The sequence below is a fragment of the Lygodium microphyllum genome, chromosome 15 (assembly GCF_053477565.2).
Source record: "Lygodium microphyllum isolate KBCC chromosome 15, Lygodium_microphyllum_v1.1.10, whole genome shotgun sequence".
Classification (NCBI taxonomy): domain Eukaryota; kingdom Viridiplantae; phylum Streptophyta; class Polypodiopsida; order Schizaeales; family Lygodiaceae; genus Lygodium; species Lygodium microphyllum.
The window spans coordinates 26792804-26864892 of NC_141149.1; the positions used below are offsets into that span (position 1 = coordinate 26792804).

The window sequence follows — 72089 nt, forward strand, 5'->3', positions numbered from 1 at the left end:
CACCCAAGTCCACTAAGCTGCAACTCAAATGGGTACTCAAACAATGATGGCCACCATTTAGGAGCCAACCCGCACAAACTCATAATCCCACAATCTCACGCCTTAAACCTGAGCGACAAAGCTGGAACTACAAAAGCAAATGAACAACCAAGCCGCGATGGGTTCCCAAAGCCCTATTGTGTAGTCAAGGCTACTATGAAGGCAACAACCAGATTTGGTTGTCCAAGGCCACGAGTGGCACGGGTGTCCTCTAACACTCCCTTCCTGCTAGTCTCCATAAGACGGTAAGCTAGCTAGGAATGAGAAACCAATTGGCTTGAAAGGTACCAAACCCATAGGACCACAACAGGTTTATTTACCAAAGCCCAACCCTCTATACCAAAACCGACTCAACCTAATACTTCTAGTGTCCCAACTATTCCATGAGTAGAAAGCAGAGCACCAATTGAGCTGCAAGACCAACCCATTGCACAAGTGGTTGACAAACACCCTACTAACTAGTCCATGAAGTAGGCATCAGTTGCTAAATTATCTAGTCTAGTCAATCCCCAACCTACCCTCAGAGGCCTTAAGCCCTCCTACAAGCAGAGATCTATCCTTACTTTGGCCTTGGACCTAGCCACAAATATGGGGGACAACCTAATCACCTACATTAAAGACGCTTGGACGCCACCTTCACCATGTTTACTAAAAGCTATGAATAGTTGGATTTAGGCCTCCTAGACGAGCCGTTAGCAATGGATGTATGCTTCTTGCTATGCACTTGGGAATAATATGAATTTATGTTTGTCAAGATTCCCATTGCATTGGTTGCTAAGGAAGACATGGAGCATATTCAGATGGATATAAAGATAGCTTTCTTGCATGGAGACTTATATGAGGACATTTATATGTAGTAGCATGAATGGTTTGTTGTGAAAGACAAGAAATAGTTGGCATGTAAGCTACATAAGAGCTTATATGGTTTGACACAAGCTCTCAAGAAATGGTATATCATAAGTTCAATGTCTTTCTATGATCATCTATGTATACATATATTTCATTGAAAATATAGAATGTTGTTTGCAATCACTCGAAATTCCACCTTTGAAAATATGGGTACACTTCACATGATGGGAATACATCAAACCTTGGGGTTTATAGTTGAAGCCAATATTGATGAAATCATCAAGCCAACACATGATAATGCTAAGCATCAAGGAAAAACCTAGATGGGGCATTACTTGAACCGTTCACGTAAAGAGGGGTATGGGGAAAGGGTGCCCTCTAAGCCCAATGCTTTTTGCTATAAGAACGCACCCTGTTTTCCTTATTGGAAAAGCATTGCTCACACAAAAGAAATTACTACAATTAGATATAGAAAATACCACCTAATTGAGCAAGGATTCACTAATGGCTTGCTTATGGCCTTGGAGACTCAAAAGAAGAATCTTGAAAAGGCAATGGCCATCCTAGGATTGTATGAAAAAGCTTCCAAATTTAAGATCAACTTGAAAGAGTCTTCACTGATAGTGAAACATAGGAGGAATTAGTTGCATTGGGCTAGAAGGGCTAGAAGGGAAAAGACTTGCTAAGGGGTCACCTATTTAGGTACCTTGAATTCCCACTAGTGTTGGAGCTTATGATGCAAAGCAAAGCCAAGTGGATACTTGAGAAGGTGAGAACAAAGATTAGCACCTCTTCGCCCACAACATTTTCCTATCCTTGGCAATTAGCTTTTACATCTCATTATTGGCGTGCACTAAGGAGCTACAAAAAGGCTTGGGACTCTATAATAGGTAAGTTCTTATGGGTCAAATTCTCAAGAGAAACATGGCTCACATATTGCAATAGAATGTATGAGAAAAGGGTCAAAACAAGGTGGTTAAAAGGAAGGATGGAACTACTTAGAGGATTTTTGAAGCAAGAAACTCAATGGGCAATTTTTATGGCGAGAATCCTCTTCTATGAGAAATCGCATTGTCCCATGCACTCTTACTTATGAGATCCAATACGTTTATCAAAGGCATCACATAAGAGTGGAAAATTGCATTGCAAGCTAATGTAAGTAACATGCAAATTGCTTTGGAAGAAAATCCTTTTTGAACTTGCCTTTGTTTCGAGGAGGAGGAGATCACCAATCAAATAAGGCCTATTTTGGTTAGTGCTTGGTTCAAACAGGATGGCACAGTGGTTATGTTCCAAGAGAAAAGGTTGATGAGTTGTGGTCTTCCCAAGTCTTTAGAACTATATGGAATGTAGTTTCCTAAGAGAAAACGTTAAGTAATGGTCTTCCCAAGTCCCTAGAACTATCGTGGAATGTAGTTTCCTAAGAGAAAAGGTTAAGTAATGGTCTTCCCAAGTCCCTAGAACTATCGTGGAATGTAGTTTCCTACAGTCTCGAAAGATGGCAAGCATTATAAGTTTGCAGGGGAGAAGAAAACCCCAAGTGAGGTCACTCTAATGCGGTACAAGCAATGTCCATGCAAAACACACTTACACACACACAGACACACCTATAAACACAGAATCCCATTTAAAAAAAATTGCAATGATTTTAGTATACATTTTAACTCAAACTAAGGAAATACATGTGCAAAGCTTTGCAATAGACAAACAAACCAGTTTGGCAAGGCACCTACTTTTGAGTTTGTGATTTCAAACATGACACCAAACGTTCAACTCAGTCTGTGCAATGCATTTCACTTATTTCTCAAATTAAAACACAATTGAAGCTTCAAATGTTGTTTCTCAGTTCAATCATTAGCCCCTTTCCAAGATCTATATATCGACCGTTATCAATTCAAGCACTGGCACTCTTCCAAAGATATGTTTAAGCAAACACATATTTACCTATCGCAGGAAAAGTAATAAAAGAGAATATCTTCTGCAATTCAGTTAGTTACTCCATTTACTAACACTGACTGTCAACTAGACAACCACGACAAGCCAACTCCTTGAAAAGGTCCCTTGAGACAAATCAGGGTGAGCTTAGGGCACGACCATGCAATGATAAACACATGATCAAAGCATGATCATCAAGGCATGAAGCTGATAGCTGATTTCACTCATGTATTTATACATCTATACATGAAACAAACTGTAGAGATTAATGTTGTTCCTAGAAGCCAAGGGCAGATAACCCATGACACAGCAAGATAATGGAACCGATTGCGGAGAGAGGGAGGGTTAAATTCCTAACCTCCCCAATGTGTCAAGCTCAAATTCCTAATCTCCCCAAAGTGTCGCTCCTGTGTTAATGCAACATACACTAGAAAGACTTGTGCACGCCTCTTCCGTGAGTCCCAAGAAAAGTCCATGTAATTGTAACCTTGGTTGGTTGTAAGCTTTTATCACCTTGCTTACAATTGCTCCTCAATGCTCTGATTTGATCCATCCATTTTTCCAGCATACAGCCATAACAGCTTTCTAGTATCTGGTACCCCTGTTCTGTGATGGCCCTTTGCCCAGGCCAGAGTAGAATCAAAAAAAATCAAATTCTCCGTTTGCCTGTCACATTCCAGAAAAAGATGTCACTTCCAATCTTAACAGAAAATACAAAAATTGTAAATTTTCAAATTCCAAAGAAACGAGTACCTTGGAGAAGAGATAATCTTTGTTGTTCAAATGCATTACTCCGTCTTTTAGAATGCATTTCCACTTACCTTTTACTTTGGTCACCTGCAAGATCTTAGATGAGAACATGAACTGAAAAGAGTTACATCGTATAATCTTCAATTTTGAGCAACAAACCTTTTCAAATTGAGCAACAACCAAGTCGTCAGTTTTTGATTCTTCACCTCCCTCACCAAAACCATCTAAATCATCATCATCATCATCTTCATTCAACGGAGGCTCTGACCCATCAGATTCAGCCTCCTCAACTTTGGAAGCATTCAGATCCGTATCATTTCCGACTTGTGATTCTAAGGCCAGGAGTTGAAAAAATCATCACATACATAAAATACCAGTATGCTTATAAGCCAACCGAACTGAACGGCATGTAATCGATACCTTCTTCACCAGGATCATTATAATCTTCCTCCGCAACACCCTTCAAGAATAAAAGCCGCAAGTAAACAAAATGCAAAGCACTAGGAATCAAACAAGACGGGGTAAGGGGTAAATAAAATCTATTATCCTTCTGCACTGAGCAACAGCAAGAAACAAATCTGCACTCAGGATGACAGATACCAGCACTTTCACAACAGTACATCATATGCTGATTCATCGATAGATATATTTTGCTTCATACTATACCACATGCCAACCAAGTCAATACTTTTGAAACACTGACATATAATAACACATACATAGCTGCATGAGTACACCACAGAGAAACACATTCAGAACAAAACTAAAACTATCTCCAACCATTGAACTCAATTTATACATCAGCATGTTTGACAAGAATGCAAGACAAGAGGGAGGACCCTCAAATATGATGTCATTATGGGTTTCATGGTAGTCATGGAAGTAGTGAAGCTGTGACAAGCCTTTAAATTTTTTATCCAAAACCGTGTTGATGACAAGCTTTCAGCACTTTTGAAAAAGCAAACGGTAGGAAACAATGGGCAATGGTGATTGGCTGCAGCCACTAGGGGTGCAACAGAGAATAATAAGGCAGCTCTAGAAACACAATTGTTCCTGAGATCAGCTTGTATCAAAACACAAGACCATTACTGTCAAGGTCAAGCAGTAGGAAACAATGGGCAACAAACAAAGGTCATTTGGCAGTTGGCTGCAACAACTACAGGTGCAACAGAGGATGGATGCAGGGGCTGCAGGAGCTAGACCTACACCAAAAATGCAGGGCCAATGGTATGAAACAATGGGCAACAGAGAGGGGTCCTTTGGCAGTTGGCTGCAACAACTACAGGTGCAATAGAAGACGCGGGCTAGGCCTACAGCCCTAAACCTACACCTACACAGACATGCACATGTATGTATACGCGCACACGCACGTGTGTGTGTGTGTGTTTATATGAATCTTCAAATACATTCAAATCTCCACTATATTACATAAATTCTAATTGTGAGTGCACAGAACAGAAGCAAGGAAAGAACACACACAGAGAAGACAAACGAAGACAAGAATGAACTAAACAGAAGTCTGACTGAGACAAACAGAGAAAATTCTGAATACACAGCCCCTGAACATGTAGTTCATACCATGTCAATGAGGGCACCAGACTGAAAGGGAAGGGGGAGCAAACAGAGAGAGAGAGAGAGAGAGAGAGAGAGAGAGCTGTGTGTCTGACAGGGCTGGAATGATGACTGCAACAGCAGGGCAGGAGGGCAGATCCAATGGTAATGAAGGAGAATCAGTGTACTGAGGCTACATATCGCCAAGTGGTCAACAACCAGCTGACCTGCAGCCTAGCATGACCAACCAGCAGATCAAAAGTTCCGACAGTTGAAAAAGCTCTAAAACTGGCTGATTAATGTCAGAGAGTGAACTAGGGGGAGAGAAAGAGGAGAGAGAGGACTGCAGAAGAGAGAGAAAGAAGAGTGACGAGGAGAGAGAAAGACTAGATTTGGAGAGAGAAAGACAAGAAAGAGAGAAAAGCCATAGAAGCTGTGAGCAAGATGGGAGAGAAGGACATTAATTGTATTAATGTGTCAAAAAGATATGAAAAATTACATGTCCTCTCCTTTTATACCAATGTCAGCGTGACATGGCATAATATCAATATTATTTTACACTAAGTCATTATTCCCAACTTCTTACAATCCATCCCTTCCCAAAAGTTTTTGTCCTAAAAAACAAACCTGAAAGACTAGAAAAGGATGGATAGAACAGAGTACTACTCTGTTTTTTATAGCTTGGCAAATGGGAGAATGAATGAAGTATGACCAACCATATGGACTAAAATTGAAGAACAAGAGTAGGCCTCAGCTATATACATGATCTAAAATACTTCAAAAGTATATGGAGCCATAAAATCTTCAACAGATAATCTCAAAATGAAGTAGACAGCTTGCTGTGTAAACAGACCCTGCTAGACCAAATCTGCCATAACTTCTAGTAGAAGTGTCCAAATGAGGCGTGCCATATATCAAAACAGAGCTCTTGAAGAGTAATTTAAGCCCATGTAGATAGCTTAATTCTGAAAATTAGGCACAATAAAAACTATTCTAAAACCGAGTGCTGTCCTCATCCTATCTGCATCATCACTAGCTCCATAATCAATAGGCTTCAGCCACCAATGTATCCCTTAAAAAAGAAAACTTGTCCAATATAGAATTAGGCCTCCAAGAAGCTTCCTCAGGTGGTAAACCTCTCCATTTAATCAAATATTCCACGATAGAACGAGATCGAAACTGCTTCTCACGCTGACCTATAACAGCCTCCGGGATGTACTGAATAAGACCTTCAGCAATAGGTGGCAGCTCATCAACTATATCCACTGGATCACCATAAAAAGGCTTGAGCTGACTAACATGGAAAACATTGTGAATCTTTGTGGAAGAGGGAAGCTTTAATCTGTATGCCAAGTCTCCAATTCGCTTAAGGATCCAGTAAGGGCCATAAAACCTGTGGGCAAGCTTATTACTAGATCCATCTTTTAATGTAGAGTACCTGGACTTGGGCACCTTCAGTAAGACCAACTCTTCTTCTTGGAACTCTAAAGACCGCCTCTTCTCATCAGCATACATCTTCATTTGGTCTTGAGCTTTCCTAAGATTCATCTTCCATTGCTGAAGAAGAGTCTGCATTCTCTCTAACTCTTCATTCCCATGAGAATTAATCCTTTCATTAAAGATGGCTGTGAACAAGGACACCTTGTAACCATACAAAGCCTCGAAGGGTGAAACTCCAATACTAGCGTGGGTAGAATTGTTATAAGCAAACTCAGCCAAGTGTAACCAAGAATCCCATGAAGTTTGGACATCATAGCAAAAATGGCAAAGATAAGTCTCCAACCATTTATTGACTCTTTCTGTCTGTCCATCAATTTGTGGATAATAGGCCGTAGATGGAGCCAATTTAGTGTCCATAGATATAAATACCGCCTGCCAAAAGTTACTCATAAACTTCGAGTCTCTATCATGAACAATCACCTGCGGTAATCCATGTAGTCTAAAAATCTACTCCATAAACTGACTGGCCACTTGAGAGGCAGTAAACTGAATCTTGGTTGGAATAAAATGGACTGCCTTGGTAAGTCTATCTACCACCACATATATACTATTCCATCCCTTCTTGGTAGTAGGCAAGCCAATAATGAAATCCATAGTAATATGAGTCCATTTACCTGTAGAAATAGGTAATGGTTGTAACAAACCTCCTGGCTTATGGGTACTGTCCTTATTCTGTTGACAAGGCATACACTTCGGGACAAAGTCCTTGACATCTTTCCATAGTCCTTTCTAATAGAAACTTTTGTTGATCCTGTCATAGGTCTTGAAAACTCCTAAATGTCCAGCTAAAGGCGAAGAATGTAGTTCCTCCATAATTTTTCGTGTAAAAGAAGAGGTAGAAGGAATAACAATCTTGCCTTTCAACCAAATAAGGCCATTTTTGAACTGATAATGCGAGTTTTCTTCCATAAGACCTTGCTCTAATTTCTGAAAAATATGGCTGAATTCTTCATCCAAAATATAAGCCTCTTGTAATTCTTCAATCCAATCACTATGCAATTCAATCATAGCTAAAACTTTGCAAGCCCACATACGAGAAAGAGAATCAGCCACTATATTGTCTTTGCTCCTTGTATGAGTGATGTCAAAATCATAATTTTATAGTGTAGCTACCCACTGACGTTGCTTAGGAGTAAGATTGGACCGAGTAAGGAAATACTTAAAAACCCTATGATCACTGTGTACTCTGAATCCGCTGCCATACAAGTAATGGTGCCACTTCTTAATTGCATGCAAGATAGCCAACATCTCCTGGTCATAAACATTCATGGCAATTTCGTTATCTGTAAGCTTACGGCTCTCAAAGGCAATCACTCCATGCTCCTGTAACAAAACAACCCCAATGCCACGGCCACTAGAATCACACTGTATAGTAAATTCTTTGGAGAAGTCCGGGCATACTAAGATAGGAGCAAAGGTAAGGAGTCCCTTTAACTGGTTGAAGCTATTATCTGCAAGAGCATCCCAAAAGAATGCTTCCTCTAACCTATCAGTCAAAAGAGCTGCAATAGCCGCATAATGCTTGATGAATCAACGATAGAATGAAGATGAATCAAGGAATCCTCTAAGAGAAGTAGTAGTAGTGCGTATTGGCCAATCTTTTATACATTGCACCTTCTTGAGATCAGCCTGTATTCCTTTTCCACTGACAATATGTCCCAAGTATTCCACTTCAGTCTGCATGAAAAAACACTTCTCCCTAGCAAAAAGCCTATGATGTCTCAATACATCAAAAACCCTCCTGATATGTGTCAAGTGATCCTATAAAGTCATACTGTAGATCAGAATGTCATCAAAGAACACCAAGACAAACTGAAAGAAAAAAGGCTGTAAAATCTTATTCATCAAGCTCTGGAAAGTAGTTTGAGCATTTGTAAGCCGAAATGGCATCACTAAGAAATGATAGAGCCCCCGATCAGTCCAAAAAGCAGCCTTGATTTCATCACCCTCTCGCAAGCGAATCTAATGATACCCTGACCTCAAATCAATCTTTGTAAAGATTCGAGCCCCCTTGAGCTCATCAAGCAAATCATCAATTCTAGGTATCGGATACCTGTTCTTCACTGTGATCTTATTAAGATCCCTGTAGTCAATACACATTCTAAAATATCCATCTTTCTTTTTTACTAACAGAACTGGAGATGCATAAGGTAAAGAACTTGGTTCAATGAATCCCATCTCAAGAAGTTCCTTGATTTGCTTGGCTACTTCCTCTTGTTCACACTTTGATAATCTGTAAGGTGGCTTATTGATTGTCTTTGAATTGGGCTCCAAATTAGATCAAAAGGAAAAGAGTCAGCTGGATCATAGAAATACTCTTGCCTAACTTCATCCTTAAGATCTTCATTTTCAGCATTAAGTGCAATTGCATTAGCTTCGTCCATCTCATCTTCAAAATCCTTAAAGACTAACATACTCTAAAGCTTGGGTTTGACATTTTTGTATACACACTTTGAGGCATGATCAGGTGTATACTTTTCCCCGCACTTGAAACATAAGCCTTTCTCATTTCTTTCTTTGTAAAGATCCATAGGAATAGACTTAGGATTCATGTTGGTTGCAATGGATTTAGGCTTGCTGTCCCTTTGATTGAAGTCAACTCTAGGACTGTTTGAAATTACTTTGAGGTCTAGAAGCATTGAATGGTGGATAAGTTGGTACCCCTAAACTCCCATTTGGCACATGATTGCTCTAGGACTGTTTGCTGTCCTGAAATTACTTTGAGGTCTAGAAGCATTGAATGGTGGATAAGTTGGTACCCCTAAACTCCCATTTGGCACATGATTGCTGCCATAAGTGTTACCAACTTGCCCCTGTTTAAAAACAATCCTTGGCTGTCCAAAACCAGGCTAAAATGAAGATTATCTTCTATATTTTCTTCCATAGCGCTCCGCAAGCTCAATAGCCTTAAAGAGAAAAGTAGGGTTTTGTGCCATGACATCAGCTGATAAAAATGGCTCTAAACCATACATATACTTGTGGAGCTTAGCCTCATCACTAATGCTTTCTACATGCATGGTTAGGTTGAGAAATTGGTTAGTGTACTCTCTTACACTTAGGCCTCTTTGTTCCAAACCATACCATCTCTGTGCCGATTTCTCTTTTTCAAGAGGGGAGACAAATACTTCAGCCATAAGTGCCTTGAAAGCTTCCCAATTCTCTACAAGTATGTTTTCTTTTTTTATATACCTCCACCAAGTATGGGCAAATCCCTCCAAATGCAAGGAAGCAAAATGAATCTTCATGTCATCAGTTTTAGGGAATATGTCAAAGTAGGATTCCATCTTAGAGGTCCACTCCTCTAAATCAGATGGTGAAGATGACTGACCATTAAATTTGGCTAGAACAATCTTGTCCTTTAGCTCTCTTTCATGAAATGATTGCTGTCCCAAAATAGACTGATCATGATTACCATGCATGGAACCCCCAAATTGAGGTGGAAATCTCCCAATAGGTGGCTAAGAACCGCTATACAATCTTCATGTTGGTAGAGGACCCCTAAGAACCTCAGTATTCAGTCCAAAAGCTTGAGAGTTAGCTCCGCCAAATAGTCATCATGCCTTTGTGAAGCCTCACCTACTTCATATTGGCTATTTGGGATGCCTCTTCTTCCAATAATCCCATGACCATGCCATTTTGGTTAGATGGCTGAAGTGGAACTGAAGGCTCACTGCTTGAATAAGCTTTCTCCTTAGCTTCTTTAGATCCCATTTGCATTTGCATCCATTGGGAGAATTGTGCCATAATTTAAGCATTAGATTCCACCAACTTATCAATAGAAGCCTTTGTTTGAGTTGTTGAATCTACTAACTTCTCAATGGAAGACTTCATTTGATTAGTAGACAAAATCATTTGCTCCATTCTTGATAATATGGCCTCATGACATTCCCTATGTCTTTGTTCATGTACGCACAAGGTATTATTGAGTATACTAACTTCCCCTTGTTGTTGAGGCTCTTCAAGGCCCTCTTGAGGTGCATTAACTAACATGGAATCTCTGATTTGCTGAGCATAATCTTCCTGGACCTTATTTTTACCCTTATACCCTGCCATAATAGTGCAGTCTTACAGTACCCCCTGTCACAAAAATGGCTATAACTTTTGCTAGGAAACTCCGATTTCAAAACTTTTAAGTTCAAATCGAAGCCAAAAATGCCCTCTTCGAGATGAGCTATAGCACGCTATAACAGATTTACGACAGAAAATTTTGCAACTCGATTTCTCAATCTGAACTGTCCAGGCCTACACCCTATTTTAACCTGTAAGTGCCATCCCTGTAAGGCAAGATAGTAGCCCCAAATGGTTACCAAACCCTGTAGAGGCTGAATAGGACCTGTGGGTACCTTATAGTATCTGCACCTGTACTTCAGTAATGAAGGGTGTACCTGTAACAACCTGTAAATGCCCTGTAGTGCCCTGTAAAATCCTTGTTTTACCCTGTTTTAATCTTGAAGATACTTGAGCCTTTGGAAAGTCTTTAATCTTCAATTCTCCACTCATTGTAGCTGTCTGAGGGATAAAACGGCATGACAGGCTCCCTACATGGGCTCCGAATCACCGGGAGGTGGGCAAAGTTCCCCCCCAGTCGGTTGGTTGCACCTCTTCGAGATCTTTGATAGTGAGGGAGGGTCACCTCTCTTTTGTCCCACTATCTCCCCCGGCATCCACCTTTTTCCTCGATGGGTATATCAACATGGCAGTAGCTTGCTAATCTAATCAATCAGCATGAAATGCATTTCTGAAATATTCATTCAGCCCCTTTCATGAGATGCAATTGATAAAATTTTGCAAAACTGGATAGGATAAAGGTCTTACCAATGCAATTCAGTGACTCACTGATTGCTAGTACTTACCCTTTTACAATATTTCAACTTGGGTAAAATAATTTAGCCAATCAATGGATTAGAGTGAGCAAATTCATCAATCAATAGATTCAATCAATTGGATTCAAGTGTTATGCTGAAAATTTCAGATTGAAGCCTCTAATTCATTGATTAGAACTAATATGCATAGAGCAAACATTGCATTACATGAATGGATTGATTCAAGCAAGGGTTGGCGGAAATTTGATGGATATTATTCAATTTTTTAATCTCTCAATCAAATGGATTAAGCTCAGCAAATGGATTAATGAGAGAGATTAAGAATTAAAGAAAAGTACCTTTGACATGGTTAATGATGACTTGATCAATCTTCATATGCTTGATAAAGCCTCCGGTGGTCCAATGTTGCCAAAATAATCGTCAAGACTTGTGTATTTAATGCTTAAGAACAATCTTGAAGCTTCAGATGCTTGAGATTGAAGCATTAAACCCGTTTCCCCCAAAATTTTGGCTCCATGGAAGTTCTTGAGCTTCAATCTTTGACCATTCATGCTTAATCCTTGCAATTTGTTGAAGAATCCTTAATGAAATGATCCCACGGGCTGAAAAGATGAAGAATCTTCAAGAAATTGTTGAGAAATGAAAGCTTGGGCTGAAGCTTTCATGGCTGCCATAGCTAGGGTTTCTCAGAAATAGAGAAAGAGGAGAATGCCACTTTTGCTATGAATTTGTGGAAGCTTCAGCATGCAAATGATCAATGACAAAGCCACCAACTACAGTATGATCAGCAGGAGGAGAATCAAGGCCTGGAATCAGCCCGAAATTTACATCGTAATTTTCGGGGCTGTTCTCTGCAGTCCACAGCTCAATGCTGGTACAAATTGGTAATCTACTTGCTGAGAATGAAGATTAGAAGAAGATTTTAGCATGAAATGCATGTGAAACCTCAAGGGCTGAAGGCTAGGAGAAGATCTCTGCTGCAAACTCCATGAAAGCTTGACCAAAGCTTGACCAAAGCTTGAAGAAAGAGGAAAGGAAGACCTCTTTTGAAAAGTAACCACAGTTTACCCCCAAACCAAGCCCGGTTAACTCTCCTTTACCCTAGTTACCTCCAATTTTGCATGAAATTTGATGACAAGCTACCACTTTAGCCATCCTCCGCCATATCTGACCTTAGAGATCTCCAAATGTAGTCTCTTACTAGCTGTAGATGATCCGCAGCACTCCACTAGTCACTGTCTTGTACAATACTTGTCTGAAATTGATTTTGATGGAGAAAAATAGAACTAAAAAATAAAAGGAAAATTTGATCAAAGACCAATGCTCTAATACCACTTGTCAGAGAGTGAACTAGGGAGAGAGAAAGAGGGGAGAGAAAACTGCAGAAGAGAGAAAAAAGAGTGACGAGGAGAGAGAAATAATAGATTTGGAGAGAGAAAAACAAGAAAGAGAGAGAAACCATGGAAGTTGTGAGCAAGATGGGAGAGAAGGACAGTAATTGTATTAATGTGTCAAAAAGATATGAGAAATTACATCTCCTCTCCTTTTATACCAATGTCAGTGTGACATGGCATATTATCAATATTATTTTACACTAAGTCCTTATTCCCAGCTTCTTACAATTAATCTGATGCCTAACAAAGTGACCTTCCCATGAGAAGAACCAGAAACAATCCACCAAGCAGAAAAAGTGCCCCCAAGGCTAGGAGTGTAACCAACCTTCCTTCCGTGGATGGGTGGTAATTCCCTAATTACAATTTCGTCACAGCAATAACATTTATTACAAAATTGAGAAATGCAAATTAACTTACAATCTTGGACAACAGACACCCTATTGATCCCAAAACTGACACCCCTTTCAATATTTACTTAACTTAATTGAATAAAAAGTTGATATACAATGTGATTCTCCCTATCCCTTTCGGTATTCCAACTCCCCTTACTATCCAAAACAACAAGCAAGTCTTCAATCTGATTTGCCCTTTGATTCAGACACTCAATTGGCCTTCACCCGCTTTGATTTGTTGAACCTAAGACTTGGAGCTTTTAATTTCACGTACGTTTCTCGAGGCTGCTACAAAACCCTAATTTTTGCTGCAGATTAGGGTTTATAGCAAAGAAATCTGAAATTTCTCAACCTCCAGTGATCTCAATGCTACTTCGGAGCAGGGCTGGGGTATGAGAGAAAATGCTGAGAGAGAAAATTCAGACTTCACGAAGAACTGAATAAAATCTGTCATTTATTACTGCTTCTCTGTCTCAACAACCTATAGATACTATCACATGCTGTTGATTGGTCTTCTCCTGTCCCTGTCTATCTCAGTCCTTCGATGGCTGCAAATTAGACCAGCAGCATCTCCTGCCTGTCTCTTGCAGGTTGAATACACTAAAATGCCTCTCCAACCTCTAAAGACGTTTTTCAATCTTACATGGGCATTTTTTACAAGTAGCAGACTTCCCAAATGGTTTTTCTAGTATTATCCATAATTAAATAATAACTTTCAATCTTTAAATACTTAAAATTAATCTAATAATTATTTTGGTGCCCTGAAAATAATATAACTGGCCAATAACTAAATTGGCCAAGCAACTTCTATACCTGAGTGTCTTTGGACCATCTTTGACCATTAGATTGGCGTTAGGTACCATTAAACGCCACTTCTCTAGTATTACCAACTGACAGTTATGGCCAAATGAATGACCTAGGCCAACAACTGGCACCAAATACCACCGAGTATATGCGCAGCATAACTTATAGAACCTTTTGCCTTTGACATCCCATGATTTCCTCGGATCTCGAGCTCGTAAATTTACTCTAACCCTAGTTACACCTCATGTGCAACATTTACTCAACCATGTGATTAAAAATTAATCCACATGCTAGGTGAGGTTTCAAAAATACATATCCTCATAACAACCGTCCCCCTTAAAATTCTCGCAATTGTCCTTGATTGCACTGCTAAATGCATCAAAAGCAAAATACTAGATTGAAATTTTCACAAGGCATCATAGTTAACACAACATTGCAAATTGTTGCTCAACCATTCCATATGTCCAACACATGCTGAAAATTACCAACCAATCATGCCTACTAATATAAATGGTGCCCAGAGTTATTGCACAAACAGAACTCTTTCTTTCACACTTTCACCACCCCACACACACGCACACACACACAAAAAAAAGAGTAGCATGTATAATTTCATATTTTTCCAAAAAATATGCTGGCGTTGCCATTTAAATATCATTACTTTGTAATTTGAATGTAACCGAAAAAGCATGGTAATGGGTGGCCTCATGAGATGGATAAATTAGTTATGATTGATTATTATGATACTTACAATTCATGAACCTTAGTCATATTTCTTAATTCAAGTTCTAAAATTTCTAAGCTCTCATCTATGAGTTAAAGACTATTTTTTTTTCAAAAAATATTCCCAGTTCATGAGTTGCCTAAGTAACATAGTTATAATATTTTGTATAGGCTTGTTTCTTGTTTCTGAAGTCTACAAAACAATTTTTTGCATATGAAACCCGCATGAAAGCTCTCACTTTCAAAACCCTTGGCTACACTACACAAAAGGATTGCCAAGGTCCCACACATCTAGAATCCCTTAAGCATGGTACGAAAGTAAAACAAATGAGTCTCTTAACAGACTTATCTTTTGCTAGCCGCACACTGAGTCATTGTACGACTGCTTAGTTATTTGTGATTGCATTTGCATTTAGTCAGCCACAAGAGTGTGCCCTGAGTTTCTAGGTGAGTTGTTAGGCTCCTACTATTCCAATTGTATGCTACCACATAGATCAGAGCATTCTGCACCATCGCACATTCACAGTTAATCCAACTTTTGCACTTCATAATAGCTTAGCTTTGCATCGGTCGATCATTTCACCCGAATGCAATGCTCCATCGAATAGTCATACTATTGCATTTCAAGCTTGCATTATTGCAGTCCCACTCCACTTGTTCAGCTACCAAAATCAAGGCTAGCATTACACTTTATCGCCATGCATTAATGCCTGATTTGCTCCTTAAAAACAGCCGCAAAAGGCTGTATTTATATTAAAAATATTTAATTGCACACAGTAGGACAAATGCCCACCCTACAAAAGGGCATATTGTGGGCATCCCATGTCCCTTCTCTCTTGTAACTTCTTCCCACTCCAACAAACTCCCATCACTTGCATTTTGGAGTAATGATGAAACCAACCTTCCTTCTTGGAATGGGTGGTGATAACCTGATTTAAGAGTTAATTACAACAATAAATAAATGCACATAAAATGAAATACACACTTTACCATAACATTCTTGGACAATGACTCCCTGTTGGCCCCAAAACCGGCGCCCCTTGCGGTATTTCTTTAGCTTTCATTCAATTGAAACGAGTACAATTTGAGATTCTTCAATCTCCTCCTGCTAACCAATTGCTCTTGCTGTCATAAATGACCAGCAAGCCTTTTGGGTCATTTGCCCCTTGATTCACCCAAGACTTCTTCTCCAATTTGACCCTTAGCTAGCCAAATGCTGCCCCAAATCAATTCAGGATGGGCTGGCTCCTGAAATCCCTTGATAATCTTCAATTATCAGCTGTTGATTTCAGTCCCTTGAGCCTTCTATCTCTGGCACGGATTCCAAGGTGGCTGCTAAACACTAATTTCTGCTGTAAATTAGGGTTTACTGCAGAAATTACAGATCAGCCCACCAAAAATGGCTGAGATCTCCTCCAAAGGGCTAAGAATTGCTGAGAATGACTGAGCATAGGCTGAAGGAGATGAGAGAATGCTGTAGAGAGAGAAAATTTTGAGATTTGTCATGAAGAACTGATCAAAATCAACTGCTGCCCTACTGTACCAGCCCCAAACGGATGCACCAACAACAATAGGAGCATCAGAGACTGTGATCTTCAGGAGAAAGTGCATCAGCAGCAATTGGCAACTTCTCAAGGTCAAGAATATGCAATCTCCATCACCAAAATGGTCTCCAATGGCTGGGAAATGGCCCCAAAAGCTGGTAGCAACAGTCTAACACATCTTCCGAACAGCTCCAAAATGAAAAAACGAGATTTCCCTCTTCCTTCAGCCCTATTTAGCCTTTCCCCCGCTTGCATGGGAAAGTTTTGCCAAGTGGCAGCTTTCTTAATCCATTTTCAGCAATTTCCAATCATTTAATTAATTTTCAGAATTAATTAATTCTGAAAATTAATTCAGCACTTAATCCATGCCCAAAAAATTGACCTTGCCCATCCAAAAATTAATTGGCTAGGCCATTTGCAACCCAAAGTGGTCCCATGCATTAATTGACCCTTGGATATGCATTAATCCATTAATTAATGCCTAGGCCCTAGTGTCACCACTGACACTTAATGGCCAATAGTGGTCCTAGGGGCAAACTAATACCATAGTTCACCTAAGAACCTAACAAGTATAACTTGTTACAACTTTTGCCTTTGACACCCATCTTTTTCACAGGGTCCTTGGGCCTTCAACTATAAAAAAAAGTAGCTTGCACCTCACATGTGCAACACATGTGCATCTTTTAATTGCACATTTGATTAATCCTTTAATCAAATGTCAATTAAACATAAGCAAAGCATCAAATTTTCACGTCCTCGTGACAGATGCCCAGCTGTTGTAACAGACAGTCAACCTACTACCACCAGCACCTAGCCTGATGAACTACCACCAACACCTAGCATCGAGGGTCCCTCAACTATCGCCCAACATGCTGCCACTACCACTAACCACTTGAAGTTATGACCCAAACGATCTCCATCGGCACCATCCCATTTGGAGTGCCATCAGCTTTGCCATCATCAACATCATCACTATTGATTGTATTTTGCTCCACTAGCCTGCATTTTGCAGCACTAGTGGACTGCCACCTGACAGCCATCTTCAGCTTCATCCAACTGATGTGGACTTTGTGTTTTTCAGCCAACAAGCTTTGCATTGTGCTACATCATAGACTATGTTTCAATCCCTTCATTGCTGCCCACATCTATCCCGCATCTCCTTTGACATCCTATTGCCAAAACAACCGCATTTTTCTCCCTCTACACTCCTTCAACACGTGCTACCACCCTTGATCGACCAGGATGATGCAGTCATCTTGGGCCACTCAGACATCGCCACCTTCTTTGCTCTCCACAACCCCAATCCTAGAGACACAAAGGCTCAAGGTCAATGTATTCTCTTCATCATTCATTCCTTATCTATGTTTCTAAGTTCGTTCAATATTAATGTTTGTCGTGTCATACACTTCGTTGTCTCCACTACAAACCCTAGCATTTCTTTACATTATTGCAAAGTACCTGGAGGCCATGAGACCTCACAAGGCAATAAGAACTCCTAGAGACCACCACACAAGCTATACACGGGCCCCATCTACCTATTTTCAGATTTAGTGGTTTCCACAACCGCATCAGCTCCACAATCCACTCCCAAGAGCTGCACATCCCATCCCCCTCCTATTCAGCATTACAGGGCCACATCTAATGCCTACTTGAGGACAATGTTTCGCTCCCTTCACAACAGCCCCAATCGCCGACATATCTTTGGTACTCTTGACAGATATTCCTCCTCCTAATTTCCTAAGGCTGTCATTCGCAAGCTTCCACATTCCCTCTCCTTCAAAGGGTGTAACCAGCCTTCCTTCTCATATGTGATGGTAGATAACCCGATTTAACACAATTTACAGCAAACACTAAATTTCACAAACTTTTTCCTACAAATTTGGGCACAATTCAATCCTTGGACTCTGTACATGCCTTTACACAAATGGATTACTACAGGACCAATGCTTTTGATGATTTTGAAGAGGAGCTTCTCCCTTCTCATGATAGGCAATCACACCAATCAAACCATCGTGAAAAGCGACGTGAAGATCAACATTCAAAGCCTCATTCTCCCTCTGTCAGGTCAAGAAGATCAGAGCCCCCTTCCCCCCTCCTCCTCTCCATATTTCTTGCATGGCCCATAAAGAAGATCGACTTGATGGGTCAAGCTACTCCCTTTTGGTCATGTTAAGTGAAGCGTATCCTCGACACCTTTGATCTTTGGGATTTTGTTACCACCCATGTTCCCCATCCAAAGGAGGATGCCTACATTGGTTCTACGACTCTCCACCCTCTAGAATGGCCATCTCCACACTCAGCTATCCCTAAACTGCCTTCCCTCAGTTTGCGTGGGCAAGTCTGCCAAGTAAGCAATTTTCAACATTAATTAACTAACGTTTTATAATTAAATTTTGAAAAATAATTAATTATGCGTTTGACCCTACCCATTAATCGGCTTGTGCCCATCCACATTTAATGTGCTACACCCTTTGGAACTTTAAGTTGTTCCTAACATTAAATGGCCTTAGACTGGCATTAATCAATTAATTAATGCATAATCCTACAATCACCATAGAACATTTGAAAGGCCCAATTAAGTTCCTAGCCCCAAACTAACACCAAGCACCATAAGTACTTGTATAGCATAACTTAATACAACATTTGCCAATGTCACCCATTGCATACTTTGGGTACTTAGGCTGTCACCATGACTTAAACAACTTACACTCCACATATCACAACTTAATAATATTAAAGCTAAGCATTAAAAATACATCTCTCCATAACAGAGGGAGATTCAAAGGGGGCTTCAAAGAAAGACGTGGTTCATTGTGAGCATTCTTCATAGAACTACATTCACTCACTCTTCATAGCAACCATTCATCAAAGGATTGCATTTACCTGCCCACACATGTGAACATTCATAGGCCATGGCAAGCAACGAGCCTGGGCCATTTTCCTTTACTATTTATGATACGCAAGATCTAAAATACCTACCTCAACTAGAGCCTTGAATGTTTCAACCAAGAGTTTGTGGTTGCTCCTTTGTATCTTTCCAGCAAGGAAACAAAAATAATATCCTCCCTTTTAGAGATTCAAGTTCAGACATGCCTCCACATGGAGAAAGCACTACTAGATTCTCTCCCAAGGTCAACTTTCAAGCACCTTCAACTATCATATCTTGTCTACTCTTCTTCACATTATTTCGCTATAATAAAAGAGTTTCCTTATAACATCCTCCCGAGGCAAGGCTAAACTATTTTCCACTTGCATCTCTATCATCCATGGCAACAAACTTAACAGCTTACTAACCTTAATGAGGAATCCTACCATCTCTTTATTGCCTTACATCTTTACTATTTATTATTTAAAGGTTTTCTTGGGTGACTCCCAAACCAAGGAGAAAAGTTGCGAGCCTATGTGGCACAAAGAGGAGAGATTTGATATTCAAGAAATCAAGAGGGGTTGTGCGTGGGGGTGGTGGTTTTTGGGGGGGGAGGGGCGGGGGGCAGTGGGGGGGTAATAAATAGATACATACATACACACATTTACACGTACATGTGAGAAAAATGCACCAGCTATAGAGGAGAGAGAAACTGTAGAGTAGAAGTGGAAGCACAGAGAGAGAGAAAGAGAGAGAAAGAGAGGGCGGGCACATCAGTCCGAGGTGCTCAATAGTATTGAACTGAACTGAACTGAACAGTGAGATAGTGTGAGAGTGAGTCGACAGATAGGTGTGTGCCAATGTGGTACACACAAAGAATAAAAGAATGTATTTATACTTAGGGTATGGTACAGTTATACCCACTAGGGTGAGTTCACGTGTGTGAAGTAATATATACACGGGAGAGAGTAAAGGGCCTTTACACCCAACAACCTCCCACTTAAAGGTCCGAAGAGAACCTTTAGCCACCTCCCACAAGTCTAATACAATGCTCATGTTGAGTGTTTGCAAGACTTTTAGTGCGAACATCTGCAGGGTTATCTTGTGATTTGATCTTAGTCACGGTGACTAGACCATCATCCAAAACCTATTTGATAAAATGATACCGAACATCAATATGTTTGGTATGTGCATGGAACATGGCATTCTTAGCCACGCATACAACGCTCTGGCTATCACATCTAAGTACAGGTGTTTTGGTGGGCAGCCCAAAATCCTTGACCAAACGACCAAGCCAATTTGCTTCTTTTGAAGCTTTAGTGGCTGAAATATATTCAGCCTCAGTGGTAGAAGGGGCTACTATTTTTTGCAATCTAGAGCACCAAGAAACCGCCCCACCAATCAAGGTAAAGATGTACCCGCTAGTAGACTTGCAAGTATCCAAGTCACCTGCCATGTCTACATCACAATTACCCTGCCGATCTAACGTACCCTTGCCATAGCAAATACATTTTCTTTGTGTGCCCTTTAAGGTACCGTAAGATAGATTTCACTACTTCCCAATGTGCTTTGCCAAGATTTAACATGAACTTGCTTACAACTCCCACTACATAAGCGATATCAGGTCTAGTAGCAACCATAGCATATATGAGTTATCCACAAGCGCAAGCATAAGAAGCACCCTTCATAAAACTAGCTGCCTTATCATCTTTTGGGCAATCTGCTTTGCTAATCTTAAGATAAAGTGGAAAAGGTACACCAAGAGGCTTAGCATCAACCATAGAAAAACGATCAAGTACTTTGCTGATGCACTTTTCTTGTGAGAGAAATAAGAGTTGTTGCTATCTATCTCGTGTTACACGCATGTCCAAAATATGTTCAGCTCCACCCAAATCTTTCTTAGAAAAGGCTGAATTCAACTGTCTTTTCAATGCATTAATCTGGCTTTTATACTTACCAGCAATAAGCATATCATCCACATAAAGCACAAGTATAATAAGGCTTTCATTATTAGCCTTTTTAATACATAAGCAATGATCTGCACTACTCCTTTTAAATCCATGTGAGAGCATGAAGGCATCAAACTTTTTATACCATTGTCTAGGAGCCTGTTTCAAACCATACAAGCTTCTTTTAAGCTTACATACCAAATGCTCCTTTCCTTGTATAACAAAGCCTTCGAGTTGTTTCATGTACAGCTCTTCTTCCAAATCACCATGCAAAAATGTTGTTCTAACATCCATCTAATCGAGTTCGAGATCCATAGATGCTACAATGGCAAATAACACTTGAAGAGTGGTCATTTTGACAACATGGGAAAACACTTCTTGAAAATCAATGCCCTCCTTTTGTATATAGCCCTTAGCCACAAGTCCATGGCTTTATATTTGGGTTTGTCATCCACCCATTTGATTTTATAGACCCATTTGTTAGGAATGGCTTTCCTATCCTTGGGCAATGTAACCAAATCCCAAGTATCATTCTGATACAATGACTTCATTTCTTCCTGCGACAAATTGGTCTAATGGTTTGTCTGAGCCATAGGACCGGTTTCATGAAGTTTTGAGAAGCTAAGGGCAGATTGCTACAAGAACATCAACAATGGAGAATACTTCTTCGTCTCTGACTCATGTACGGAGGTAGAGCTTGCTCCCTCTGGTCAACTCTCTCTCTATTCTCAGAGGAAATGCTCTGCATGATGGGGTGATTCCATCGAAGGTATAGTTATGTGTTTTCTTTGCACTTCTGCTGAGGCAAGAGCCTCACTGTCCACGTTCAAGAGCAGCTGTTGGCTTCTCCAATGCAAAAACTAAAGAAAGTGATGACCATGCCACATAGAAACAAGGTTTTTCAGCTCCGATTTAGTGCTGTTTGTGGGACTATTTTAATGCTGGAATGATGCCAAGGTAAAAGGGATGTTGTTTTGGATATGTTGGACAGTAAGAACAGTAAATACAAAGTTCTGCAGACTGCAATTCTGCACATGAATCATTGAGTTATGTGTACAAAAAATGCTTTCCTAAAAGTGATGTTGTTTTGGATATGCTGGACAGTAAGAACAGTACATACAGAGTTCTGCAGACTGCAATTCTGCAAATGAATCATTGAGTTATGGTCACAAAAAATGCTTTCCTAAAAGGGATGTTGTTCTCGTCATACTGTACTATCCTTATGCAGCTGGGATTTACTCAGAAAAGATGAAAACCATCTATTTACAAGTTATGTATTTTGGAACGTTTCATTTTTGTAACTTTCCATCTTTTAATTGATAAAGAAATACCGAGAGGGACGCCGATCTTTGGGATCAATCTAGTGTTGAGCGAGGGAGTGAGGTCTCTATTTGTGTGTGTGTGTTTGTGAAAAGACCAGGTGTTAATTGAAGAAACTACCGCTTTATGTGAGTCATAGACCGGTTTCAGATATCACTTTCAAGTACATAATGTGGAGATTGGTTGCAAATATGCACCGCGGTTTTAAGTGACTCTCCCCAAAACGATTGCGAGAGATTAGCTGTGGACAGCATGCACCGAGTCTTCTCCCATAAGATACGATTCATTTGCTCGAACACACCATTAGATGATGGATTGTAAGGAGCTGTAAGCTCCTGTTTAATCCCATTGACATCACAAAACTTATTGAATTCTTTAGATACATACTCTTGTTGAGCTAAAATATGCATTACTTGCTGATTAGCCTCTTAAACAGCCCCAAAACACACTAGAATGCTCTTTTAGAGTAAAACCCTAAAACGAGGAGCAGTTCGAGAGAGTTCCGTGGAAACCCTAAAACGGGGAGCGGTTCGTGAGAGTTTAGTGGAAACCCTAATTTTTGGGGCGCCCTTCCACATCTATAAATAGACAGGCTGTCCTCATTCAACCATTGTCCTTGTTTGCAGGTTACACCAGCCCACACGCCCTCTGCTACTGTTGGCACCCAATTTCCAGCCTGCAACCCGCCTCCATCTACTGTCCAACCATCATCAACCGCAGCCACATTATCTTCAGCCTGTCCATTGCTATAGGCGATAGCTCTCAGCTGCTAACAACTGCTCCAGACTATCCCAGACTGCTGTTCAGCCTACTGTCCATCATCTCTAGGGTCAACCAGCCTGCATTTTCAGCATTGCAGGCCTTGACACTCTCAGACACTGTTTCAACTTGCTGTTTACAGCAGACTGTGCACAGTTTCCAGCCTCCGATCGGTGATACACTGCTGCGTTTACCAGTTTCCAGCCTCCAGACTGCTATGTTTTGGCGACCAGCCTGCTGCCATTCACTATTGAGCACTCCAAGCACAAAATACAACTCATAACCGAATCATAATGTCCCAGACACCTTCTTTTCCAATTCCTATGATGTCTTATCAGGCTTCTCCATCATTGGAGGCCCTAAGACGGCATTATGGACTCGGTGAGGAGGACGACACTCCACCTTCACCAGATTTCACTAACATGACAGAGGAGGACTTTAAGGAGTACTATCGCAACAAGTATGGTGATGTTTACACCCCTCCTACCAATTTTGCTACCACATCCGGACCGGTTGGTGAGGCTAGCCACCTCTCCGATCATGGAGGACATACAGCATTCGGAATGTCTGGCAATCCATCTTCATCATCTCAGCCAGGTCCGATGTCAGGTTTGTACAATTCTTTTGTGTTGCATGAATCAAAACCCTCGCATGTTTCTTCTTTTGAGGTACAAGATCCGGATGGCTTTGGGTATGTGAACTTCAATAGAGGGAGCTCACGAAACAGACGAAATTTAGGTACATCTACAGCTTCTGTTTCATTTGAGCATATCATACACACTTCTCTTCAGTGCCTTTTTGTGGTATTGGCACTTTGTCTCTATTGTTTGGCCATCCATCAAGCTTCATTTCAAAGACCCTCTGCATCACACACCCTAGGGGTTGGATCTTCCATCTCCGCTCCTAGCACGTTTTCCTTCTCCACCCCATTCTCTATCTCTTTGCACCATGATACGTCGTTGGGGGGAATGCCACCCTTTAACATAGTGCCTCTCACCTTTCAGCACATGAGGACACCCATAACTCCTGGGACAACTGTGATGGGCATCCCCCTCACTATCCCCAGCTTCACATCTTCCATGACCACTCATACGCTGGGGTTTCCATCCTCAACTTATGGTCCGTCTTCACACTCTCCTTGGGTTACACCTACACAGGGATTCCCATCTACTCACTATGTTCCCGTTCCACCTCCTGGCTCCCATCCCTACCTATGGATCCACCTTGCACACTACACGCATACCTAGTGGGCACTCTGGGGCCTATTCCCAAGTGCACTACACTCCCCCATCCTACCTACACTACACTTTTTCACACTGTCCATCTCCGAGCACTACCACTCCTGTTGCAACGGCCAAGAATACCTTCATGGATAAGATACGTTTTAACGGGTCAAATTTCACCACTTGGTCTAATTTCATGTACCAAGTACTTGAGTCTCAGGGTCTTTGGGACCTCGCCATTGGTCTAGAGCCTATGCTGGACCCTCGACTAGCTCACCCTGATTACATCTCTCAATGGAGAGCCCGCAATGCCACAGTCAATGTTGAGCTGATGCAAGGATTGCTTCTTGAGTTTCACTCTCAGTTGCAACACTTCCCGCTTGAGTCAGAGCGTTGGAGCCACCTTCTCGACCGCTATGCGGCTCGTGATCGTACTCGGCGTATCAATCTCAACTTTGAGCTTCAAGAGTTCTCTATTAAGCAAGGGGATGATCTGAAAGTCAAGCTAGTTGACTATAGGCAGTTACTTGCCAAGTTCGCCACTACTGGCTCTCCAAAGTCACATGACGATCAGGTTACATTCTTCTTGAATAAGTTACCCGATAAGTACGTCAATTTCATTCAACACATCATCTCCCAACCTAGATTGCCAACCTTCTACGAGTTTAAGTGCCAGTTCTTGCGTTACACGATATTGTATGATCAAGTCCACAAAAAATCCTCATCACAGCCTTATTCAAAGCAGAGGGGGTTGATTGCCTCTTCTTCGAGAGGGACAACCATAGTGGCAAGAACTCGCTAGGTACGAAGGCAAGCCAATCAAAGGGTGACTCCTTTTCCTCAAATGGAACCAAAGAATCTAGACCTATCTGGCAGCAACTCCCTAAGAAAACCCAACTTTGCACACATTGCCAGAGAGCACGCCATGTGGAGGCGGACATACGCGATGGTACCCACCTTCTTCGATTGGCATGCCTCTAGGTCCTTTCGGATACCCTAAGTCAGTCTAGCATTCATTTTTTGCACTCTTAGAGTCGGGCCCATAGGATTCATTATCCTTGGTTTTTCCATTTTTTTATCTTCTGCTGCATTTACTCACACACATCCACATTCATTGCATTTATTTTGAGTTAGATTTTCTTTCTGTTCTGTTTTGCTTCGGAGCATCTCACCACTAACCTCTGTGTTTGCAAATTCTCATCTCTTTTACAGGGTTTTGTCTTTCAATGTAGGGCTAACTTGCAGATTGCTTTGGTCCTCCCTAGACTAGAGACGTGGGGATGTGCACCGTTCCTTTCATGGTTTCATCATCCTAGGAGTGCTTGCTCTTCTTTCAGCATGGCAGTTTCCCTTCCCGAGGCGGATCGTGCAGCATCTCTCTCGATACTATCATGGCGGTGACTTCTACCTTGCTCTTCTAGCGGGGTGCTTTATCCACTTCATCTTCTTTCATTCCTTATGGTTCTCGGCACCATATGAAGACCGACATCAGGCTCCTCTTCCTTCTTCGGCATCTACATCCAGGTTGAGAGGGGGTTCCTACCCTTCTTAGTATTCTACAGGCTTCAGCACTTTGTCTTCGACATCGGCTTCTTCCCCCTATTGTACCTTACCCTTTGCATTGCATGATTACATCATCCTTGTACTAGGGCGCTTGGGCAAGTGAACAATTTTCCCACAAGGGACACTGTCCAAGTGGCATCTGTTGCATGAGCATTCTTCAACATGTAGCATACTTTGCATCTCATTGTGCAGAGCACCACTTGCGCAGATCCTAAGTTGTTTCCACCGGCGGCTGTTGTTACCACACCACCATCCTTCTTTATCACATGGATACCTCATCACCTCTTTTTCCTCGTCATCGACACCCTAGGGTGGATGGGTTAGCTTGTACTGTTTTGTGATGTGTTGGGTGTACCCTCCCACTCCCGTCTTCTGGGTCACTTTTACTCAATCGGCCACATCCCATCAAATTTACTTCACTTATTCAAAAAAAAAAAAGAAAAAAATTCCATGTAGTTCCATCTACCTTTGTAGGGCTTGGTAGGCCACTAGGCAGCCGACGTGCACCCTTTGTCCGATGCCCTGTCCACTCTGGGGTGACTGCTTGGATTCGCTTGGTAAGATACCCATCGCCTCTGTAGTCTTGGTAGGCCACTGGGCAGCCAACGTACACCCTTTGTCCGATGCTTTGGCTGCTTTGGGGTGGGACGCCTTGGGATACATAAACATCACAATGGCTAGCCTAACCTTTCAACTCAATTTTGGGCCTGAGAAGGGGTGTTGAGCTAAAATATGCATTACTTTTTTATTAGCCTCTTAAACAGCCCCAAAACACACTAAAAATGCTCTCTTAGAGTAAAACCCTAAAACGCGGAGTGGTTCGAGAAAGTTTAGTGGAAACCCTAAAACGTAAAGCGGTTCGAGAGTGTTTAGTAGAAACCCTAATTTTTGGGGCACCCTTTCACATCTATAAATAGAGAGGCTGTCCCCATTCAACCATTATCCTTGTTTGTAGGTTATACCGGCCCACACACCCTCTGCTGCTGTTGTCGCCCAGTTTCCAGTCTGCAGCCCGCTTCCATTTGCTCTCTAGCCATCATCGATTGCAGCCACATTATCTTCAGTCTGTCCATTGCTGTAGGCGACAGGTCTCAGCTACTAAACTCTCCAAACTGTCCCAAACTGATGTTCAACCTGCTGTCCATCATCTCCAAGGTCAACCAGCTTGCGTTTTCAGCATTGCAAGCCCTAACACTCTCAGACACTTTCAGCCTGCTGTTTACCGCAGATTGTGCACAGTTTTCAGCCTCTAATCGGTAGTACACTGCTGCATTTACCAGCTTCCAACCTCCAAACTGCTATGTTTTGGTGACCAGCCTGCTGCCATTCACGATTCAGCACTCCTACACTCCGACTGGTGGTTAGAGACTTGGGATCCGTCTTCCGTGGACGTCACACTCCGACACTTTAGAGTTGTGTTCTCTCTCTCCCTTCTTCTGTTTGTGTTTGAGTTTTTGTGTTTGAGTTTTGAGTTTTGCGTTTAGGGTTTGAGTTTTGCCCTCTGTGTTTGTGTCTGTCTCTTTGTGTTTCTGTTGTGGTCGTACACTCTATGTGTCCTCAGTGAAAACCCTAGCAGTTTCCTTCACAACTCTCCCCCATTATCTGTTCTCATGCATTTTAATTTTAAGCCCTTTTGAGTGCTAACCAATGCATAAAACCTTTTAAAAGCATCCAATGCTTCATTTTTTTGCTTAAGCAATAAACCCATAGCTTTCTAGAATGGTTATCAATAAAAGACACAAAATAACGGAAACCACTATGAGTTTTTATTAGCATGGTGCATACATCAGAGTGGACTAAATCCAAGATACATGCCTTCCTAGAGGCTCCATGAGAGTATGGACTCTTTACATGTTTACCAAGAACACAATCATCACAAAAGTCAAGCTTTGAGGTTTTCACATAAACTCTTCCAAGTGAAGAAAGTGTCTGCAAGCCCTTTTGGCTCATGTGTCCAAGACACTTGTACCATAACTCCATGCGTGACTGTACTTCAACAACTACAATAAACTTTCCAGGAAGTGCCTTGCAATAGAGATGATACAAAGTCACCTTTTTACCACCTCTAGTGACTAGCATAGACCCTTTCTGTATTTTTTACATTCCACCACCTTTTTACCACCTCTAGTGACTAGCATAGACCCTTTCTGTATTTTCCACATTCCACCACCAAAAGTAGTAAAGTAACCTTTGTTGTCTAGCTGCCCAACAGAAAGCAAGCTCTTCTTGATGCCAGGTACATACCTAATATCATGAAGAATCAATTCCTATCCATTTTCTAGAGCCAGGTGTATGGTACCCTTTCCTTCAATATCACATGCATGATTGTTGCCAAGGTAGACTTTTCCAAGATTACCTTCTGTATAAGTAAAAAAGCACTCCAAAGTGGAGTTACATGAAATGAAGCACCGCTGTCAACAATCCACGATTGTGACAAACCATCATGAGTTGACAACAAAGCATCTATCACATCTGTTTTAGCGATATACATGTCCATGTCCTCCATTGTCATAACAAGCGGATCTAAAAATGCAATCAACGAATCGGCATCTTTATCCTCTTCTATTTCCTCAATGACAACACTAGATACCACATTTGCTTTTTCTGTCTCTTTGGGGGTAGAGTTGCCATCCTTTTCATTCTTTTTGCCTTTTGCATTAGCGTGCTTCTTGCATTCTTGTTCCTTTTTTAAGTACCTGCAATCTGGCTTTTTATGCCCTTTGCGACCACATTGATAACAAGTTACATCTTGCTATTTTTTCTTGCTTTTGCTACGATTTTTGTTTTTATTTGCAACATTAGATCTTTTTTCAGTTCCTCCTCTTACATTGTACCCTGATCCACTATTTTCTCCACTTGCCTTGCGTCTAATCTCTTCATTTAGAATAGAACCATGCACACCATCGAATATCAAGTTGGGGTTATTGCTCAATGACAACACCAATGCTTCCCATTAATTGGGCAAGGTCATGAGCAAGAAGATAGCCCTCAATTTAGGATCAGAAGCTAGTAAACCTGCATCCTGTATAACTAACTCAAAATATCGGTAAAAGCATTCAAATGCTTTGAGACAGGCTTAGACTCATCGAGCTTCAAGTTGACCAACTTCTGCAAGAGATGTACCTGATTGACAGGAGTTGTATTCTCATAAGTAGCCTTGAGTTTCTCCCAAGCTACATAGGCAATATCAAGCCCCTTTATATCAACCAAGATATCGTCAGTGACAGCCATTTTAATGTAAGTAATGGCCTTTTTATTCATTTTAGCCCAATCCTCATCTGACAAAGCAACAAGCTTATGTTCTGCTAAAGCATCATCACAATCCTTTAGCAAAACAATTGCCATCGAATTTACGAATCTCAAAGAGATTCTTTGTGTTAGATGTAGATGCACTGCCAACCATCTTCAGCAATACACAACTACAATAAAGGGCTGAATGCTTTCAGCCAATAGCAAGGTTGCTGAATTGTAACAACAAGTACACTCTTGTATTATTTCCAAGGTGTCCAAGAAGCAGATGTTTAGCTGCAATTTCAGTCTCAAGTGCTTATTACAGCATATACATTAATCAAAATTGATACATTTGCATTTAAGACATCTCCCACTTCAGTAATACATCACCATAATACCCAAATGTTATATTTAGCTCAAAAAACTCCCACTCAGCAGTGAATCTGCTGCAAATTTCATTGTCCAGTATCAAATCGACTCAAATACATCACCAAAGTGTAAAGACCCAAAATTTTTGCAATGAATCTGCTCCAATTGCATCAATACATCTTCCCGAGCATCCAGTACAGGTAAATGTTGCAGAAATTTTCCAAATTCTGCAAAAGCCTCAATTTTCGAGGTCCAAGAGTGATGGAACCTAGAACGGGCCGGCACTGGCTCGTGCACTAGCTGGACCTCTATCTCACGCGCTCAACAACCCCACGACCTCGCGGCCAGGAGCATTGATGACACATATATTGCCTTCCTAGACATCTTGCGTTTGTATTACGTCGTTTGTAGTCCACTCTTCTCTCACCCACTACTCCTCAGAGGGAGTCCCTTACACATTGCCTAATGGCACGAAGCACAGACATAGAGGGTCCTCCAACGGCTGAGTGCCGCCACCCCTCTGCGACTCTCCTACACCTTGGGGATTGGCCCCTCGGTGCGTCGCTCAACATATAAACATTTCGCACAAAATCCACTCAAGGTACGATTTAATCGTATACAGGAATGTACCATTGTCCTTACTTCTCTTTTCCCCAGACCCCACGACTAGCCTATGGCTTAGGGTATCCTGTCTCTCACTCAACGTGGGTCAAGGTCCTAATGAAAGCAATTGCTGTGCATCCAGGATTTCTGATACCTTTAAATATTTCCATGATTTATGTATATTGTGGATGCTAAGTGCTCAAACAGTTATGAAATCAATATTGTGCACATGTGGGAAACATCCTTTCAATGATTTTCAACTACCGTTCTTATGTGGCGTTGCACGAACCTAGCACCGAGGGAACCCTCGTGCTACTAGGCCCTTATTTTATAATTATTCACCGACCTATATGGCATGCAAACGAAAGCTAGCAATCTTTTCATCATTTTACTCCGCATTTAGACACATTTTAACCCCTCTACCCTCCCATCGATCAAATGTTGCATTGTTGTATATATTTATAAGGCATTTTGCCATCATTTTATGTGTAAAAAGGGAAAAAAGACGCACTAAAACAAGAAGGTGGGACTGAACTGAGGCAAACCCTCATGCTTCAGCCCCCACAAACATTCACGAACATTGTTCTTAATATTCATTAATTTTCCGCACCCAAAATGCATTTCTCCCCTATTTTTAGTGATTTTTCTCTATTTTCCTTGTATTTTCCCTTATTTTCTGCATTATTTAATTACTGAAAACTAAAAGTAGGTTATGGGCTGTGGCCCTTAGTTCCTTCTTGCAACAAAAATGAAAATTTAGTTGGTGTCCCTATTTATTCTTCCATTTTTATGCCCAAAAACATCATTTTCCCTTGATTTTCTATAATTTACGTGTTTTAGTGTATTATTTTGAGACACAAGATGCATATTTTTCTGATTTTCTAATTATGATCAACAAGTACTCATGGAAAACAGCAACATAAACAATTTTTAGCCCACATGAACAACATTTTATCAATCAAAAGCCATGAAATCCCAAATTTCCTTTGAAAAAAATTGAATTACCGCTTATTTGCGTGTTTCGGGTCTCATGTCCATGGCTGCAAATCTGAAAATCAGCAGCACTTCATGCTCATGACGATCACACGTCACCATTTCCAACCCGTGGAGCAATCCGATCGATGTCGGACAAGCCTCCACCATTCTTTCTTCTTCCTTTCTCTTCCCACAAGAACTCCCCCTTAGAGGAGAGAGAGAGAGGAGAGAGAGACTAGATTTCTATCTCAGCATTCAGGCCACCAATTGACGGGCGAAGGGCGGCGATAGAGTCAGCATTCAGGAGGGAAGCAAGGGCAATCATCAATTGGCATGGTTGTTTGCAGCCCCACATCTCCATCTCCATCATGAAGGGCGCATTTTTCGCGCGCAGGCAGGCGTGATCTTCTCCTCTCTCTCTCCACTCTAAGGGGGAGTTCATTTGGGAAGAGAAAGGAAGAAGAAAGAATGGTGGAGGCTTGTCCGGCATCGATCGGATTGCTCCACGGGCTGGAAATGGTAACATGTGATCGTCATGAGCATAAAGTGCTGCTGATTTTCAGATTTGCAGCCATGGACATGAAACCCAAAACACGCAAATAAGCGGTAATTCAATTTTTTTCAAAGGAAATTTGAGATTTCATGGCTTTTGATTGATAAAATGTTGTTCATGTGGGCTAAAAATTGTTTATGTTGTTGTTTTCCATGAGTACTTGTTGATCATAATTAGAAAATCAGAAAAACATGCATCTTGTGTCTCAAAATAATACACTAAAATACGTAAAATATAGAAAATCAAGGGAAAATGATGTTTTTGGGCATAAAAATGAAGGAATAAATAGGGACACCAACTAAATTTTCATTTTTGTTGCAAGAAGGAACTAAGGGCCACAGCCCATAACCTACTTTGAGTTTTCAGTAATTAAATAATGCAGAAAATAAGGGAAAATACAAGGAAAATAGAGAAAAATCACTAAAAATAGGGGGGGAAATGCATTTTGGGTGCAGAAAATTAATGAAAATTAAGAACAATGTTCGTGAATGTTTGTGGGGGCTAAAGCATGAGGGTTTGCCTCAGTTCAGCCCCACCTTCTTGTTTTAGTGCGTCTTTTTTCCCTTTTTACACATAAAATGATGGCAAAATGCCTTATAAATATATACAACAATGCAACATTTGATCGATGGGAGGGTAGAGGGGTTAAAATGTGTCTAAATGCGGAGCAAAATGATGAAAAGATTGCTAGCTTTTGTTTGCATGCCATATAGGTCGGTGAATAATTATAAAATAAGGGCCTAGTAGCACGAGGGTTCCCTCGGTACTAGGTTCGTGCAACGCCACATAAGAACGGTAGTTGAAAATCATTGAAAGGATGTTTCCCACATGTGCACAATATTGATTTCATAACTGTTTGAGCACTTAGCATCCACAATATGCATAAATCATGGAAATATTTAAAGGTATCAGAAATCCTGGATGCACAGCAATTGCTTTCATTAGGACCTTGACCCACGTTGAGTGAGAGACAGGATACCCTAAGCCATAGGCTAGTCGTGGGGTCTAGGGAAAAGAGAAGTAAGGACAATGGTACATTCCTGTATACGATTAAATGGTACCTTGAGTGGATTTTGTGCGAAATGTTTATATGTTGAGCGACGCACCGAGGGGCCAATCCCCAAGGTGTAGGAGAGTCGCAGAGGGGTGGCGGCACTCAGCTATTGGAGGACCCCCTATGTCTGTGCTTCGTGCCATTAGGCAATGTGTAAGAGACTCCCTTTGAGGAGTAGTGGGTGAGAGAAGAGTGGACTACAAACGACGTAATACAAACGCAAGATGTCTAGGAAGGCAATATATGTGTCATCAACGCTCCTGGCCGCGAGGCCGTGGGGTTGTTGAGTGCGTGAGATAGAGGTCCGGCTAGTGCACGAGCCAGTGCCGGCCCGTTCTAGGTTCCATCAATGGTGCGTCTGCCGAGAGCTGCTTAAAAGTGGCGGTCCTCGAATCCTGGTTGTCTAGGGACCAACTAGCAGTTTATGCCAAAGGATATTGTGATTGATCCGTTATTTATCGATAAGCATCGTCTAGCAGAAATCCAAAAGCAAGAGAGAGACGAAAGAGCTAGGCGACGTGCTGAAATTTTTAGGAGATACTCCCCTAAGCGTAGCGGTGCTGAACCCTTACGAGGGAGTGGATCTAGTGGTCTTGGGGCTACAAGCAATAAGTCAGGAGAAGGTGGAAGCTCTAGTGCTTCCCTTTCTTCCATAAGCCAGTCTATATCAAGTGCGGGAGGTGTAACCCCACCGTCCCCTATTCCTAGTGCAAATCCAATCCTTGTCATGGCGCAGCCTATTGCAATTCCAGCAGGAACGACGAATTTGCCGGCTCTAGGTTTACCTGCTACCCATTTTTAATGGGCCAGTTGAGGAAGATGCGGAACTCCACATTAGGGAGTTTCAAAAGCTGATGTTTAACTGTCGCATCCAAGAAAAAGGACATTTAATGATGTTCTTCAACATGACTCTCAAAGGAAGAGCCGCTATATGGTATCATGGTTTAGAAGCCGGAACCATATTGAATATTGATTCATTTTATGGAGCTTTTCGAAGGGAGTTTGCCCCTGAAAGGGGTGGGCAATATTGGTTGCGTGTACTCAACGTGGCCCGTCAAGAACCACGAGGATATTCGTGCTTATGCGAAGAAAATAAAAGAGGTTTTCCGTAAGTTGGACACCTCTATTCCTATCCCCGCAGCTGCCCAGTTGCAATATTTCCTACATGGTTTGGACTTTAATATCCAATTGCAGTTGAGTAGTGTTCCCTTGGGGGATATAGATACTGCCATTACACGAGCACAAGAGGTGGAATCCCGACTACAAGCAGCCTATGCTTCTCGAGGAAATTCGAATATGGGTTTAGTATTGGGAAACAATATGGCGATGGCCAATGGCAGTAGTGGCCAAGGGATAGCGATGGCTAACCCTAATGGGAGAGGGAACATGATACAGAATGTTCCTTTATTACCAGCTCCCCCTAGCATGTCGATGCCTACGGGTAGTCAAATGGCTCCAAATGGTGGAGGCCAAGCGGTCAATTCTAATACCATGCCAGTGGCTCAACAACCAGTGCCTAATCGAATTGTTAGGCCGATGGAACGACATGGTAATGACCAAGGCTATGAGTCGAGCGCTTCCAATGTTCTTGGAGAGATTAAGAACATGATGAAGCATTATACCGACATGATTACGGAGCAGTATCGGCAAATAGCCGTTGATGTCAACTTCCTTAAAAAACAACAAAATTTGATAGGAAGTAGATACCCAGATGAGGGTGCACCTTCGAGGTTTAGCTGTAAATGCTGTGGTGGGCAGCACTATCCAAGAAATTGCCCAAATGTTAAGTGCGACATCTGTGGAAAATCCGGCCATTTAGTAGCTACTTGCTGGAGTAAGATCAGTTCCCTCCAGCGCGGTAGTCGGCAGCCAGGGCCTGTTAATCGTGTGCAAGGAAATGATTCCCAGCGAGAAGATGGGCCTAAACAAATACTTCAACGACCAAAGACTACAGTGGAGGAGCTACCTAGTGGTAGTGGGGTTAGTTTGATTGAGGCTGTACGCATTAATGATGCTGAAACCTCTAATCTGCGAGCTGTTCTTACAAGAGGTCAAAAGGGTAGAGAAGCCGACAAGGATAAGCCTGTCGACGGAAACCCTAAACAAGGCAACAAAGGAACGCAAGTTTTGGATCCTGCCATGGAAGGGGGACCTGTGAGAGTGCGCAACGGAAGAGGAAATACGAACACGGAGGGAGAGAGAGAGAGAAAGCAGAAAATAAGGAAGAGAAATCTGCACTGACTGAAATGAATGCTGAATACACTGAAATGGACTGATCAGTCCCTGCACGCAGCCCACAGCGTCAGTGAGGGCACCAGATCAGGCTGATGACGATGGCAGCACCACCACGGGGGAGAAGGAGTGTCGGAATCTGCAAGAAGACAACTGACCAAGTGGGGAGGGGGGCTGCCAATATATAGGCAACGGACAAACCCTAACCCTAACCCTAAAATGGGCGCAAACCCTAAAATGGGCGCAAACCCTAAAAGTGCCCTAAAATGGGCGCCCCACAACAGTGACCAAAAAGGTGGCCGGGCAGCCAGTGGCTGCCCACTAAAAGAGGCCAAAAAGAAATACACAACCTAAGACAGCCAGTCGAGAGTGACTAGCCTCCCCCATCATAACACATGACAGACATGTCAGAGCTCCAAATGTCCTCGTCTGACTCAGACTGAGACTCACAGGCAGGAGATGACAAGGCATAACAAACATGACTGCTAACACCCCCTCTCAAATCCTGGATGTGGCTAAAGGCCGAAGAGAAAATAGAGCCTGGGGCGGCAAGAGGAATGCCAATGTCGATGAAGTCCGTCGATGTAGACTGCCGCTGAAGTAGCTCCTCACGATCCTGGAAAGCCCCCTCTGAAACACTAGGGGCCAGGGAATCCACAGCCGCATCACCGAGATCGTCCCCCTCTGAAAGGGATGGAAGGTACGAGGGAACCACCGGAGGAGAAGGTGGGGGATGGGAAGGAACCTGTGGAATAGAAGGTGCACAAGCGGGAACGGGTGTAGCAATAGACTGCCGCGGAGGACCCTGCATCAAAGAAGGGGAATGGAGCCTGTAAAGCCCGCTCTCCTGCCAACCTGTAGATAAGACAGCTCCTGTAAAAGAATCCTCAATAACAACGGCATGCTCGATGAAGATCACTCGTGTGCCAAGCCTCGTAAGGCCATAAACTGAGAGGAGGGAAAGGCCCAAGTCCGGAACATGTAGGGCCTGTGAAAGGAAGCTCGTAGGTCGGTCTGTAAACAAAGGCAAGGTGCCAACACCACTAATAGGCACCGATAAAATGTCACCAACAGTGACTAAACCCTCTGATGGACGGAGATCCTGTAACAAATCACCTCGGGGAGTCATATGACTCGAAGCACCACTGTCCACTAACCAAGGCTGCGCAGAAGACACTGCAGCCACGGAAGAAGGATCCTCCTCCAAAGCATGGATATGAAGGAACACTGACTCATGGGTAACAGCTGGTGTCGAGGTAGAAGAAGGCTCCAATGTAGATCCACCCTTCGCTCCCGGACAAAGGTGAGGGTACTTCTTCCAACACGTCTCCTCGGGATGTGTCCCTTTCCCACAGTGTGGGCACTTCGGTCTCTCTGAATCTGAGTCAGAGCCTGAAGAACTGTCCTTCTTCGTAGCCTTTGACTTCTTCTTCTTCTGTCCTCCCGAACCTGCAACAAAGGCTCTAGTGGAGTTGGATCCACTAGCACTGACCTCTCTGAGTCGCTCGTCATGCTCCAAGACAAGCGGGGATAGCTCCTCCCATAGAAGCTTCTCACGGGTCCTCGATATAAGTAGGCTGGTGTAGAAGACATCAAACCGAGGCGATGGCAGCTGAGTCAAAAGAATCATAGCCATGTCGTCAGAAGATATCGTCCGACCGAGGGATGCAAGCTCATCCCTCATATCCTGTAATCTGTTGATGTGGTCCTTCATGGAAGGACTATCATCAATAGCGAGCATCCGCAACTTCTTTTCAAGAGATATCCGGTGGGCAAACGTCTTCTGCTGATAGAGAGACGCTAGCTTCTACCACACGTCCGCTGCAGTCTTCAACCTGTGAACATGAACAAGGACAGAATCCTGCAAACTCAGAAAGAGGAAAGATCGGGCTCTAGAATTGAGCCGATCCCATAAGGCTACGCGATCCATAGATGTCCCATCTGCGGGATCCACCATAGGCCGGGGAGTAGGAACAGAAACAAGCTCCCAAAGATCGAAGGAGTCCAAGATACACTCCACCTTGCAGGACCATAGAGAAAAGTTGGAGCCATCCAACCGGTCCTCTTTGGGCAGCTGAGGAAGTACGTGTACCTGTACAGGGGGTACCAAAGGCTGCATCTTCGGCCCACTGGAAGGGGATCGCCGAGATACATGAATAGAAGGGGGACGGGAATGAGGAAGAGACTCCATATGACGATCCTCGCGATAGAAATCACGCCTCCGTTCAGATGAATGTCGAGACAAAAGCTCATCATCTGAGTCATCAAAACCTGTAGACTGGTGAAAAGACATCTTCCAATCTGCAAACACCAAAACACAACAAGGGAAGGTTGCCGGTGCCGAAACACAAACACCAGAAGCTCTTGAGCTGGCCGCCTTGCACAGAACGCAAGGATGATGTCAAACGCAAATGCTGATGATGCAAGCACCACAGAAAAACAGCCGCCTGCCTGAAAACACAGCCTGGGAAGAAGTCGCCAGCAGGAAAAGAGCCGCCGGACGATGGAACAACAGCCAGAACAGCAAGGCGCAGGCTGGAAGGGTGTCGCCCAGCTGGAGGAGGGCCGCCCAGGCTGAAAACGCAGGCAGGAAGAGGGTGGTGATGACGTGGCAGCCACTGCAGAAGGCGCCAACAGCAAACGCAAATTTGTTGATACCAAAACAGGCCGCCCTGATCAAGGAGATGGTGCAGAGGATGACGCCTCAGCTGTTGGAGACGTCTTGACCAGCAAACGCAGAGTTGTGGGTGTTCTCCCGCGTAAAACGCAGCTCCGTGTACTCTCAGTTTGGCGATGATACCATGTGAGAGTGCGCAACGGAAGAGGAAATACGAACACGGAGGGAGAGAGAGAGAGAAAGCAGAAAATAAGGAAGAGAAATCTGCACTGACTGAAATGAATGCTGAATACACTGAAATGGACTGATCAGTCCCTGCACGCAGCCCACAGCGTCAGTGAGGGCACCAGATCAGGCTGATGACGATGGCAGCACCACCACGGGGGAGAAGGAGTGTCGGAATCTGCAAGAAGACAACTGACCAAGTGGGGAGGGGGGCTGCCAATATATAGGCAACGGACAAACCCTAACCCTAACCCTAAAATGGGCGCAAACCCTAAAATGGGCGCAAACCCTAAAAGTGCCCTAAAATGGGCGCCCCACAACAGTGACCAAAAAGGTGGCCGGGCAGCCAGTGGCTGCCCACTAAAAGAGGCCAAAAAGAAATACACAACCTAAGACAGCCAGTCGAGAGTGACTAGCCTCCCCCATCATAACACATGACAGACATGTCAGAGCTCCAAATGTCCTCGTCTGACTCAGACTGAGGCTCACAGGCAGGAGATGACAAGGCATGACAAACATGACTGCTAACAGGACCTTTGAAGCCCGTGGAGAGTAAAGCCGATAAGGAACCACCAAAGAAGAAGGTGAAAGTTAAAAAAGAGGCAATAAAGCCGGTTCAGCGACCTAAAGAGCGGATGGTTTGGCGTAAAAAGCGAACTCTATCAAACTATCATGAATTCGATTTGGCGAGCTCTCTTTGCGAAGTCAAGCCGGATGTGAATCTCTTACAGCTTATTAAGCTTTCCCCAGGAGTACGCAAGGAATTTAAAAAGATCATACGTACCCGGTATATAGTAGAACCTTTGGGTATTGCGCGAGTTGGTGATGACTGGTTCGAGCATGCTGAGAAGCATTGCCCAAGGGTTGCAGCCTATGTCAATGGGATATTAGTAGATTATGCTATTGTCGACACGGGATCATCTGTTAACATTATGAGTTCTGAACTGATGGAAAGGTTGGGTCTTGCGATCCAGAAAGATACCCCCACAATTCTCAGAATGGTAGATGATAGTTTGAGGCAGCCGGAAGGCTGCATTACTAAGGTCCATGTCACTGTTGCAAATGTAGAATGCCTGTTGGACTTTAGGGTGATTCGTTTTGCAGGCCGTCCAAGTTACCAAGTATTACTCGGACGACCTTGGATCTTGCAAGCGGACTGCCAAGTAGATATACCCGCCGGTCGACTGATATTCGGCAGAGGTGCCCAGCGTGTGGTGGTTGATGCTTATCCTGAGTCCCCGCAGAGTGAGAGAGCTCCTCTATCTTCCACAGAATTGGAGACATTAGAGGATTTATCTGCCAGTGAGACATCATTGAGTGATGAGTCCAAAGAGGGATCCACCACGGAAGACATCTATCAGATCACTTTGACCGAGCCGATAGAGGGCCAAGATCGTATAAGAGATGCAGATGTTACCGAGCTAGACCTTGGTACGCCTGATGATTCACGGCCAATCAAATTAGGCTCTATGCTCAGCACAGCAGAAAGGGAGGACTATGTGGCCTTGATCCAGGAATTCTGTGATATCTTTGCCTGGAGTTATGATGAGCTGAGAGGCACTCCTCCTAGTCTTGTTGTTCATACAATTCCGTTGAAAGAGGGCAGTCGTCCTGTACGACAGAAAGTAAGGCGTATGCCTTTCGAACTGAGGGACGGGCTGTTTGAAGAGTTACAGAAGCTTCGGAAAGCAGGTTTGATTTTTCCTGTGCAACACACGGAATGGTGTTCGCCAGTTGTGATCAGAAAAAAGAAAAATAATCAAATTCAATTATGTGCAGACTTTAGAGAGCTGAATAAGCAGACAGTTAAGGACTACTACCCGTTGCCATTTATTGACCAGATTTTGGATCAATTAGCGGGTAGGGAGGTATATTCGTTTATGGATTGCTTTGCAGGATATAACCAGATGGCAATTGCAGAAAAGGACAAGTTGAAAACAACTTTTATTACTGTATTTGGTACTTTTGCGTACCATGTGATGGCCTTTGGTTTATGCAATGCGCCTGGTTCGTGGCAACGAACAGCAAACAAGACATTCGGTGACATATCCGCTGAAGAGTTGAAGGTGTTTATTGATGACTTAGGGGCCGCCACCGTGAGAGAAAGGCAGTTGATCATTTTAAGAAAATGCTTTGAGCGCTGTAGACAATTTTGCATCGCTCTAAACCCACGGAAGTGTGTTTTTGGAGTACCTTATGGGCTATTGTTGGGTCATGTGGTCAGTTCGGTAGGAATTGCGACAGACCCCGAGAAGGTCAAAGTTATAGTTGCCATGGGTCCACCACGCACTCCGAAAGAAGTTCATAGCTTTCTGTCTTCGGTTGGTTATTACCGTAGATTCATAAACGCCTTGGCAGAAAGAACGTTGCCGCTTACAAATTTATTGTCCTTTAGCTGTTTGTTTGTATGAGGTGACCCTTGTAAGGTAGCATTTGAGGATGTGAAACAAGAGCTAGCAAGAGCTCCCGTTTTAAAAGCACCTAAAAGAGGTGAGGTGTTCTATATATTCTTAGCAGCCACCATGTATAGTATCAGCTGCTATTTAGCCCAAATTTGAGAAGAGAAGTGGTACCACCCGATTGCTTTTGCTAGCCGAAAGCTGGGGGTATTCGAAATCAATTATACCTACATGGAGAAGTTGTGTCTAGCGATGGTCTTTGGGACCAAGAAATTTAGGCATTATATTCTCTATGAGAAAGTCGTGCTTTATACGAAGGCGGAGGGACTTCGATTATTGATGAATAAGCTACAGCCGCCTGATCGTCTAGCAAAGTGGTTGATCACTTTGCAAGAATTTGATTATGAAATCAGGAGTAAGCCACCAAGGTTGCAAGGCATCGTGGAATGTCTTGTGGACTTTGGGGAGCCGAAAAAATCTGTGGCTGAAGGTAGTGACATGGAGTTGTTATTTAAAATAGATACGGCATCTATTCCCTCCTGGTATGCTGCAATAACGCATTATTTATCGACGGGAGAGGCGGGATCCGAATTATCTAAAGCTGAGAGAAGGAAAATTAGACAGCAAGCGTTGAAGTTTGCCTTGATCGCAGGTACATTATATCGGCAAGGGATTGATGACATCTATCGCCGATGTGTAATGCCTGACGAGGTGCCATTCATTTTGGAAGAGTGCCATGATTCTGCTTGCGGTGGCCATTTTGTTGGACGGCTTACAGCACAAAAGGCTTTAAGAGCAGGTTATTGGTAGCCTACCATCTTTCAGGATGCGTTTGCGTATGTTAAGAGATGCGATATTTGTCAACGATATGATAGTCAAGAGAATAGGAAACGACCACTCAACCCTATTATGGCGACACTTCCATTTGAGAAGCGGGGAATAGACTGTGTGGGTCCTATTACTCCGTCGTCGACTGGCAAAAGAGGTATATCATTGTAGCAACTGACTACTTCACAAAGTGGTCAGAAGCGCATGCAACAAGGAAAGATGATGCTAAAGAAACTCCTAGTTTCCTTTTAGAGCAGATAATATGCCGTTTTGGTCCGCCGAAAGAATTAGTGTCGGACCGCGGAACCCATTTCCTGAATAAGGTGATCAAAAGTTTGACAGAGACTTGGCAAATCACGCATAACAAGACAACCCCATATAACCTGCAAGCCAATGGGCAAGTTGAAAGCACCAACAAGCAGCTTGTGGGCATCTTGTCCAAAATTGTATCAGAAAATAAACGGGATTGGGATAAAAAGTTATATGTGGCAGTGTGGGCCTACAATACGTCCTTCAAACGAGCCACTGGCCATACCCCGTTCAAGTTAGTATATGGGGAGGAGTGTGTCTTGCCTTTAGAGATTGAGCTGCCGACTATTCGGTTTGCCATCAATCATTCTTTGAGTGATGAAGACGCACTTTTTGAGCGCTTGACGACACTGGCACATTTAGATGAGCTTAAGCTGCAGAGCTTATTGCACCAAGAAGTGGCGAAGCGCCGAATGAAGCAGCTACACGACCTTAAAGCCAAGAAATACACCTTCAAGAAAGGACAGCTTGTTCTGTATTATGGCGCACGACGTGAATTATTTCCAGGCAAGCTAGAGCCCAAATGGGACGGGCCCTATAGGATTGTTAGAATAGGAAAGAATAAGTCCACAGTCTTGTTAGCTGACCTTGAGGGGATAGAATTTAAAAATAAGGTTAATCTTAATAAGATTAAACCTTATTATTTCTGATTGCACTAATACTATGACTGCCTTGCAGGTCTAGGCGAGATCGATCAAATATCTGCAAGGAAATCGTGATAGAGGTTGATGGGTCGTCTGATCCCTTATTTAGAACACCCGTTTTTAGAACAGCAGTATCATCAGGGAAAGCTCATTTGGTGGAGCAAAGGATACAAGGTGATTGAGCAAGAAGGCGGGACATTTATTTGGGAGATCAAGGTTTTCTGCCATCACTGCCTACAAATTTTGACGAGCATCCCTATTGAATTCAATGATGATGGAGGGATGGAGCCTACGGTCCACCCGTTGAACATGCTGAATTTCGATTACCATAATTACGAGTAGAGTTCCGGATGGCGGGATATGTAAACCCTTTATGGACGTACACCTTGTACTTTGATGGGGCGTCTAGGGGTGCATGCAAAAAAGGAAGTGTAGGAGTTGTCATCCGAGACCCCCGACGACGCATTGTCATGAAGTTAGCTGCTTATCTCGGGGTGAATTTTACCAATAATATGGCAAAACTGATTAGACAACATGTGATGCGAACACCTCTTGCGATATACGAAGGAGGGATGGGTCATAATTTAATGCACCTAGTTTAGGGCTACGAGCCCTGTTCCCCTGGGAATGGTATGCTTTGATGTCTATCATAGTTGTTTCCAGGAGGATATTATGCGTAGTATTGTTTGATTTCATTAGGCCAAGAGGGCCATTCTTTTGGCAAAGTCATGTTTTCATTAGGCCAAGAGGGCCATTTCCCTGTCTAGTGCGGATGCGTTTAATCGGGTTTTTGTTTTAAGTGTTGTGCTGGACAGGTTTCGTGATTCATGGAATTTGGTGAAGCCTGGAGGAGCCTTTGCTGCGATGGAAGCTTCTTGTGGCCAATCCAGGTGATATCTCTCCTTTACGAGTACCTTTCTTTCCTGTTATATGTGTATTTGTACTTGTCGAGGGGATACATTTTTGTTGGGGACCGGCAACCAAGGCATGAAGTCCCATGTTTAGGCTAAGTATGTTTGAGAGAGGTCGGAGTAGTCATTGCCTCCTGTAAAGACATTGTCAGGCATCGAAAGACCTGTTTTAGAAGGAAGTCCAATGGCCCTGTTCTGCTAGCCTGCTAGGCAACCGTTCTAGGAGTTCTTGTTAGTAGTGAGGCAGTTAGAGAAGCCTGCTAGAAGATAATAATGATGATGCCAAGAAACCCTGAACATCCCAAAAGATGAATATAAATACGAAGGCATGTAAAAAGGGGTTCTAACCCCTATCAAAGAAAAAAAAAGAAATGAAAATATATAAGCAGTTGATCATTGCCTTGCGAAGGCCTGGTAGCTTACTAGGGACGAGTCAGACCCGGGGCCGATATCTTGTCTTCCTAGGGGTGGCTTCTTGCTGGGGAAAATAATAACAAAACAAGGAAGGTTGGAGCGAAAATAAAAGTGAGCGTTAGAAAAGGATTAAGTGTTGCCTTGTGAGGGCTTGGTAGGTTCTTGGGTGCCGAGACAGGCCCTGAGGCCGATGCCCTGTTCTCCTTGGGTCACTACGCTCAGCTCCCTCCTTTTTACATGCCCAAGTATGTTAATTTTAAAAAAAAAACCCTAAAAGAAGAAATGTACTGAAAGAAAATACTCCTTGATCAGGCTATAGGAGTCCTCGCCTTGTAGGAGCTCCTAGTTGTGTTGTCTTTAGTTGGTAAGTAGTTCAGACTACCACTTAGGGCAACCTCTTTGATAGGTTTTTTTAGTTTGGTTGTGTTGGAGCAGTTGGTTAGTGACTCGCTTCGGATCTCCTATTAGATGATGCTAGGCCTACTCCTTGTGGATGTCATGCCTTGGTTCTGTCCAGGGGTAGGGGGAGCATTATGCTGAGTTTTATTATATGTTTGTTTTGTATCAGTTTGATGCTTCTTTGGTTGTTTATGTGCAGATATGTTCGTGGATTCGACGGGCTGAGCTGCCCTATCCCGTGGTCGCCAATGAGAGCGGAATTTTGGTACCGGAAATTGCTTAAAAATAGCTAAAAATTATGAATATCAAGGGAAAAATATCCAATGTCAAAGGCGACGGCTCAATCTAGGATGATTTTAAGCACCTAAGTGCTTTAAAGGTGCTCGAGCGACACTTGTTGATTTTTCATAATTTTTCAGACAGTCGTGCGGGTTGACACGAGTTACTGGCCAATGGGGGATGCCAAGCCGGACGCCCAAGATTTTTTAGAGCTCAATTCTGAGTCCGGACGGAAAAATGGCCAAGGAAACGATCAAGATGCGAAGGGGTGGACAAAATTTGGCCAAAATGAGTAAGTGACCCTTGGGAGCCCAAGAATGAAATGCCACATGAAATGTTGGAGAAGAATCGTGGAGAGAGAAAGGAGAAGATCACGCATGCCTGCGCGCGAAAAATGTGCCCTTCATGATGAAGATGGAGATGTGGGGCTGCAAACAACCATGCCAATTGATGATTGCCCTTGCTTCCCTCCTGAATGCTGACTCTATCGCCGCCCTTCGCCCGTCAATTGGTGGCCTGAATGCTGAGATAGAAATCTAGTCTTTCTCTCTCCTCTCTCTCTCTCTCCTCTAAGGGGAAGTTCATGTGCTTCCCATGTGGGAAGAGAAAGGAAAAAGAAAGAATGGTGGAGGCTTGTCCGGCATCGATCGGATTGCTCCACGGGCTGGAAATGGTGACGTGTGATCATCATGAGCATGAAGTGCTGCTGATTTTCAGATTTGCAACCATGGACATGAAACCCGAAACACGCAAATAAGCGGTAATTCAATTTTTTTCAAAGGAAATTTAAGATTTCATGGCTTTTGATTGATAAAATGTTGTTCATGTGGGCTAAAAATTGTTTATGTTGCTGTTTTCCATGAGTACTTGTTGATCATAATTAGAAAATCAGAAAAACATGCATCTTGTGTCTCAAAATAATACACTAAAATACGTAAAATATAGAAAATCAAGGAAAAATAATGTTTTTGGGCATAAAAATGGAAGAATAAATAGGGACACCAACTAAATTTTCATTTTTGTTGCAAGAAGGAACTAAGGGCCACAGCCCATAACCTACTTTGAGTTTTCAGTAATTAAATAATGCAGAAAATAAAAGAAAATACAAGGAAAATACAAAAAAAATCACTAAAAATAGGAAAAGAATGCATTTTGGGTGCGGAAAATTAATGAAAATTAAGAACAATGTTCGTGAATGTTTGTGGGGGCTAAAGCATGAGGGTTTGCCTCAGTTCAGCCCCACCTTCTTGTTTTAGTGCGTCTTTTTTCCCTTTTTACACATAAAATGATGGCAAAATGCCTTATAAATATATACAACAATGCAACATTTGATCGATGGGAGGGTAGAGGAGGTAAAATGTGTCTAAATCCGGAGTAAAATGATGAAAAGATTGCTGGCTTTTGTTTGCATGCCATATAGGTCGGTGAATAATTATAAAATAAGGACCTAGTAGCACCAGGGTTCCCTCAGTGCTAGGTTCGTGCAATGCCACATAAGAGCGGTAGTTGAAAATCATTGAAAGGATGTTTCCCACATGTGCACAATATTGATTTCATAACTGTTTGAGCACTTAGCATCCACAATATGCATAAATCATGGAAATATTTAAAGGTATCAGAAATCCTGGATGCACAGCAATTGCTTTCATTAGGACCTTGACCCACGTTGAGTGAGAGACAGGATACCCTAAGCCATAGGCTAGTCGTGGGGTCTGGGGAAAAGAGAAGTAAGGACAATGGTACATTCCTGTATACGATTAAATGGTACCTTGAGTGGATTTTGTGCGAAATGTTTATATGTTGAGTGACCCACCAAGGGGCAAATCCCCAAGGTGTAGGAGAGTCGCAGAGGGGTGGCGGCACTCAGCCGTTGGAGGACCCTCTATGTCTGTGCTTCGTGCCATTAGGCAATGTGTAAGGGACTCCCTCTGAGGAGTAGTGGGTGAGAGAAGAGTGGACTACAAACGACGTAATACAAACGCAAGATGTCTAGGAAGGCAATATATGTGTCAGCAACGCTCCTGGCCGCAAGGCCGTGGGGTTGTTGAGCGCATGAGATAGAGGTCCGGCTAGTGTACGAGCCAGTGCCGGCCCGTTCTAGGTTCCATCAAAGAGTGCACAAATTTCCAAGAAATTGGTCCAACCAAGCAAAAATTTCACTTGCATCTGAAAATCCCCAAAATTTCTGAGACCCGTGCACTCAATGTCCGCAATTTATGGACCGAGGATCACTGAAACATGTGTCCGGCACCAAATTAGGAAAAAGCCCCAAATTTTGAGGGAGCAAATTTGCACAGATTCGTGAGAGAGCAGGCACATTAATCGAGGTGCTCAATAGTACTGAACTAAACTGAACAATGATGAACAGTGAGATAGTGTGAGAATGAGTCGACGGATAGGTGTGTACCAGTGTGGTACACACAATGAATTAAAAAATGTATTTATACTTAGGGTACGGTACACTTACACCCACTAGGGTGAGTTCACATGTGTGAAGTAATATATATACGAGAGAACGTAAAGAGCCTTTACACCCAACAAAAACAAGACATTGACAATGAGTGAGTTGAAGCAAGAGAGTGTTTGTTGAACTAAAAAGATAAGAGTGAAGGTACAACCTAAGTTAGATCAAGAGTTGACTTAACCAGCCCTCCACCAACTAACTAGAATCAAGTTAACTAACTCTAGTCCCTAGTGCCACTACTTTAATATCAAGACACTAGGTACACATACATTAAAGCTAACACTTATTAAAGTGTCCACACCACACGAATTACGTGGACACTAATTAAGAATTGACAAGCTCTAACACCCCCATGTAGTGCCAATGTGATGAAGTACAAGGATGATCAATCACCAAAGGGCAATAAGTTAAAGGACTTTAGAAAAGCCTCAAACTTCTTGCATGGTAGTGCCTTGGTGAAAATGTCTACAACATTTTTCTGTTTGGATATATACATCAAGCTGATCTCTCCTACATAGCATCTCTCTCTCTCTGGCATAATGGTAGTGAACCTCAATGCGTTTTGTGCGAGCATGAAACACGTAATTTCGTGCTACTACAATAGCACTTTGACTGTCAAAAAGAATGGGTGTAGAAACCTCCAATAGTAAATGTAGATCAGCCAACAATCTCCACTCTTGCCATGAAGGCTGTCCTATACTCAATCTCACAAGACAAGGTAGGTACTGCAGGTTGTTTCTTCCTTAGCCAACAATGCATGAAAGTAACAATTTCCACTAGTAGATTGCTTAGTATCTACATCATTTGCCCAATCTAAATCATTGTAAGCCAATAAGTGGTCCATGGATTGAGCATATACCTGCTCGCCAAAGATACTGCATACTGAATATCAAGGCATGTGTTGCACAAGTAAATAAAATAGCCAACAACCTAGCTGTAAATTGCAGCATCAAACATCTCTTCACCATCATGCATAGGCAGCTTTAAGCCTCACTCCATCAGAGTGCACACATGCTTGCAATCTTGCATGTTAAACCTATGTAACAGCTTAACCACATAATATGATTGTGACAACCCATATCTGACATAGCAAATGCATATTTTAATTCAGCCTTGAAATCTGCAATTTTTCCCTCTGCAGGACCAATGAGCAGCATGTCATCCACATAAAGAATGATAATCAGCAAGTCCCCCCTCCCCCCTATTCTTAATGTACAAAGTGGGAGCATTTTGACTAATTTTTAAACCCTTTGTTGTCCAAATAAGCATCAATTTTCGAGTACCATGCATGAGAAGCCTAATTGAGACCATAAAGAGCCTTATTGACTTGCATACCACGTGCTCTTTCCCCTTAACCATAAACCCTAGAGGTCATGACACACAAACATCCTCATGCAAATACCCATTCAAAAATGTTGTTTTAATCTCCAACTAATGTACTTTCCATCCATAATCAGCCCTCCCAGTGCGCTGAGGTATGGGAACATTCATTTTACTCTCATGGAGAGTGCATAACTACTATCTCAGGACTGTTTTGGCTGCATTTACAGCAGCCCTTTCATGTTGTACTGCATGTGGTAAACCAACATCAAAACCCTATTGTTCAAGAGCACATGGTACAGTAATAGCTTGCTTGCTGTACCATGTCTGTCCAGCAATTTACAGCAGGCACGGACTCCAAAGGAAGTGGCAAAAGACCCTTAAAGACATCACAAATGTGGGTGACCGGCATCTAAAACCGATCGAGTGAAAATGCAGCATTTTCAGCAAATATGACAACCCTACTAACAAAAACTTTCTTCGTGCTCCGAACTATATCCAATAAGTATGAATTTTAAAACCTTGTCATCAAGCTTCCCACGAAGCTCTTTCAGAACACATGCATAGGCTATGCATCCAAAGACCAGAAAGCAGTTAACTTTGGGTTTTCTTGAAAGGCCAAGCTTCAAATGGTGTGATCGTCTTCAGTGCCTTAATGGTGCATGATTTAATACATGATTTGCACACTGAAAGCTTTATATCCAAAACTTATGAAACAACCCCTTGCTTTTCAACATACGAGTCATCTTTATAAGTGTCTGATTTTTCCTTTTAGCAACACCATTTGCTGAGGTGTCATTCTAACAATGGCTTGATACATAATGCCATGGTCAAGCAAAATGTCTCAAAAGTATGAGACATGTACCCCGCCCCCACCAATCCGTACAAAGAGTTTGCACTTTCAAGCCAACTTCAGCTTCAAGCTTTGCAACTAGATGTTTAAAATGCATAAACACATCAGATTTTGCCTTCAACCCATTCACCCATGTATATCGAGAGTAGTATCAATAAAGGTGACCAAAGTAAAGATGACCCCCAAGTGCACATGTCCTCATGGAACCACAAACATCAGACGAAATAAGCTGTGCATTTTTTAGACAACACACACTACACCATCCTTCTTGAAGGAAAATCTGTGCATTTTGCCTAAAATACATCCCTCACATGCATGGGGACATGGGGTCTCGACTGGAGATAAGGCATGTATCATATGACACTACTGAAGGGTCATCAAACTACCAAAAACTCGAATCTATAGCAGGCATGCCATAGCTCCACATTCTGCATTACAGAGGAAAAAGTAGCAACTACTAGAGCATCATGAGCCTATCTATCATAGGTATCCAATAAAGAGAAACCCTTATACAAGGTGCCGGACAACCTGAGTGCATAGTCCATCTCTCTGTCTCTAACGACATTTGTCATCCTCAAAGATGACTTGAAGGCCGTGCTTATTAAAAGCAAAGATAGACAACAAATTCTTTGTAATACCACGCACAAACAAACATCCAAAAGCATGAAATCGGAACCATTTGCAGCAATAATCGTGACTAAACCAATGTAATGTACATAATAACTACGTAGCTCAAGAAGAGCTTTGAGATAAAGGACATGGGACATGCTTCGCATATTCTTGGGATGCGCATCATGCATTACCACTCTAAGGTGCTCATCTATCTATCACAAAAGGAGTATATCCAAAAAGTCCTTGAGTGGTTTCATATACATGATGGTAAGCCTATTGGTTGTCCTCTACCTTCTTATGTGAAGGTTAGTAAGGCTAATTGTGAACAGTATAATGAGCAAAATGCTGAGATGGACAAGATCTCTTATGCATCTACAATGGGCAATTTGATGTATACCATGATAGCCACTTGCCCTAACATATAGCATTCGCAATGGGAGTTGTGACACACTGTATGACTATACCTGGTGGACGACATTGAGACTCCTAATGTCCTCATTTGACCCCAATAGAGACTCAAAGGCAAGAGATAACCACACAAGATCCACATGACTACTAACAGATGTCTCCTGGACAGCCAAAAGAGTCCTCCTCTTTGGCCAATCTATTCCTACATTCATCAATATAGTGACCAGTCTTCTTGCAATAATGGCATTCTCCTTCTTGGACTTTTTATCTTGGGCAACCTTATTTGATGGCTGTCCAACGTCAGCCTTTTGCTGATTTTTGACATTTTGCCTAACTTCCTTTGCCTTCATACTTGGAAAGTATAACCACGACACCTAAATGCAATGCAACATTTTTCAGAGTTTGTTCCTCTTGCAACAAAGAGGCCTTTCAACCCCACAAACGTAAGAGGCTGCTGCCCTCTCTTCAAAGACAGCATTAAAGGGGAGAAAACCAAAATATTACTTAGGAAGAGAGTTCAGTGTGATGTTTACCAATTCAACATCTTGAATGACCTCATCAACATTGAGCAGCTACTCACGCAAATCCTATACATATATAAGGTGATCTATCATGCTATCACCCTCGTCCATGTTCACATTGGCTAACTCTTTGCGGAGATAGGATATCTGGGCCTCATTTGTGTTGCAAACATACACTCAAGTATATCCCAAGTAGACTTTGAGGTCCTACAAGATCGAATGTGTGGAATAATTGCCCATTTCATTGATAAGGTAATCAAAGATAGTGCATGTGCATCCTTCGAGTCTCACTTCCTCTAATCCTTGGTAGGAGGGGAAGGAGGGGTAACACCAACATCAACACTAGCACCAACAACTTGTCCTCGAGCATTACGCTAAGGTGTCTGAGGTGCAAGACCTCCTGATCGTTGCAAATCACCAGTGGCATAGTCTCACAAGTCCTTCACTACAAGAAGGTTGCAGACCATAAAACTCCACAACAGGTAGTTTGTGCCATCAAGTTTGTGTCCTCCTATGTGCGAACACCAAGGATGTTGCTCCCATCATTATGCCCTTGACATGCCATGCTATCAATGATGCACAAAAATCAACAGCCAAATACTTCACTGCTAAAGTATAGAATGTACTTTGTCGAGCATCAAAAATCTCCACAAGATTAGAATGCTAGTACCAAACATTCACAAATATGCCAAATGTGCCCAATATCACACAAATCAGCACTCAGCCTGCAGATGACAGCAATGCGCTCTGTATTGCACATGCCTCAACATGCATGCTCACAAAAGTACAGTTAATTGCAATTTAATACTGAGTCTCACCAAAATCTACTAAATTTTCCTAAAATTTGCTGTCCAATGACTATTACAGCAATTTAATGCTGCTGTATTGCTTGTTTTCTGCCTTGGAATGTGTGTCAAACAAAAGCCTCAAATTTCTTTGCAAAATTTGAAGGAAATCGAAAAATGTATACCTTACAGTTTGAATTTCTACAAGGATGTCGCCTCAAAATGCATGCCAAGAGAGTGAATAGCAACTAGAATCCACCCCACGATTCGTGCCGGAACCTCTAGACCAAATAGCCCCAAATTTATTGCCCAAATCAAGAAGAAATTGCACAATGTCAAGTTGTTGGGTGCTGATTCGCACGTAGAGAGGAAGGGAGGGAAATTGGAAAAATCGATGAGAAAGAGAAAGAACTGTAAAAGAGAGAAGTGAGGAAATAAAGGAGAGGAGAGAGAATGGATAAACTTATAAATAACACACATACATATACATGCAAACGCATATATCCATGCACAAACACATACTTGCACACCTACATGCATGAATACACGTGTATACACATGCGCACACAACATGCACACATATGATGTGAAAAAAGATGAGAGCAAACTCCGAAAAAAAAAAAGGAAATGAGAGAAAAATGATGAACAGGAGAGAGAGGACAAACACTTATGAGACCACACAAATAGAAACATACATAAAAAACACACACATATATTTGCACACATATACACATGTACACGAGGTGAAAAAAGATGATAGATGGAAACTCTGGAAAAAGAAAGGAGACGACAGAAAAATGATGAGGGAGAGAGAGAGAGTACACACACTTATTAGACCTGACAAATGAGCATATAAGTCACACATAAATATATACATTGTCGGCTTCTTTCTAACTCAACCACCCATGAACCTTTTAGCCACAAGAAACGTGCGCACCAATAGAATCTATGAGAGCGCCTAGTTTTGAAGTTAATAAGCAAGCTTGACTCTCTCTCCTCTTAGGACACCTTTTTGGGCTTGAGATTCATGGCAACATTCCCATCTCATGGTGGCGCTTACTCCTTGGCTCCCTTAAGCTTAAGAGCAAAATAAAACACTTTTCTTGTCATTTCCTCTTGGCTCCCTATTTGGACATTGAGAGTGTTACCAATAAAGGCATTATTTATCAAATTAGTGGCCAATTTATTTGGATCTAGAACAACCACAAGAAAGGAAAAACTAAATTATTTCTTTTACGTAAATTTCAATAGGAAAAATGTCCAACCAAATTCTATAGAAGGGGCTAAGGTGATTTGGGAAACTACCACATGTTGAGAAACCACTTCTTCAATTCACACACTTCATTTAGGGTTTTGCACTGACAACCTCAAAAGAGGCTAGTATCCACATTTTGGCCACTTTTTCAATGGGCACCCACACAGTGGTGTGCCAACCTAGATAGCTTACGCCTATGAATAGGAAGTCACTTCATTCATTCTTCACCACCCCTCCACTCTCTCTTCACTCATTCTTCACCGCCTTCTTTAGTCACACCACCACCGCTTCCCTTCTCTCACCAGCCCCTTCCATTGCCCTCACACCCCTTCAAGAGGACATTGCGGTGTGTGGCTCATGGCTGCCTTCACCCTTCCTCTTCTGCTTCAAATGCCCTATTCCAACAACAGGTTTTGCATTTGGAGCATCTTCCACTTGGCATCACCATCATCTGCTTGGCGTCAGCACCCTTCTCCTTCACGCTCCACCTTCACCTGCGTTTTTTAGTGTGCAGATCTTCTTTTTGCTTGGCGTCATCATCTCTAGCTTGACATCAACATCCTGGCCTCTGGCGACAATCTACTCACCGAGCGTCACTGATTTCATCACTCGTCTATCAAAGAGGCTGTTGGGACCAACATTCTCCTCCTCCATCACAAGGCGTCACTCATCTGTCATAGGGGCTGCTAGGACCTACATTTTGGCAGCTTGGCTTCTCCTCCATCACCTGCCATCACCCATCTGTCATAGAGGCTGTTGGGACCTGCGTTTTTGCAACCCAACTCATTTCCATCATCTGCATCATCATTATCCACCTAGCCCCAGCATTTGCACTGCTCTCCTTACATTTAACAACTTCAACACTCTAGGATTTGCACTTTGCTGCCCGGTTCACTCCCCGACATCAAAGGACTGCGGTTCGTTCCCTCAATAGCTGGTGATCATCTTCCACATCTCTGACGGTATTAGAGGACTGCGGTTGGCTCCCTCGACAGCTATCATTCACCTTCCACTGATTACTTCAATAGCCCACTACCCAAAAAACTACATTTCGCTCTCTACACTGTGCACATTTCCACAGGTGCTATCGCCTAATTCAGACGAGACAATGCAGTTATCTTTCAAGCTTCGGCTCCGTTGTATTAGCTTTTCTTCTCATAGCATAATTCAAGGCATCACCACCGTGTTCTTGTGTTTCTGAGTTTATCCCTTCTCGGTGTTTGCTACACACACTTTGCATTACTCCCTACAAACCCTACTATCTCTCTGCACTGTCACTTATTTTGACATGGTATCAGAGCATACCTATTATTTTTTACACCACAATTCATCCTATTTCAATCTCTTATCATGGACCTTTCAATGCCACATTTTCTCCATTAGTGTCCAGTCTGTGCACATGCTCACCGCTGCTCTTTGCTGCTGCTACAACAATCATCACCCTTCCACAATCAACCTCAACCCCTAGCAATATCATCTTCAGCTCCTACAACTATTGTTGCTTGTTGGGGGCACTTTCTCCAGCCTTGCTTCTCGACTTACAAAGTTACTAATCGGAAACTCTTTGTTACACTAAATTCAAGGTGGCTGATGCAGCAAATCCAAAAAGGGACTTAGCCACTTGAGTCTGAACATTTTATTGGGGGTACATGGCATTGCTCACAATTCATACAAACCAAAACCAAGTGCAAAAATTATATAAATAAACGTCTTATAGTGTCATGTCAAGTCCATTCTCAGAATCCACACAATCCCTAAAATCACGAGCAGACAATCTAGACTTGCAATGCAAGAGTTGTCTTGGTTATTAAAGTTAGATACATCACCTTCCTCACACCAAGACATACAAAAGAATCAAGTAAGAAAGGCTTCAAAACACAACAAAGTTCATAGACTAACCAGATAGCCACAACAGGCCAACTACACATTTAACCTTAAATCATGCACTCCAACAAAGCAGCTTTAATACTCTAGCAGCATGTCGTTGCACCTCTAAGATTGTGTCCTCACATGAAATAATGACCAACAAGATAAGCCTTTCAACAGCACAAACTTGCCAGCCTTTCCACATTAAGGAAAACGCCCGCACTTAAAATGTGAGCCTTCAGCTCTGGGACACAGCCTTGCACAGAAGGTCCCACCCCAAACCTTCAGCAGCATGTGGCCCCAGAGGCAACAGCCACAACAGCTTAATGATCTGCAACAACCCCACAAACTGAGGTCTCACACAAGCAGTGCAGCACATAGCATTTAAAACCACACAAGCAATACCTCCAACCTACTTCAATCACCATGGTATGGTAACTGTTTCAAATGACACAGTATGTGAAATTGCAAAACCTATTACACTTTCCAGCCAAGATACACTACCAAGCCTGTAAAACTTCCCCAAGAATAAGATGTTGCTTATGTACTAGAAAGTTTCCCAAAATTAGACATGTGAACCTGATTGGCAAACTTATCCCTGAAGATTTTGCTCCATAAGTTTTTTAGTCCCAAAATTCTGCTCTGAAAACAGATACTCAATGACTAAAGAGTAAAAATGGTTAACTTCAAAATTACTTTGATCTGTTTTATCCATGGCGGTCCCTAAAACATATCCTAGACAGATGGTCTAAACTCAAAACTCAAAGTTTGCAATGAGAAGAAACTAACACAACCACAAGTGCTACTCATGCCACACTAGTCGTGAGCGCAAATGCTAGGGCCCATGCACATAACAAGTCCCTGGCAAAAGTGCTAGAACCTATCACCTAGCACCTGACAAAGTTATGATGAAGTTAAGCGTCCCAGCAAACAAAAAAAAAAAAAAAAAAAAAAACTGCAACACAGTTTTGCAATGTAACTCAAGGTAGACACACAGGCAAACTTGATCTTCCACACAAAACATTGAGAAAAATACTGACCTAGCATAACTTAGTTAAGATACGTTGAAGGTGCAAGAGAAATGTTTAAAACCACTATCCAAAAGGAGGTACTCACAACATCATAATTGTCATCGTTCCCATCAACCTGTGGAATGGTTGGTACCAGTCTACTATTCTGAAAGCACACGCTCATGTCAGTGGATATTTCTGACCCTATAAACATCACACTAGATCGAAAGACAGGGCATACGCATTATTTTACCTCCTGCAAGTCACCAGCCCCATCTTGTTGAGGGATATAACTTCCAGGTAAGAAATTTTGAGCATAATCATCTCGTTTTCTTTTACCTGTTGTGAGACTGAAAAAATCCTGCCACCAAACATTCGCATTATAAAAGTTCAACATCTAAGATCCTCCACTTGAATTTCCTAAGCATCATTGGTAAGAAATAATCAGATACCTTTGTAACTGGAGGTTGAGCAACCCCAGTATCATCATCATCTCTGCTTTCTTCAACAGCTGTAGGCGTACATCGAAGTGGGTCACAGTATCACCATGTGCTTACACTAAGTGAACCTAGTGTCCACAAAAAAAAGAAAGGCAAACAAAAATGTCCTGTTCAAAACTCACCTATATTAACATCGACCCCTAATGGCTTTTGAGTCATCCATGGGGCAGGCTGTTGCTAAGACACAGAAAATCTGATTAAGAAACAAAGTTGAATACAGCAACCGAACAGATGTGCAAAATACTGGTCAAAGCAAGTTGGCTATGCCCTAAATGAGACAGAATACCATGTAAGGGGCAGGCCTTCCCACTTTGGCTTCTATAGTGATCCCTGTTTCAGCTGTTTCAGCAGGACCAGGTGGTAAAAAGTTGTTAAATACCACTGGCTCAGGCAATGGAGTCTGGACAGGAGTCTGGTTAAAATAAAAGAAGACCTAACTTAGAAGCCTCCATTTAAGAAACATAAAAACAGCCACAGAAATTGCAAGGTCTGTACCGGTGGGAAAAGGATCTCAGCAGTGGGGGTCTCGTACTCTTCTGTCCCCTCATATGGCATATTCAGATCATGGAAAGGAGTAATTGGGGTACCCCCTGGCCTTGGCATTGGCGGCCTTTCTGCATTTGCTTGAATTGCGCCTGATTGCATCATTTTCAACTCCCATAACTGATAAAAACACAGATTTGACGGACGATCAATTGAATGTGAGTCCTGTTTTGACCCTAAAAATCAAATTCATGTTAATGCAGAATCTTGCCCACAGCAATTCCAAACTTCATACCTGACTACAGTACAAGTTATGCTTAATATCTGAATACCATAAAAATTAACAAACATGAGTCTGCATACAGAGTGGAACTAGAATAATCCAGACTGGCCACAGGTGGGACACTGGTAGTTTGCTCTACCTTCGTGCAAAATGCAAGACCTTCTGCTGGAAACAGAATCAATGTCTGCTTGACTGGGCCAAGGCCTGCAACTGAAACCCTAAGCGCATAGGGCTTCGGGCTTATTCGCACAAAATTTACAGTGGAATCCACGTCTGGAAATGAAGGTTCCGTCTATTGTTTTGTTCTTTTTCTTTTTAAGTCTCTTACGATCAAGTGAGACAAGCATACCGATTGGAGCTCGTTCAGGACACTCTCGTCTACGCCTTCGTTGACGAAGTCGGCCCGGACGTTGTTGATGACGTCTTGGACGACATGGAGGTAAATGTTGCTGAGATTTGCGGCCATAATCGAATGCGGGGGTGGATGGGAGTCCGCTTGCACTGGGGTTGATCGCAAAGCAGAGAGAACAATCTTGCTGCGAATTTCTCGAGATGGAAGCGATTCGGGGGAGGAGGCTAGGTTTAGGGTGTTGGAAGGGGGTGGAGGGAGGACATGGATGGATGATAACAGTTTCCAAGTTGAGAATCAGTTGTGAGAGAGAAGGGAGGGGGGAGGAGAAGGGGGGGCGAGGCGACAAGAGAAGATGACAGAGGCCCCCTTTCGTATAAATACGTTTGCCCTCTCTCTTTATACGTGATCCTTCCTCGCTGCCTTTTTATACTGGCTGGCTTTTAGGGTAGTATTGTTCCAGCATGGCTTACGTGGCATATCATACCTCATGGGAACTTCGAAATCTTTTTTGTTGCATCTCTCCCATTTCCCTGCGTTAGCCTCTCGTTCTTTCCCCATCTTTTTCTTTTTTAACATTTCCTCTACTCCCAAACTCTCTTGCTCCCGTTCCCACAAAAAAAAAGAGGTTCAATGTACAACGGTGCTCGGCCGGGCAGGTGGGGTCGGCCAGGCGGGAGTGTCGCATGTACAACATCACAAGAGGTTTTGTGAGCGGCTCCATGTGCACTAGGCTATGTCCCCCCCCCCCCCCCCCTTGAATGCAAAACCTTCATTTAATATTTACTAGGCGCTCCGCGTCGGTGGGCGCGATTTTTGCGGGGGGCGGGTGGTGGACGCATGGCACCCGCCCCTGCGTTCTCTTTCTTTTTTGTGGGGGAGGTGGGGGGCTGCCATGTGGCACCCGCCCCCACCTCTCCTTAACTAATAGTATAGATAGAAGATGATGGTGAATTGTATAACCAAGCTCACTATTTCAATTTGTCCCAAGTGTGTGTAATAAACCCTTAAGGTCACAAGTTCCATCCTCGCAAGCTCCTAGTGGGGGGCTGCCATGTGGCACCCGCCCCCACCTCTCCTTAACTAATAGTATAGATAGAAGATGATGGTGAATTGTATAACCAAGCTCACTATTTCAATTTGTCCCAAGTGTGTGTAATAAACCCTTAAGGTCACAAGTTCCATCCTCGCAAGCTCCTACAAGGCACATTTAGGAGAAAAACCGAATCATGTTGACCTTATAAAAGGGACCAAACTTTGTGTTGATTACCAAAGGTATTCGGTACCACTCCAAAATGAGTTAATGACTTCGGGCCTTTATATGTTAACACAATATAATTTCTCTTGTAAGATGAAACAAATTTATTTAAAAACTTCAAATTTTCCACAAAATTAACAAAAATATATATGAAATTTGATTTGAAATGCAAAGGTTCTTTATTTGCTATTGAAGATGTTCTTTCTAAACAATATATCTTCCTAGGTATTTATTGTTTGGCCTTCTAATATAACTTTATTAGCATTCCCTTGGTTACACCAAGTCAATTGACGTCCACTAAGGCACATTGAGCTCTCTTGGAATGGTTAGTGCAACTAATTCTAGTTTTCAAGTTTGGGATCCACAAAAGGCTTCAAAACCTAGAATTGTGGGAGAGCCATCTTCATCACATAACTCTCTCTCTCTCTCTCTCTCTCTCTCTCTCTCTCTCTCTCTCTCTCTCTCTCTCTCTCTCTCTCTCTCTCTCTCTCTCTCTCTCTCTCTCTCTCTCTCTAGGGGGGGCAATGCACAAGCACTCTTGCATGCACCCTTTTTTTTTGTTTTTTTTAAAGACTCCCATAAGTGTCACAAAACATCTAGCTTAATTTTAAAATTAAAAAGGAAAATAAAGATCTCCCAATAATGGAAGAATACTTTGTTATAAATGTCATGCAAAATGTCTCAACTGTTTAAATTCTTACATAAAAGGAGGCAACAAGGTCCCTCAAAAAAGGAATGCATTCTTGTAATCGGATTCTACATCAAAGCTCCTCTTTTCACATGCGCCAATAAGAAATTGTTTTGGTCTATCATCTTGCTTTTATATTCATATTAGATGTGGATTATTCTACTATTCCTAAAATTTGCAAGCTATTGTGATCTTATCACTTGTATTTTGTCTACCTAGGGTATTTGGTAATTTTTCTTGTTATTGTTGCCTATGGATAGTGCTTCAATGTTTTGATAGGAGACTATGGATGCTTTAGTTTTTCATAGAAAGCAGGGAAGTTTACATCTCTCACAATAGCTTGAACCTATAACTCATAACTACTAATGGGCGGTTATTTTATAGAGTACTTTATGTAGTTTATTCATTCTCTTTTAGTATTGATGAGCTTTCCTACTTGTTAGCCATTACTCAAAAGTTCACCTACAAATTTCCCAATTGTGTCCTTGCAAATGAATGGTATATTGTGAAGCTTTTTATCATAGGTGTGATTATTCATTATTGATGTCCTTCTATTGCCACATTGCTCATTTTTGCAAACAAAAGTTTGCTAAAAGGGATGCATGCTTAGCCTATCTTTGTATTTTCATTATTTGTTTACCTCTATATATCTTAATTGCTCAAATTTATATTGCTCTAAAGAAGAGAGGTTGTTGTTTGTTTGTTAACAAATGAGTTGCTACCACTACTTTCCTTGAGCCTACCTATGTCACTTGCTTGGTTGTCACCCAACTTGTGTGATCAATGTATCACCTTGTCAAACATGAATAATCATTGTATTGATTCATGTGTTTATGAGGTGTTTTTCTAGCTTCCAAAAGCTAATTTTAGTCTAGGGAAGGAGTATTGTATATTTGCTTTTCACGGTATTGATTTTTTCAAGAATTTATAGTGTTATGCTTGTGGAACAAGTACCAACATACCCCTCTAATTTGGTTAGATTCCCAATATCCCCTCGTATTCTCAATTTCCCTTTGAATGCTAACAAAAGCTCTAAAAAATATATCATTTTCCATCAAAACCTAATATGTACAAGGCTATATATTTAAGATAATCTCACCAAGCTTTATCATTTTCCACATCCAACTCTCAACTTGCCTCACAATAATAGGATGAAAAAAACAAAAACGATTATATGTTGACATATAAATAAAATTGTATATGAGTTTTGCAATTATGAGTTTAATGCCTTAGATGATCACACTGAGGGCTTGGAAAGATAGGCTTCTTCTTTTGGTCCTTGGTATAATATGAAGTTTCCTTAAATTCAACAAAGGGTGACATGCTATCAATTGTAATAGTCCATCGTCACAAAATATCCTCCATCTTCAAATTTTGGATTTATGGCCCCATCATGTAAAGACACCTAAACTAGCATAGATATATGAGAGAGCTTGTATATCCTATATGGACTCTCTACTAGCATGGGTAGTAATCATGATAAGAGGTTGAACAATCGTTTTTGGAGGGATGTGTTTGTCCAAATAAACACTATCTATGTATGAGGAATAAATACCAAATCATTTCACAATTTAGATATATATTGCTCATTAATATAAACTTTTCAATTATGACCATAGTACCCTAGATCACCCCATTGAGAGCATGTAAAGACATGATACTTCTCAAGCTAATACTTTGTTTTACTCGAGTTTTTATAGATGTCCAAGTGGACAACATGTTCCAAGTAAGGATAGTCCATCAAGAATCTCTTTGACTATATCCAATATGAGAGTCTATCGTGATTGTCACAATAGGTTTGCCACTAATTACACAAAAATGTCATTTTTGTAGCTACGTCAACCATTTGAGTCATCTTAGCTATCATTATCTCAAAATCACGTCACTTCAGGAAAAACTTCAACAATGTCAACCATAATCATCAACCTTTTGAAGATGTTTCAATGTCTTTACTACCAATGTGAATTGGATGTACATCCAAGTTGCAAGTTATGATAATGAATGATGTCAAGCATGGGAATGATAGACTTACATCTAGAAATATGTTGTTGCCTAAGCGATGAAGTTATTAACAAGTAGTCAATTGCCACATTAAAAATGCATCTCGTCTGTTTGATGCCTTCCTCGTGATTTGCAATAATGCTAACATAAGGTGCTACTCAAAACAACCAAATGAACTCTCTACTGTTACACCTCTTCATAAGGTTTGACCTTAATATCACAGTGAGATTTTGGTAATAGAGTGAAACACATAGTCCCTATAGCTCACAACTCACCCTTAAATACTTAAACACCATTTCAGCTCCACACAACACCCAATTAAATAAAACTTTGCAAAACATGCCTTGAGATGGAAAGCAACCACATAAAGCACCAAAGGCAAGCTTTATCTTCAAGCTAACTTTCATGTATAAGGTGCTCAAAAAACTCACCTTGAAGGGAGGACTACATACATATCGACTAACTATTTGATGGATTCCTTGAGAGTTTCAGCAATGCTAGCATAAGCTACTACCCAAAACAACCAAATCAACTCTCTATTCTTACCTCATTCGTACCTCAACTTGCCCTTAAATACCCAAACACCAATTCAACTTTGCACAACACCCAATTCAAGAAAGCTTTGCAAAAGAAGGCACTACCTTGAGATGGAACGAAACCACACAAAGCACAAAAGGTAAGCTAGATCCTGAAGCTAAAAGGTGTGCAAAAAACTCATGTCAAAGGGGGAACTACATACACATCAATTACCCTCTCATGGAGTGGTACGGGATCATTATCTTCAAAACATTTTGTATTTCTATTAAGATAAACATCTCATACTCAATGGAAAGCCACTCAATCTCACAAAATAAATTTACATTAGAGGTGAAACCCAACTTTCCACCATAACAAGTAACAACATTATCCAAGGATGTGATATAGTGTCCACAAGCAAAGAATGCAACCACACTTAACATTATGCAAGGATATACTAGTCTTAGGGAGAGTGGGGTTTGTGGCATTAAGTGATTTTATGGCTTGAATACTTTTCTAGGAGTCATAGATCATCATTAATATGAATAAGGCTACCATACTCCATCTTGCATTGAACCTTGCATGCAAAAGAATGCATGGGGCTTAGCTCAAAGAATTCTAAGCAAGCTTAAACTCCAAGATGTAGACATGGTGGATGGTAGATTTGATGAGAATAGTGCAAGCAATGCAAGGAGTGAAATCGTTTCCATGACACACAAACGAAAGGGAAATTATGCTAAAATAGTTGTCAGTCCTAATCATTAGCAAGCTACCAGAGAGGCTAAAAGCTCTTATTTAGAGAATAACATCTCAATTAGCACTTATGAGGATTTTAACCATAAAATCACAATCAATTGGTGGTGCTTAGGAAAAACATGGATGAAAATGGTGACAATCTATCCAAAAGGGTTGTTTTGCACTGAAAAAACGTGTGTAGTAGTGTTCTACAAGAGTTCCTTCGTGCTTTTCAATGGATTACCACCCAAACCCATGGAAGTTGCCACCTGGTTCAATGCGATTCTCAAGAGCAAAGGTCAACTGAATGAACTCTACATATTGAGGGAATGGCTTTTATGAGATGGTGTTTAACAATAGGGAGGTAGTTCACGAGTTCTTGCCCAAGACACCTACTTCTAGGGCATAGACATGGAACATGCTCCCTGACAATGCTAGGGGATTGTGTCACTTTATGTTTCCCCCTTGGTTGGCACTTTACATGACTTTGCTTTCACACTGAGTCATGGGGACATTACCATAGAGTATCCAAAGATTTCTATAGAAGATGACAACAAAAGGCTTAAATAAGTTATCATGGATGGAAGTGGCTAAAGCTAATCAAAGGCAATGCAAGAATAAGGGTTATGGACCCTAAAGAGGACGATAGAGAAGTTTGGCAACTCTTAAGAGTTGTAGAGACAAGTAAAGCAACTTGATGTAAAGTACAATGGTTTGATTTTTTTTGGAATAAGGCCTCCATCCCTAAGAACAACTATGGCTAGGCTACCTCTTTTGCCGATCTCAACAATGTTTCATTGGACCAGCTTGACATGAAAAATATAGGCATGAATGCTTAATTTTCAAATGCCCTTGGAAAAGGTTATGTTGGGCAAAATGACAATAAGAGACAATGTTGGTTTACTTCACAATTCAAACATGAAAAGCAAGAGGGATAAGAGGATCTCAAGAAAAGTAATTGGCTCAATGATCAAACTTTATTAAAATATGTTGATGATAAGGGTCTCAAACAAGGCAAAAATTAGATCAACGATCTAATTGTCTTGAGATCAAATTATGGCAATGTTAAAAGATCATTATTTTTGGCAATGAATTCTCAAGTGTGATTTTGATGTTGTTTTGGTGCAAGAACACAAACTACACAAGTGGAGGTGAATTTTCACATAAAGACTACACCTACACTATGAAAGGATTGAAAAGGCCAAAACTTGTGCAATGTGAGACTTCTCAAAGCCTCTAGAGAACCAATTTGCATCCATAGATTGGAAGATGAAGCAATGTTAATTGTTTCTATAAATTGGCAGATGAACAAATCAATCCGATAAACATATATAGATTCATGTTAGAAGATCAAGAAGAAATGTTTGGCAATAATTAGGTAGGATATCTTATGAAAGTGGCCTCTCATAGAAGACTTCAATATGGTCCTAAATTGATCCAATGCTTCTATCATGCATGCATAGATACATTACCTTTGGCAAACATAAAAGTTAGGAAAATCTTGATTAACCTCCTAGCCACTCAAGATGATAGCCTCTTTTAGCACCACACTGGTATCTTTAGACAGATCCATGCAGTATTTTTAGACCAACATTTAGTGAGTCCATTCACACTAATTACCTATCCTTTGAGCCTTTGGTTCATATACTCTTGTGCCCTGATGTAGATTATCTCTTAACCCCTTGACCTTGTCAATGCCTTATTGTATTGGTCCATTACTTCCTATTAGCGCTATGATTGAGATGTCCTATTAGTGCTACGGTTGAGCTATCCTATGGATCATGTTTACTCAAGACCCTTGTCTTGACATCAGTTTCCCCATTATATTTTCATGTGTAACAGTATGCAAGCATGTTACATAGTTTACATTGAAATTTGGGTAGGATAAGCTCCATATACTATGTCATTTTACCAAAGGTGGTGTTTACTTCAATTCAAATGATAAAATCTAGCTCAAAAGCATTGATAAGATCATTGTAGAAAAGTGCTATACTATTTTACAAGTATGTTTATGCATGATAAATGAACTTACAAAGGTTACAAATCAATCGGCAATGGTTAAAATAAAACTTTACAAACCATTTTTGTTGGGGTACATCTACTATTATGTATTATTTTCATTATGGCTCTAGTAATGACCAAACCACCATAGCTCTCTTGAACTTATTAGCCTTCCCAAACCTCTTAAGTTAGTTTTGAGTATCTCAAATTTGAATTTGAATTTTTGTAATATATTACTTTCATTATGGATTCAAACTACCATAACTCTCTTGAACTTGTTAGCCCAAGGGAAGGGCAAGAAGTGAGCTTTTTGAGTGAGCTTTTTTTGGCAACCCCTCTATTCTTGTTCCACATAGTTCACTTATTCTACCCTTATATGTATCCAGCTCCACCTCCACTTTCATCACCACCACCATTGCTACCTTTACCACAACCATGACCACCACCACCTTCACTTACTTACTTACTCACTCACACACAAATATACAAAGATATACACACATATACACTCTTTCTAGACATAAGCAATCTCTATTCTTCTCATATTTGATGTGTGTTCTCTACTCCTTGCTCATATTATGTCTGCTATGTTGTGTAATTTCTACATGGTATCAGAACTAAGGCTTTGAGGAGTGAAGGTTACGCAAGAGACAAGGGCTTCGACAACAAAGAGGATAAATATTGTAAGCTACATCATGTAGTGGTGCTGGTACATCAGGTGGTACTACTACTATACTAACAATTCAAATATAAATGATTCATCCACCAACCTTTAGTGAAGGCAAGTTAGATGGTACAAACTATACTTTGTAGAAGTTTAAAATCACAAGTATCCTTGATTCTTATGAGCTTCTGGAGATGGTATTGGGGATTGACCCAGAACCACAACCCACCTTTGACCCATCAAATTTGAGTGTTATGATTCCTTTGAATACATATCTACTATGAGCTTGAAAACGAAGGAACACATATGCATTATGTGCCTTACAAGTTGTTCTAATAGTGTTTTAACCTTGATTCAGCATATAAATAAGGCATTAGAGGCTTGAAACATATTGTGAAGTCAATATGAAATGCAAGATTAAACAAGGATTCAAAACTTGGAGAATCAACTAACAGCAAATAAGTTTGCAAAAGGAGAGACAACTAAAGTATTCATGACTTAGATCAAGAATCTGTGCAAGCAGATGGCTAGCATTGGGATACAAAATATTGGTGAGGACTAGCTTGGAGGAGTCTTTGGATTTGCCTATCAAAGTTTGATGGATTAGTAATTGCCCTAAACACTAAGGTGAGACCTTACTAATGGAGTACTTGAGGCTTAAAGCCTGAGAAGGTAGTAGCAGTCGAGATGTTATATTCTTCGCCAATGCAAAAGAAAAAGGTGGTACCTCTACCAATGATGACAAAAAGAAAAAGGGTGGTAAGAAAAAACTTTAAGGAGAGTACTTCTATTATAAGAAGAAAGGACATCCAATTGTAGATTGTTGTGTCAAGAAGGCACATGAAAAGAATGGCATCGTGAAGACTAAAGGGAAGAAGACAACCAATATAGGTAAAGCATAGTTGGAGTTATTCATGGTGACCATTGAGGAAGTGTGTTCCTTGGTATAAGAAATATCTAATACTAACTCATAGGTATTGGATAGTGGTGCCTCCCGTCACATGAGCAACAAAAAAGGTCTATATAGTTCTATGAAGCCTTTAAAAGAATCCATCATTATGATGGTTGGGAATGATATAAAATGCCTTATTGAGGGCACATATACTATTTTCTTTACTACTACAAATGGCGAACTCAAAAATATTTCAAATGTGTTGTATGTTCCAAAGATTAAGAGAAATCTGTTATGAGTTGCTTCTATAACTAATCTTGGCCATGAGGTGAGGTTCACTAAGGTAGGTGTAGGAATTATTGATAGTGTTGGCAAAGTTGTCTTGACAAAGGAGAACGACAAAACAACCTATATAAGCTAAGTGCTCTTATAGCCATTGCTAGTGTGGGCACAAGTAATTTTGGCATGAAGAAAGAAGGTTCACTAAGGTAGGTGTAGAAATTATTGATAGTGCTAGCAAAGTTGTCAGCAAAGGAGAAAGAATGAACAACCTATATAAGCTAAGTGCTCTTATAGCCACCACTAGTGTGGGCACAAGTAAACTTCGACATGAAGAATTGGTCACATTGATTCTGTAGTGTTAAAGGAGATGTATAAGCAAGGTATGGTTGCTCACCTACCTATAGTGAAATGAAGGAACCATGTGAAGCTTGTATGATGGGCAACCAACAAAGAGAGGCATTTCCACAAGAATCCAAAAATAGAGCAAAGGCTCCTTTAGAGTTGGTACATGCTAACTTATATGGTAAAATGCCTACAAAAGCCTTGGAAGGATCTTCTTATTTTATGTTGATCGTCAATGACTATAGTAGGAAGATGCGGGTGTACTTTCTTCATGATAAGGCTCAAGCTTTTGTTAAGTTTAAAGAATAGCTAAAACTTGTTGAAAATAAAATAGGGCAAGTGTCGAGAAGTTTATAATAGATGGTGGTAGTGAGTTCAACTCAAAGGAGTTTGAAGACTTTTGCAAGAGCAAAGGGATTAAGCGTCAATGGATAACATCTCATACACCTTAGTAGAATGACATTGTTGAACATCAAAAGTGCACTATTGTGAAAATAGTAAGGTGCATGCTTAAGGGTAAGGGATTATCTAACTAGTTTTGGATAGAAGTTATTAATATTGTAGTCTACATTCTCAATCAGAGTTACACAAAAGCTCTTAAGGGTAAAAATCCTCACAAGGCCTATTCTGGTAAGAAACCATCTATCTCACATTTTAGAAATTTTAGGTGTAAATGTTATACACATGTTTCAAAGGATAAGAGAAACAAGTTAAATCCAAAAAGCATTAAATGTATCTCCATGGGTTATAGTGATAAGCAAAAGGCTTACAATTTGTATGACCAAGTGGCAAATAAGATCATAGCAAGCTATGATGTGGTATATTCAAGGAGAAACCACATATAGTGGAGAAGGAGAATATAAGTTTTTCCACTTTGTCATCCAACAAAGTAGTCCATTATGACCATATCCCAAGAGATACCCCTATCCCCAAGGAGGAGGAAGTATCATCTTTCGAATGATGAAGACAAAGTTTTCCAACCTATGTTGCGCCATCAGAAAAGCCATTGCTATGATGGGTGAAGCAGCTCTATGATCGCAGTAATCCTATACCTACCACAACAGAGGAAAAAGCAAATGGACCAAGGAGGTCTCTAAGAATAGACGAGTAAATAAATGCATTTGCTCACATAGTCAATATGGCCTTGATGGTTGAGATTATGAGAGAAGTAAAGGAGCTGGTAGACTTGGAAGAAGCACTTGCAGATCCAATACGGAGAGCAGCTATGCAAGTTGAGTATGATAGCATAATGAAGAATGATACTTGGGAGCTAGTGGGTCGACCAAAAAATAAATAAATTATTGGCACCAAGTAAGTCTGGAAGGTAAAGTACAAGGTTGATGGCAACTTAGATTAGTTGCACATGTTAAAGGATTTGATTTTCAAGAATCATTTGCTTCAATTATTAGAATGATCACTATTCGCACAAGAAGTGGCCAGTTTACCCAATGGATGTTAAATTAGCATTCTTAAATGGTGACCTCAAGGAGGAGGTGTACGTGGCTCAGCCACTAGGGTTTGAGGCATTCCGAGAATAAGTTTGTAAGCTAAAGAAGGCATTATATGGGTTGAAAGGAGCCCCTAGAGCATGGTACTAACACATAGATAAATTCTTTCTAGGTTTGAATTTCAAAAGATGTGCTCGAATGCTAACTTGTATATTTATAGAGATGGTGAAAAGTCTATAGTGATTGTCCTATATGTGGATGATCTTCTTATTATTTGTGACTATGAAGATATGATCCATCATACTCGAAAGGCTTTGAGCTCAGAGTTTGAAATGATAGACTTGGGGTTGTTGCACAATTGTTTGTGGATTGAAGTTTGGCAAAATCTTCATCTCTCAAAAAAAGTATGCATGGGAGATCTTAAAAGCATTTGGCATGACTGAGTGTCAGAAGATAGCTACACCTATGGAGGTCAATGTGAAGTTATCCGTTGAGGATACATTAATACTAATAGACATTTGGAGGTATTAGAGGTTAGTTGGCAACCTCATCTACTTACGTAACACCTGACCAAATATCAGTTTTGATATTGGTGTTTTGAGAAGATTCTCAAACAAACCATGAGAAAGTCATTGGAAAGCTCGGATGCGGGTGTTCAAATACTTGAAGGGAACTATTGACTATGGTATCACATATAGTTTCAAAAGTACTCTTATGGGAAATTGTGACTCAGATTGGGCATGTGACAGTGATTCCAATAATTTAGTGTTTGGATATTATTTCTCTTTAGGTTCAAGAATATTCTCTTGGATCAGTAAGAAGCAACCAATTGTGGCATTGTCTTCTACCAAAGCAGAGTACAAGGTCGCTTGCTTTGCTGCATGTAAAGTAGTATGGTTAAGAGGATCCTATGGTATATGGGAGTACATGATGAAGATCCAGCAGTACTAAGATGTGACAATCCTAGTTGCATCACCATTGCTAAAAATCTAGTTTTCATGGATGCACCAAACACATTGAGTTCTAGTATCACTATGTGTGTGACTTGATTGAGGATGGGATAATAGAGCTGGTGGTCTACTATACAATGGAGGACAATGGACCAGATATCTTCATCAAAGCTCTTACGAGGGATCTCCTTTGCATTCATCTTCAAAGACTTGGTGAATGTAGTTCACCTACAGGTGGACATTGAGGGGGGGTGTTAGATATGCTCAATGCCCCATCCTCATAAGGTGCCACCAATGATCCATGGTGCTCTAAGTTGTAAGGCCCCAATTATGAGGAGAAGCCATATGTGAGCATGGACATTGGGTGGGTCTTGACTTGTATATCACATGATGTTGATGTCTAAGTTATAAGGCCCCAATTATGAGGAGAAGCCATGTGTGAGCACGAACATTGGGTGGGTCCTGAATTGTATATCACATGATGTCTATGTGATCAAATGGCAAAAAGGTGATCTTTGTGAATCTAGCCTTTGCGCTAGATAGAGTAGTTATATTGGTAGCAACTCAAGACACAATGCATCACTTTGTAGGGTGTGGGAGTTATTAGGGACCCCTATTTTGGGGTCTAGGGACAACATCCCTGTCTTGATGATAAATGGGATATTTCCTAGCAGGTTCATAATATGGTCGAACATGCTGACTAGACTACCTTCCTAGGCTATAAAAGGAAGACCTCTCTAAAGCCATTGTCAATCTATCTTTCACCCAGTCAGAGTTTTTCTAGCTACCCTTAAGCTCTTTGTCTATCATTTGTCTGGATCGCAATCTAAGCTTCGTAGTGGAAGCACACGGGTGGACACAACCATCTTTGTATCAATTTGTTTAAAATTAATATAGTCTCTATTATTCTCATATTTGATGTGTGTTCTCTACTTCTTGCTCGGATTCTATCCCCTATACTGTGTAATTTTTACAACTTGTTCTCTCTATCTCCCTCTTTCTTCCTCTCTTTCTCTCCACACAAACACACATTCTCTCTCTCTCTCTCTCTCTCTCTCTCTCTCTCTCTCTCTCTCTCTCTCTCTCTCTCTCTCTCTCTCTCTCAAATAACTACCTTTGTCTCTCAATTTGTCCTTTTTGGCCTTAGCATAGAGATTTAACAACTCCACGTCCTTCAGTACCTCCTTCTTGTTCTATCCCTTCCCCTTCCCTCTCTCTCTCTCTCTCTCTCTCTCTCTCTCTCTCCACAAAATCATTCGTGTGACCACTCTAGGTTGTTAAAATATATATTTTATTATATTATGAAAAGTATTGCAAAGACATATTATATTTGGCAAACACTTAAATATACACATAGTACAAGTGCATGCATGCCAAATGTGCCTTCCCTTCTACTACACAATCCATAAATCCTGGCAATTAAATATTGGATTATTTGCAATGTGCATATCATAATACTCTTAAAAGACACTTAAGCCAGGTAGAAAAAACATAGAGTTCTGACAACCCTCATAACCATAAAAATCTCTTCAATTTTGTTAATTTCTTTCCCTCTATCAAGTCTTCTACCTAAACCCCAATTATTTGCTAGGGGATCTAAACTTCATTTGATGTTTCTCAATTATTCTTCAACTTTTAATTCTCATCCCTTTCCTCATTAAAGACATCAAAACCCCAATTTAGAAAGAGAACTACAATCTCCATATGAGTGGATTTTTTCTCAATAGTTATCCTTTCATTTGTATACTTTCATCATTTAGCATGAAATCAAGAATATCTACATAATTATTTGGCTAGCATTACTCCTAGCATATGAGTTTGTTGGCATTTTTGTGAAAGTGATAACATACTAGATCATCCATCAAAAACTTAGAATTTTTCGTTATATATGGCTATAACAACCTCATTAAACATTGGTTTAGAAACAAAAACTCATTATTAAGGCTTACACATTTGTTGATTATGTATTGTGGTGGCAATAAGGGATTTTGATTGGTGAAAGCAAATATAAATTCAATGATTAATAATTATGCTCAACGAGAGAGAGAGAGAGAGAGAGAGAGAGAGAGAGAGAGAGAGAGAGAGAGAGAGAGAGAGAGAGAGAGAGAAACAAGTCCTCAATCACACACACACACACGCGCGCGCGCGCACGCACACACACAAAACAATCAAGGTAGGTTTGTCTAGTGTATATTAAAGGACCAAATGTATATCTTTAAAGATTATTGCTCATGATACTTTGGTACCCAAGATTGATTCAATTATCCTTGATGTGAAGCCTATTCCATAGTGTACTCTAACTATTGTAGTCCTATTGAGGAACATAAGATTACATTTACTTCTGTCTCGTTGCTTTCATCACTCTCCTTTTATTAATTGGTCTTTGTGTACATATATCAGTTCAATTCAACTTAAGATAAATTAACAATTATTAGATCCTAGTCAATATAAAATTTAAAAAATGGTTTAGATATTGCATTAGTTGATTTATTGTACGAGTAGTGACTATTTCCTGTGATAACTAGCATGTGACCACTTTTGGAATGTGGCTAGAATTCGAGCTCTAATTTATGTAAGTCCTTGAGAGTGTATAGAAAATAGAAGTATTTCAACTTATTTCATACACATTCACAAGAACAACTACCATTTATGGAAGTTCAAAGGGCAAACACTTACAACAAATTGAAGTATGTGAAAGATTGTCACATGTGAAGAAGAAAGACTAGATCATGGAAAATAACAAAGGAATGATTGTGATAGAAGAGCAACTCAATCTCAAGGCCTTATCAACATCAATATAGTGATAACATGGTTAGCAAAAACAAAAATATAGCAAGTGACAGGAGGTGTGGGACATCCTATCAAATATGTTAGAGGGTAAGAACATTGTTAAAGCAATGCATGTGACAGCTAAGCTTAATGGAACTACTAGAACACTAGTGAAAGTGTTTTTGTTTATCTTTTAAATTTCAATATAATCAAGATGAACTAATGGAGTTGCGAGAGTAAGGGAAAGATGAAGAGATTTCATAGATTTTTCTTAAGGGAGTCAAGAATGAATGCATGCACTTTCTTACATCCATTGCTATGAGGAGAGTTCTCCTTCACTCGAAGATCTTCAAGTTATCTTTATCCCAGAAGACAAACTAGTAAGCAAATAAGAATCAACGTTAATAGGCCATAAACAAGAGAAAGATCCAACTTTAGAGGTAGATGCCAATGAGGAAGATGCCAACATCAAACCTATAGTACAATAAGATTTTTGGAAGAAGACGAAGTTTCTAACACATAGCAACCACAATATAAAAGAGGAAGAGGAAGCTATGGAGATTCAAGAGGAATAAGCCACAAGCAAATAAGATCAAGAGCATGCAACTAGTGTAGTTCTAGGCCATCGAGAAAGAGAAGGCCAATAGAAAATGGAAACAAATGGAAGACCTCAAATGGCAAATGGAGCACCCAATAGATAAAGCTCAAATTACACTGCAACCAACTCAAATTAGTGCATAGTTCAAGGCTCTATGTCCTAGCAAATATTTCTTATTACCTCTTTGCATGGCATATATACAAAATGAGG

At 41.3% G+C, this 72089-nt stretch overlaps 1 protein-coding gene across 3 annotated transcripts; it reads right to left on the minus strand.

Annotated features, from left to right (window-relative positions):
• Window positions 1-2845: 2845 nt before the first annotated feature.
• LOC148024370 (uncharacterized) lies at window positions 2846-57102 on the minus strand. Of its 3 annotated transcripts, none has more exons than XM_087693999.1 (12): window positions 56736-57102; window positions 56116-56283; window positions 55907-56032; window positions 55743-55791; window positions 55573-55631; window positions 55374-55481; window positions 55227-55286; window positions 54690-54752; window positions 3994-4033; window positions 3733-3905; window positions 3577-3660; window positions 2846-3489 (listed from the first exon to the last, which is right to left on the minus strand). In XM_087693999.1, the coding sequence occupies exons 1-12, from the start codon at window positions 56850-56852 to the stop codon at window positions 3463-3465; spliced, it is 1074 nt and encodes a 357-aa protein (XP_087550125.1). In that variant the 5' UTR covers window positions 56853-57102; the 3' UTR covers window positions 2846-3462. The 3 variants fall into 3 exon arrangements, with proteins under 3 accessions (XP_087550125.1, XP_087550124.1, XP_087550126.1); XM_087693998.1 differs by having other exon boundaries at window positions 55743-55797; window positions 56736-57101; XM_087694000.1 differs by lacking the exon at window positions 54690-54752 and having other exon boundaries at window positions 55743-55797; window positions 56736-57099.
• Between the last annotated feature and the right edge of the window lie 14987 nt (window positions 57103-72089).

Excerpts from the sequence above, each read along its gene's own strand:
- LOC148024370 (XM_087693998.1), bottom strand. The coding sequence starts at position 56,852 with ATGGCCGCAAATCTCAGCAACATTTACCTCCATGTCGTCCAAGACGTC. Across the intron at positions 55,632-55,742 it reads AGGGGTCGATGTTAATATAG|CTGTTGAAGAAAGCAGAGAT; the intron begins GTGAGTTTTGAA and ends GTACGCCTACAG. Across the intron at positions 4,034-54,689 it reads GGGATAAGTTTGCCAATCAG|GGTGTTGCGGAGGAAGATTA; the intron begins GTTCACATGTCT and ends TTATTCTTGAAG.